We start from the raw sequence: 54,496 nt of genomic DNA, 5'->3' as shown, positions 1-54,496 counted from the left end.
ACCTCTTATTCTGATTTACTTATTAGGCAAGTCACTTTACTCCATGAAACCTATTTCACTGCATATGAAGTAGAAATAGTTATAATTTCCTCATAATGTTACTGTTAGCTGAAATGAAGTAAATGTGAAATCAGTTTCATAATGTGAACTGCAATAAAAAATGTAAGGGAAGTCGAGAAAATATTTTTAAAAGGATCTAGTGATTTATTTTTAAATATAGAGGCGCACATACACATGCATAAGCAATGTTAAAAGGAAAAAACTTCAGCTCAATTAAATTTAAAAGAGTTTAATTGAGCAATGAAGCGTTCCCAAATCGGGCAGCCTCCAGAGCCAGAGTAGACTCAGAGGCTCCAGTGCAGCCATGTGGTGGAAGAAGATTTATGGACAGAAAAAGGAAAACGTAGTAAAGAAAACGGAAGTGAGGTACAGAAAAAGCTGGATTGGTTACAGCTCGGAGTTTGCCTTATTTGGACACAATTCAAACAGTTGGCTACATTTGATTGGCCAAAGCACAGTGATTGGCACAAGTGTAGGCTAGGGTCTGTTTACCCCTCAACTTGTTATAGTTGATGTTATGTACAGAGAATCCTTTAGGCTAAACTTAAAATATGTAAGAAGGCAGTGTTAAGCTAAACTTGATTTATTAATAACAACAAACTTCTTTGGAAATTTGTATTTATGAACAAATTGTAGAAGGGCACCTACTTTGGGGAGCTAAGGATTTTATTACCAAATATTTTTGACGAAGAGTGCAGATTTTCAATGAAAGTAGTTCATATAATAGGTACATAACAAGAAATGAGAAGTAAGCCTGCAGTTAAGCAATTGTTATGTAAGCCTTGTTACTACAGAAAGAAAATATGACTGATAGGAGGAAGTCAAATGATTTTGTGGACTAAGCTGTAAAACAGATTGCACTCATTTAAGTTTTGACTCCTAGCATCCTATGTAGCTGCAGTCTAGCTCAGGGATGGATGACAAGCTTCTCTTTAAGTGCCATTGATGTGAAGGGTCTAGCTGCCTGCAGAGTGAGTTTTGAATGGTATGTCATTCCAAGTCTGGGACTAAGGGATAGTGTCACTTTAGATTGTGAGGAGGAAAAAATAGCATACATTTGACATACTTCAGCTTCTTCCCTGAGCTTATTCTTCTTCATCTGTCCCCTTAATCCCTTCATCTTTATAGCAAAACTCACAATATTGATCACAATGTGAACAAACATTTCAAAACAACAGAAAAAGTGAATAGCATAACATTCTCACTACACACTTTTGAAAAACTGGTATTAAGAATAGGAAATAATGATAAAGTGAATTTTAAAATCTGATTTGCTAAGAACAATATCCAGTTGAGAATCAGAGAGGGGCACTGTATGAATTGGTTTTTCTGGATGAGACTTTTTTCTTTCTAGGTTCTTGTTTATGTAATTCTGAAGAAATTGCAGGAACAGTCAAACGAGGAGCCCAGCCTTTCCTGGTAGAGCTGAGATCCCTGGGTACACAATAAGCTCTTTCTTTTCCTGAGGATATTGAACCCGCTCTCAGGATTTATCAACAGGAAACAGGCCATGAGCACTGTAACAGCAGGAAGTGTGAGAAGAGTAATGGGGAGCTTTTATTTTGAGGATGCAAACACATTATGAACAAGGTAGAAAAGTCTAGTAGGTTGTCTCCGGGCCAGCTTTAATATTTGGGAGTCAACTCCTCTGTAGAGAGATTCTTACAGTATTTGAAGATTACAAACAGCAGGATCCTCTGATTTAAAGTCTGCATGACATTTGTGCATGCTTCATTATATGAATAGATTTTTAGGCTCGAATAGTATCTACTGTTATTCTACCAATATTATTATTATTATTATGTATATATTTTTATACATTTAATGTACTTTAACCAAACATGTAACAAAAGCTCTTCACATTTGCAGGATAGTTTTATTTTTAGTTTTCATTTGTTTAAGACTAACTTAGAACTAAATGAAAGAGATCTAAGATGCCCAATTCATTGTTGGTGGGACTAGGATATAAGACTGGCATACTCAGTGTTGTATCTGAAAAGCCTTGGTATCCTGGACCAAAAGCAACCTGCAGAGAAGAATCACCCAACTATAGCATCTGTGTGGAAAGCAGCATTGTTGCTGAGGAGATTTGTAGGAGCTGAAGTCAGCTGCACTGTAGATAAATTCTAAATTTGAAAATACTGCATCATACACTACGGGATGACATCAGCTGAAGGATGTTTGCCTTTTGCTTTATTGTACTTTTTAAAGAATGATTATAAATGCTTTGTATCCTTTCTCTAAACATAGTTCCATGACAATACTTTGAAGAATCTTTAAGGCAAACAGTCTTTGCTAGTAAATTCCGCTATTGTTTCTCCTTTATTCCAGGTTATTACATTCAGCTGCCAGCTGTCAGCTGTAAAAATCAAACACAGGAGACAATATATGCTGTGTTTTCTCTGCTATTCTCCTTTTTCAGGTTCAGCAGAAAATTAGAGAAAAATCTCTTTTACTTAAACTCCCACATTTAAACTCTAGGTCAAGGGTAAATAAACAAAAACATACTCTTCTCATCCTTACACAACCTTACCCATTGTAAAAGGACATTTAGGTAAGAGGATATTTAGTTTCATTAAAATGATTTCCAGTGACTCAGAGAATTAGGTTTTATTTCTACTTTATATATTTAAGTGATGCCTTTATGCTTAGGAAGAAAAGATGATAATCTAATGAACCTCAGCTCCACCTTATGAGAAATGAAGAATTAAATAAAATTATATTGAATTAAGCAAATATTTATTGAGAACCTACTATGTGGTACGGCGTTCTTGTAGGGACATAAGTGGTAACAAGTAATATAATAATAATTAAAGGATCTGTTCTTTCTGTAAATCACAAGGTTCTTTGCTATTAATGGTCTCTAGGGAATAAGATAGTCTGTGCTTCAAGGAGCCTACAGACTTAGGGCAGAGAATGTCTATAGATTTATTTGAGGAGAATCCATTAACTTTAAAGCAGATATTCTCTCCAGAGAGTTGCTGACATTTTACACATTAACTTCTCAATATCCCTGCAACAGAAGCAAAAAAAGGGATCATTTTTGCCTGGGATGCACAAATAAAGGTTGATGTATAGAGATGATTGGTGATGTAGTCCAGAGAACAAACCAAGCACTGATAGAGTGTTCAATTCTGTGCAAGACTATTCTCAGCACTGACATATATTTACAGTCTACTCCTCATACAATATTCTGAAGTAAGTTCTGTTGTTATTTTACAATGAGGCAATTGAGGCACTGAAAGATGTAATCGAAAGTGCTGGCATGTTAACCCTGAGGGACCAGACCATGAGCCCTTTAGTTTGTGAATGCCAGGCATGGTCATTGAGAGGAAAGAGGGAATTCACAGAATTCTCTGGAGAACATTCTGATCCTGGCATCCTGACTATTCCTTCTGCTTATGTCAAATTCTAGTAGTTCATCTTTCTAGAAGAATTCAAATCTTAAAAAGTACATCCTCCCCCTCCCCCTCCTCTCTTCTTCGGTCTCCCTCTCCTTCTTTTTTCAGTCTCCCTCTGTTGCCGAAGCTGGACTGTACTGCCGTGATCTCGGCTCACTGCAGCCTCCCTGCCTCAGGCTCCTGTGACTCTCCTGCCTCGGCCTGCCGAGTGCCTGGGATTGCAGGCGCGCGCCGCCACGCCTGAATGGTTTTTGTATTTTTGGTGGAGACGGGGTTTTGCCGTGTTGACTGGGCTGGTCTCCAGCTCCTGGCCTGGAGTGATCTGCCTGCCTCGGCCTCCCAAGGTGCTGGGATTGCAGACGGAGTCTCGCTCACTCACTGCTCAATGGTGCTCAGGCTGGAGTGCAGTGGCATGATCTTGGCTGGCTACAACCTCCACCTACCAGCCTCCTGCCTTGGCCTCTTAAAGTGCTAAGATTACAGCCTCTGCCCCTCTGCCACCCCGTCTAGGAAGTGAGAAGCGTCTCTGCCTGGCCGCCCCATCTGGGAAGTGAGGAAGGTCTCTGCCCTGCGGCCCATCGTCTGGGATGTGAGGAGCGCCTCTGCCCGGCTGCCCCGTCTGGGAAGTGAGGAGTGCCTCTGCCCGGCGGCCCCGTCTGGGAGGTGAGGAGCGCCTCTGCCCGGCTGCCACCCCATCTGGGAGGAAGTGAGGAGCACCTTTGCCCTGCCGCCCTGTCTGGGAGATGAGGAGCACCTCTGTCCGGCTGCCCCGTCTGGGAGGTGAGGAGCGCCTCTGCCTGGCCGCCACCCCGTCTGGGAGGAAGTGAGGAGCGCGTCTGCCCGGCTGCCCCATCTGGGAAGTGAGGAGCATCTCTGCCCGGCCGCCACCCCGTCTGGGAAGTGAGGAGCACCTCTGCCCGGCCACCCCGTCTGGGAGGTGAGGAGCGCCTCTGCCCGGCCGCCACCCCATCTGGGAGGAAGTGAGGAGCGTCTCTGCCCGGCCACCCCCTCTGGGAAGTGAGGAGCGCCTCTGCCCGGCCGCCCCGTCTGGGAAGTGAGGAGGCCTCTGCCCGGCCGCCCCGTCTGGGAGGTGAGAACCGCCTCTGCCCGGCTGCCACCCCGTCTGGGAGGAAGTGAGGAGCGCCTCTGCCCGGCCGCCCTGTCTGGGAGGTGTACCCAACAGCTCCGAAGAGACAGCGACCATCGGGAGCGGGCCATGAGGATGATGGCGGTTTTGTTTAAAAGAAGGGGGGGAAGTGTGGGGAAATGAAGGAGAGATCAGATTGTTGCTGTGCCTGTGTAGAAAGAGGTGGGCATAGGAGACTCCATTTTGTTCTGACTAGGAGAAATTCTTCTGCCTTGGGATGCTGTTGATCTATGGCCTTTCCCCCAGCCCCGTGCTCTCTGAAACATGTGCTGTGTCAACTCAGGGTTAAATGGATTAAGGGCGGTGCAAGATGTGCTTTGTTAAACAGATGCTTGAAGGCAGCATGCTCTTTAAGAGTCATCACCACTCCCTAATCTCAAGTACCCAGGGGCGCAAACACTGCAGAAGGCCGCAGGGACCTCTGCCTAGGAAAACCAGAGACCTTTGTTCATGTGTTTATCTCCTGACCTTCTCTCCACTATTATCCTATGACCCTGCCACATCCCCCTCTCCGAGAAACACCCAAGAATGATCAATAAATATTTCATAAATAAAAAAATAAAAAAATATATATACAAAAATTAGCTGGGTATGGTGGCATGCACCTGTAACCACAGCTACTTGGGAGGCTGAGGCAGGAGAATCGCTTGAACCTGGGAGGCGGAGGTTGCAGTGAGCTCAGATGGCACCACTGCACTCCAGCCTGGGCAACAGAGCGAGACTGTGTCTCAAAAAAAAAAAAAAAAAAAAGGAAGAAAATCATAAGATAAACTCTATTTACAATTCATTAAAGAAGTGGATCATCAAAAAAAAAAAAAAGTGCATTGTCTTACAGGCTGCAGATAGAAGTCTGCCTTTCTTCCAATTTGGAAATTCGTATTTCTGTTCTTCTATCTTATCAGTCTGATAACATAATGCCTGAAAGCCTAGAAAATGCATAAAGATCTCACAGACAGTGAGTTTAAAAGGCCAAATTTATTTATTTATTTGAAAAATATTAGTCAGCTGTAACTGCATCACCTCCCCCAAAAACATAGATGCGTACCTTGTGTGAAATTTACAGTCATTCTGGGCTTTAAACAATAAAAATTATTTCCTTGTGTTTGTTCTTAACTCTTCAGGGTTTTGTCCTCTGTAGTTCTAAATAAGTTTTATTCTTGCAATGTGAACAATATCAAATGAAATCTGGATGGTGTGGAAGAATATTCCCTAGTGCACTATTGAGTCCCAGGTTGCTAATTTCATTGCTCACATTTTTGGTTTACTGTTCTGTTTTTTTGGGGGGGTGGGGGTGGGTTTTCCAATGGCATGTTCCAAATAACAGTGTAATAGAACACTTTGAACACAATTTCTTTCAGGCAGAGGATCTCAACGCATACTTCTCACAGATAAAATACTTCCAAGTGCTGCAGTTAGACGAAAGAAGGGAATTGTTTTTCATGTATCCACAGACTTGGTTAGTTGACTGGGATCTCTCTACTGGCAACCTGGAAAGGCAAGTCAACGTTTCTGAGGTTAGATTTGGGGGTTTCAGAAATGCTCCTGAGGGTAACTAATGAGAGGTGTGTAGCTGCTTGTTTTGTTTTGTATTAACACAGCAACTTCCTGTGGTGGTTTCGTCCTCCTTCTTCAGTAACTGCTTCTTTCTCTCAATAAAGAATGTTAATATAATTTGAACAAAAACAGCATGTAAAGAAAAAGAAAACATAGATACCCAAAGACAGTCCCTAAATTAGAATCTCTTTGCTGACTCTTAATTTTCAAAATACTAAGGCACCTGATTCTGCTTCTCCATCTGAAAAGCTTAATGTGGAAATGAATAGTTACTCTCTAAACATTAAGCGATACAAAAGAAACACACTTGATAATTATATTATTCATCAGACACTCAAATTGTGAGGTGAATTTTCTATAAGATAATAGAAGCAGGGCTGGGAAGGAGAGAGACTTAGAAGGCATGAAGCTACTCTTAATTTTGTTAGCTTTAATCCCAATTAGCCACCTGTAACATTATCATGCTGCTTGTCCCTTGGAGAAAATTCATGGTACAAGGTAAAATAAACTTTTGAATTCCCTCATGTTTCTAACTTTTCTTGTAGCATTTCACTCAGAGACTTACAGGCCAGGAGAAGGAGAGGAGCCATCTTGCCAAAGCCAGCGTCCGCTGTGTCCATCCTGAGACAACCCCACCCAGTAATCATAGCTTCCTTTTATCTTCCTCAAGCTGCCAGTGATAAAATCCTATAAGAGACAAGACCTGAACTGTGAAATGAGAAAAACAAACAAACAAAACTCTAGTGAAATATAAAGTGTGACATTTTGCCTAGCTAGAAATTAATGGGAACTTGAAATCTGGAAAAAGAGAGAAGGGAGTATTATAAAAAAGTGCAGATACATTTTTTAGACTATTTTCTATTGCTATATGATCCACGTGGTGTTAAAAACTATGAAAAAAATAGGCAACTGGGATTTTAGAAGTTTCAACATATTTAGAGGCTGGCAGGTAGTATACGTCAAAAAAAGAAAGTGTTATACTGAACCTTCATTATCAAAAATAAAAATATTCTTGACATCATAGACCACATAGATCAGTCTTTCTCAGTATACTTCGATGTGGAAAAATAGCTCATGAGATTCCAGGAGTAACTTAACTATGAGCACATTTGGTTAGAAGAAGCATTTCTAATTTGTGTCATCAAATTTGCACATAAAATAACTTTTTGAACATACAACTGTAATAATTTACTTCAAGTGTTCTTGGTTTACTGCATATCCTTAACAAATTATTTTCTCATGATTTTTGTTGAAATGAACTTCATCTAATTACTGAATATATAGCAGGTATACATTTTTTATAGGGCCAAAAATGTGCAATTTTGCATTCTATTTCATATATTTGTGGGTAGAATGAGTTCAAGGAAACATCTTATTGTTCACTTGTTTTATTTTATTATTATTATTTATTTTGAGATGGAGTTTTGCTTTTGTTGCCCAAGCTGGAGTGCGATGGCGCAATCTCGGTTCATTGCAAACCTCCGCCTCCTGAGTTCAAGCAATTCTCCTGCCTCAGCCTCCCACGTAGCTGGAATTACAGGCTCCCGCCACCATGCCCGCCTAATTTTTGTATTTTTAGTAGAGACAGGGTTTCACCATCTTGGCCAGGCTGGCCTTGAACTCAAGTGATCCACCCACCTTGGCCTCCCAAAATGCTGGGATTACAGGTGTGAGCCAACCTGCTCAGCCTATTCACTTGTTAAGACATTGGTAAACTAGATTTAAGGCTAATTAAACATTTCATTTAGCAGATACTTATTTTTCAAGACCTATTTATTTCATGGCATCACTTCAGTTTTTATACTTCTGTATTTTCTTGATAATTACAAGATTATTATAGGTTACTATATTTGCCTACAGCATTGAAAATAATACGTTTAAAACATATCTGCAGCTATAATGTATGTATATCTTGAAGTGGATTATCATGCTACGAAATAGTATTCTCCTTATTCTCTCCTCTTTTTAATTAACCAAGGACATAGAACAAACATATTCTTCTCGATTTCAGATAACCAACCTGTTTTTATGTTTTCCCATTAAAAAGAAAACAAAAAATACGGATTCCAACTTTGTTTCTTTTAAACCTTTATTTTTACAATTATACTGCTGTTATAGAATATTAAGGAATTTTATCTTATGAGAATGAGGGATTTCTTTTAATAAGTAAAATGATATTTTCAGAATAACATGAGACCGCAAAACAGTGTTTACCATTTCTTCTTTGCTCTCTATTTGTAGCAGCGTGGAACCTTCCTTTAAACAATTCTCTTGACTGGTGTGCCAAATGCTCCAAATTTCAGAGACATAATAACAACTTTCTCTGTTCTGAATCCAATTGTTTGGACAAGGACTGCTGTTATGGGCTTTGAATATAAACATTTTACTTTAGTATCTTATTGTAAAATATTAACAGCGTATATCCCCCCCAGAAAGCCCCTTGCCTCACCCTCAGTGAGGCTGAATCCCATAATGTAATGGTTCACATGATGTAGCACTTACCAATTTCAGCTTCTCTGAGGCTCAGTATAGTAAGATTCATCTAATAATTTCTATCTGCAATGGGCCTTTAACTTAAATATGAAATTAATTTTGGGATATATTTAACTAAATTTTTTCTCTTCTATAATAATTTATCTGATTATTCCGGTTTTATCAATCTTTCCTTTCTTTGAATTCACATCGTTTATTGTCTTCACTTGTTTGCTTATTGTTTCATGTCTGTTAGTCTTACTGCCCCAGTTTAGCCAGAAATGTACTGGACCACTGGATGGATTGAATAATAAGCCTTGAATTTATGTTTAAATTCTGAGAGCTAAACAAGGAAATATTTTATAGATAATGGAGAGAACAAGTAATCCACCTTAAGGAGTGATTTGAAAACATGCAGGTGAGGAAAATTGGAGAAGAACATAAATGAACAATATGCTTAGTTTAGGACTCTGAGACAACTAAGAAGTAAGCCTTAATATTTAATCAGTTTTATGGAACTTGTTTTAAGACGGAATATAGTCACAAAAGAAGGATGGTCAAATATGTAAAAGGGGAACCAAAGACCAAGAATTTGACCAAGTGTTTCTGGCACAGGTTTATAGAAGGAAAGACACTGAAACTTCCACAACTCTGGTTTCTAGACAGTCCCGGTATTTAGGCTAATAAATAATTCATCAGTAGCTTCCATGGGCCAGACGTTGAGTTGTTTAAAGCTCTTCAGTATCTTTTGTTTGGAATCCCTGCTAACCAATATCCTGAACATTGTTAGAGTTATAGTATAAATAGTGTAGACAATGGTATTTGTGGCGTTGAAGAACGTGTTGGTCTCCAAAATGGATATTGTTATTCTATTCAAGGTTGATGGCTCAGAGGTGGGCCTCACTCGAGTTTGCAATGGCCTGCTGCATAGAGAAACATTGCTGGGCACACAGTGATCCTTCAAACACTCAATTAAATTTGAATCAGAAGGAACTATGGTTGATGTTTGACTTCTCTCATTGGCAATTATGTAAATGGTATCCAGTCTAGGAAAGTTAATTCTCTAAACTATATGTACAAGCATTATGAAATGCCAATTAAGTAACCATAGAATACATGACAAACTATACGACAGGTAGAAATAGACTGTGCATTAGGTTTAAAATGCTTGTAAAGCATATAAGAGATTAAACTGGAGTAACTTCATAGAATTTTAAAAAAGAGCTAGGTCCTGCATTGTAAAAGAATTTTGTGGTAAATACTCTCATTTTCAAAATGCATTTTTTTGCTCAAAGCTATCTAAACTTGAATCGAAAACAATATCTAAACTAAATATATTGGGAAATTTGGAGCTAGAATTAAAACATCCTTACAAATTTGAATGGCTGGATAAAACGATTTTTTTTGTGCATGTATTTTTTTAATCTAACCTACTAATTGCACACACACTTCTTTGGCATTTGACCTTACATTTCCTTTGGTTGCACTCTTTTGGATCCCTAGTGTTTCCACGTAGTATTGGATGTGATAAATAAGATTGAACTGAAGAGTGAACAAAATTATGTCACTCTTATTATAAAATCCAACAGTTTTGCAGAGAACAAAATGTGTGTCACTGTTTCTTTTGAGTTATTGGTGTATATATTTAGATGTATACAGTGGAAACTGATTTTTATTCATTACCTGAACTTAAAGAGTTTTGCATGAAGGCTTGGCAATATTTCATCTGAAGGGCATGGCTTCTCTTCCATTCTGTAAAGTTTAGCAGTGCCCTTTCTTGTTGGATGAGTTTTTCTTGCTGCTGCATTGCAATGGTGGACACCTGCAACACTTCAAATGACAGCAATCATTCCTAATAAAATCCTGACATTTTATAGCAAAAGAATCCTTCAACACAGACTAAAGACAAGTACAAATTACCATTATTTTTGAGACTTGAATTTGTATTATTTTAGGTTTTTGCTTAAAATTTACATTGTACAAGAATCAAACACTACAAAGGATGTGGAACAAAACGTCTCTTTGCACCCATTTTTAATTCACTAGATTTTACTCCCCCCAAACAACCAGATTTACCAATTTATATTTTATTATTTGGGAGCTTTTGAATGTTACACGTAAGACAAAACAAAATGAAACTTTACAAATGAAAGCAAATGAATATAAAACTCGCTCTCTCCCCTTAACACAAATGGTAACAATATATTTACATGGTTTTGCACCTTTTGTTTTATCATTAACATGCATATTTTAACACAGTTCCATATCATTACATAGACATGCAAAATTTAGTTCAATAGCACAACCAGGATATTGACATTGATACAATCAAGATACTCGGCTCCTCCACTACCATCAGGATCTATACTTGCACTTTTATAAGTACATCCACTTCCCTCTTGCCTTCACCCCTTGTTTACTCCTGGCAATCACTAATTTGTGTTCCTTTTCTATTTTATCACATGAATGACATATAAATGGTATCTTACAGTATGTAACCTTTTGCTATTTACTTCGTTCACTCAGAATAATCCTCTGGAGACTCATGCAGATTGTTGCTTAAATAAATAGCTCACCTATTTTGTATTGTTGAATAGAATTCCATGATATGGATTACCACTACTAGCTTAACTGTTCACCCACTGAAGGACATCCAGGTAGTTTTCAGGTTTTAGTCATTGCAAATAGAGCTACTATAAGCACTCATGTACAGGTTTTTGTGTGAACATAAATTTTCATTTCTATGAGGTATACGCTCAAGAGTGCAATTGCTGTATTTTAAGGAAATGTGAAGTTTAGATTTTTAAGAAACTGCTACACTATTTTCCAGAGTGGCTACAGCATATGACATTTCCACCAAGAATGAGTGAGTGATCCGCTTTCTCTGTAGCTTGACAAGCATTTGATGTTGTCACTTATTGTTATTTTAGCCATTCTGATTATGTATGTAGTAATATCTCACTGTAGTTTTAATTTGCATTTCCTTAATGGCTAATGACATTGAATATCTTTTCTTGTGCTTATTTGACATCTGTATATTCTCTCTGGTGAAATGTCTCTTCATGTCTTTTTGCCATTTTCTCATTGGATGGTCTAGTTTTTTACTAACTGGAGAGTTCTTTGTACATTCTAGGTTCTAATCGTTTGTCAGATATTGATTTACAACTATTTATTCCCAGTCTGTAACCTGTCTTTTATTTACTTATTTATTTTTGTAGAGATGGGGTCTCACCTTCTTGCTCAGGATTGTCTTGAACTCCTGGGCTCAAGGAATCCCAAAGTGCTGGGATTATAGGCATGAGCCACCACACCTGGCCTGTAACATGTCTTTTTACCCTCTTCCTAGTGTCTTTTGCAGAGTATGTATGTTTTATTTTGATGAGGTCCATCCAGCTTACCAGTTTTTCCTTTCACTAATCATTTTTTAATGTAAGTCTAAGAATTATTTGCCTACCTTTAGATTCTGAAGATTTTGTCCTATGTTTTCTGAAAGTTTTACAGTTTTATGCTCTACATTTAAGACTGTGATCTATTTTGAGTTAAATTTTAATTTTTGTGTAAGGTTGAGACTTAGGCTTATTTTCTTTTTCTGTTTTTCGTTCCTATGGATGTTTAATTTCTCCAGCACCATTTGTTAAAAAGGCTATCCTCCTTCTTTCAATTGATTTGCACTGCTGACAAAATCATTTGGGTATATTTGTATGAGTCTATTTCTGGATTCTTTATTGTATTTTATATCTGTCTTTTTGTCCACTAATACACCTAGCTTTAATTCATACAGGTTTTGAAATCAGGTAAATTAATTCTACTCAGTTATATAATTGGTTTAAAATAAGTTTATGATACATTAATCATTATTAGATTGTGGCTATTGAATAGACTTATTGTATAGAGAGAATGGCATCAAGAAAAGTTAATTAGTGAATTAAAAAACAAATAAAAACACCTATGCATGTCAGCCAGACCTTTAGGATTAAAAATCCTCTTTTAGAGAGAAATAGAACAACAAAAGAGGAGAACAAATGGGCAAATCTGTAAAATTATTTTCATATTTTTAACCACAAAACGGAGGTAACCAAGATCACACACAAAAATCATCTGACCAAGACAGGCTGGGCGTGGTGGCTCTCGCCTGTACTCCCAGCATTTTGGGAGGCTGAGGGGGGTGGATCACTTGAGGTCAGGAGTTCGAGACCACCATGGCCAACATGGCGAAGCCTTGTCTCTACTAAGAATACAAAAATTAGCTGGGCGTGGTGGCGTGCGCATGTAATCCCAGCTACTTAGGAAGCTGAGACAGGAGAGGCACTTGAACCCAGAAAGCAGAGGTTGCAGTGAGGTGAGATCATACCCCTGCACTCTGCACTCTGGCCTGGGCAACAGAGCAAGAAAAGAAAAGAAAAAGAAAACGTTTACATATCTACATATTCTGATCTGTTTTACCTATCAACATTGCTGCTGAGAAGAAAATACCAGAGATCAAAAGCCATGGACTAGAGAAAGCAGATGTTTATGCCCTGTCCATCGGTGGATAGTTAAAAAAAACCCAGGCTGTCAGCTGCTTGGATCTTTTTCCCTCTTTTTAGCAAAATGATGGATCTAACCAGAGTTGAGTGTAGGACAGTGATGCTCTGATTTTATCCTATTAATAATCTGGCATATTTAGACATTGAAAAATAATAATTTTCCTCTTAGATTCAAGATATAATTCTAAAATTTTATATTTAGATACTTTTTAGATTAGCTATATTATAGAAGCTGTTGTTTATTACTGTCTGAACAGCTTATACTATATGAAACTGTAATAAAACTGGAGAAAGGGAAATGAGACTTCTCTTCAGAGTTTCACCCTAAATGGGAAGCAAAATATAGCACCTTTATTGGGGTTGAAGTTGTAATAAATTTGCAATGAGGAATAAAGACAAAACAATATAATTACCTGGGGAAAAATAACAAAATACTTTTAATGTCCTCCAAATAAAATTATTTGTTATATGATATTATACATTATACCTAATTGATGAATTAAGAAAATGAACAGTAAAAACAAATTAAAAAGCTGATTTCTTAGAAAATATTTTGAACTATAGAGTTTTTTTAATAAAAATATTAATGGCATAAATAATGTGGTAGAAAAATTAGAAAATGTGAAATAGTAGGAAGAAAACTAAAAACTAAGTCTACTTACTTTGAAACCTACCACTCAAATAATAGCCATTAGTATTTGGTTTATATCTACTGAAACTCTTCTCTATGTATGTATATAGAAAAGTATTTTATATACAACCTTTAGAAAACCATATTTTTATATAAATGTCTTTTTAGAAATCTGCTTCTTTTGTGAGAAAATATTGCATAACCATATTTCCAAAACAATAACAACGGTTCTAGAAGAATTCTTTAAATAATGGCATTGTGTTCTTTTATATAAATATGACATAATTAATTTTACCAGTCCTTCTATTGTCAGGTACTGGCCTTTAGTAATATATATGAGTGATTTGTAATTAGCACTTTCATTATGTTCATGTTATGATACTTTTAAATAAAAGGTTATAGTTTTCATTTACCACTTTTTGTCAGAAACATGGTCCTATTTAAAAAATATATATGTATATAATTTAAATATGTTTTCATATTTGTCTTACAATGCAAGTTTTCATAAAGAAAATTGGATGTAACATTTTAATTTAAAATGGAACATAATCAAAATGGAATATTTATTAAAAAATAAACATGACTTTTGTAACTCAAAGCCTACTGGCTATAACATAATCTATAACTAGCTGGGACAAGTAATTAGTTATTGAACAGAATGTTTCACATGAAGAAGCTGCTTATTGCTTAACACAACAGTTTTATTATGGTAACTGGTTTTATTTTTTTAAAGCCTTAAGTGTTAAAAATGTATAAGAAGACCTAGGCAAATTATAAATTTAAAAACAACAACAATAAAAATTAATAGTCACTGGAACAAAAGCTAAAGGAAAATATACTTTACACCTGTATAGTGATATTTAAGTTTTGTAAGTATATATTTTTAGCTAGTAAGACAAAATAAAAAAGGCAAAAACTTTTATTTGTAAGAATTTTCTAGAAATTACTGGAAGTCTTAAGCACATGGTTTTCTAGCTACGTTTCTTTTATCCTCATCAAAGTAACATTTTCTTCATACAATTTGTGTTTGGGGAGTTAACATTTTTTAAATATATACTACATTCATGGGATTAAAACATTTAAAAAAATCCAAAAAGTAAACATTGAAATATCTTTTTCTCCTCATCGTCACTATTTATCTCACTCCTCTTACCCTCACTTTTAGTATTTCTTATATAACCTTCCATTGTTTGTTTAAATTCAAGAAAATGTTCATTCTTAATCAAATTGTAACATAGCATATACATTTAAAAAATAATTTCAGCTTTTATTTAGATTCAGGGGGTACATGTGCAGGTTTGTTACTCAGGTACGTGATGCTGATGTTTGGGGTACAATTGATCTCATCAGCCAGGTTTTAAATGCTGCTTTTTTGCACTTTACAGGCAGAAGTGTTTCTTCTTTCTTTTGTTGTTCTTGCTTCAAGGTATTCTATTGTATAGATGATGTACCATTATTTATTAACATGGTCTCTTATCAATGTGGTGGGTATCTGAGGCTGCCCCCTATTGTTAAATTGCAGGTTTATCTATAGGAACAATTTCCAAAAGTGATACTGCTGGGTCACAATTAATTAATGCAGTTTAAAATAACTCACTGTCTTAGGAACATGATTTATAGGTTTCATATAAAGACATTTCATTTACTAGACGGAGAAGACACTTAGGTGTACACTGAACAGCAAATCTTTTGACAACATGGAAAATGTAGAGTATACTTTTTTTTTTTTTGAGACAGAGTCTCACTCTGTCACCCAAGCTGGAGTGCAGGTACAATCTTGGCTCACTGCAACCTCCACCCCCTTGGTTCAAGCAATTCCCCTTCCTCAGCCTCCAGAGTAGCTGGGATTACAGGCGCACACCACCACTCCTGGGTAATTTTTTTGTATTTTTAGTAGAGATGATGTTTCATCATGTTGGGCAGACTGGTCTTGAACTCCTGACTTCAGGCAATCCGCCCGCCTCGGCCTTCCAAAGTGCTGGGATTACAGGCATGAGCCACCACACCTGGTCTAAAGTGTACTTTTATAATCATCCTTATTATGTAGTATATGATTTTTGTCTATACAGTAGACAAAATATTTGGGAATTGGAGACTATAGAGTTATGTTTATATAAAAAACAAATTATATATCCCATTCCCTTGACAACAGTGCTTCAAGATGTTGCATCTTCAGTTAATTTTGTTTGTAATTGGAAATGATTTTATATGTTAAGTTTTAAAATCTTATTACCCCAAATCATTATCATTTGTAAAATAACATTGAAATTCATTATATAGAATTAACATTTAAAGAGTATTTTTTGATATTTGCAACGCAAGTTAAACATGGATTCTTATACTGTAGAGTCACAATGAAGTTTGGCAATGTGTCATTTAAAGTCCTCAATTTTTACAGAAGAAAGTGGATTATTAGATGTTAATTGACTTAACTGGTCTTTTAAATATAAATTGTTTCCACAGGTATTTAATATGTGTGCTTCTTAAAAAACGAACTCACATTTGCCTAAAATATGTATTCCCTAATAAGACCCAAAGAGAGTAGATAGAGAACAAGAAAGCTGTCTTGAAGTTCTAACATTTCTGTTAAGCTGTGAAACTTTACTTGAGGAGACAGACAAAGTAACAATTACTGATTAAGCTGTTGGCAATTCTTAAAACGTTCCTCTAAAAACCAGCAGAAAATGAAGCTCACGACATTACCTAAGCAAGATCAAACTTCCTATACTTTGTGAATGCGAATCTGAACCTTTCCCTTCCTTATTCTCAGAATTCATAATTCTTCCTCTCCAGCTGATGTCTTTTAGATAGAGATATGATTTGCAAAGGCATATAAGAAAGAAACATCTACATTTTTCTTAGTGCTAGCATGAGTGATGTTAGAGGTTCATAGTTCTTTTTCTGGAATCTGAAGCTCTGTAATTATTATATTTTATAAAAATTTCACTTGCCAAACATAAAAGTATGTCTTCTATTTGGACTAAAAAGCAATGTGGTTAAATGTGGTCGAACGAAGCTCTCGGGTTTGCATTAAACATTTTAAATTGAAACTTGCCTGATATAAATAATCTTTAAAAGTCAAATTTAATTTAAATGTATATTAGAAACAGAAAAGCAGAATGTGAAATCTTTCAAATTGCATGCTTTAGCACGTTAACATGACTCACAAATTGATTCAGAATGTTATTATTTTCATTGTTTCTCCCAGAGACCTATAGCACATGATTTGAGTTAAAAAACATGCAATAGATCATTGAAAGTTATCAGTGGCATCCAAGTGCTCAGAGAGTTCTATCAAATGATTGAAATTTGAGGCCACTATTTTATATCATTTATGTGCATTCACATATGAATTGATTTTCCATCCATTTATAAATTATGAAGTTTTATATATAATGATATACATATTTTGAAAATATCTTTTAGTACTTACACTTGACGCCCAAGAAAATGGATGCTGTTAATAATCCCATGCAGAAAATACATGAAATCACCATCACAAGACAGCATGCTCCTAACCATGGAATAGGAAAAATGATACCGAGTTAGAGAAAGTAGATAAAAAAGACGGAGCAAGGATAGATTGCGACTGAGTAAAAGAAGGAATTAACATTGGCATTTCTGCTGAGAGTTGTTGGGGACTGGAATGTGTAAAAGAAAAGGAAAAAGAGAACTTTTGCTCAAATGCACTGAAATACAACTCATAACTTGGAATATATGTGATATGGAAATTGCCAAATTAAGTGGATTTAATAGTAGACTTCTGTTATCCTTATCTTTGATGTCACACCTTACCAACTAATTATATGTATTCTTTTCCAACAGTCTTTTAGAGATTCCCCCAAGTCAAATGCTGGCTTTATGTTTTGAGATAAAAAATGCTGTCTCACATCTCCCCATCTCTTCAGTGTTACTTGAACATGATTAAATAAAAGAAAGATACACATTTTAAATATATACTTTTAAATATACATTTTTGGAAGATGAACAAGTTTTCCAAGGTAATTTTACAACCTTGCAGAGAGGAAAAAAAAAGGAATATGTGATTTTTTGTATTCAAAACACTAATCAGAGAAAAATAGTTAAAATTTATCTTTGAATATTGTGATAGGCAGAGAAATGCCCCTGCCTAACATGCCAGTGTCATAATTCCTGGAACTTGTGAGTTACCTTATGTGGAAAAGGGACTTTGAAGATGTCATTAAGTTAAGGATTTGGGATGGGAAGATTAGCCTGAATTATCTGGATCCTTTTTAAATGAGAGATAGGATATTGGAGGGACAGAGTATGGCATGATAATGGAGGCTGAGAAACATTTAAAGAGGTTATGTTGTTGGCTTTCAAGACAGAAGAAGGGTCCATGAGCCAAGAAAAGCAATAAATCCAGCTCTAGAAACCAGAAAAGACAAGGGATAGAGTCTTCCACTCGATCCCTGCCAACACCTTGGTTTCAGTCCATTGAAATCCATTTCAACTTGTGACATCTAGAGCCCTAAGATAATAAATTTACATTCTATTAATCCCCCAAGTCTGTGTGATTGGTTACACCAGCAGACAGGAACTAATATAGATATTAAATGATACAGACAGAACTAATCACTGTAGCCAACAACTCTAGGCCAATGAGATCTTGCCAGTTTTTCAACCTATGTTTTCTCTTTTTATTTCTTAGTATTTATCAGATAATTTGCAGAATGTTTTAATAGGAGTTCAATTAATTAAAGTTGTATTTTTTCACGTATTTCCCAAATCTAGGTATTCCTTTTCTTTTCTAGAGAGGCAGAGAAAAAAGTAGTTCTGCATATTTATCAAGTTCATTGCTCTTTTTATTTTTCACCTTTACTTACTCCTTCTCCACTTCTTTAGCATTTCACAGACATTACAGTACCCTTAAGTAGATTATCTCAGATTAGAATAAACATCTTGGCCTCATGATAGAGCAGAAAAAAAACAAAACCATGAACTCTAAAGTCTCACACAAAATAGTTAGAACTGGTTACCCGAACATTTGTTGGAAGACAGACATTTCTGGTAAGTGTCTGGTGCTGGGCTATCCCACTGAAGAGAGCTGTACATTTCTTCCTCATGCATGTCTGAGGTGCTTTGATAGGAAAGCAGTCCACACAGGAGGCTGGAACAAATAACTCCTCTTGTGGTTTGGAGCAGGTTGGTGTGAGAACTGAAATTGGTTACATTTTCACAGTAGTGGGAAAATATATTTGTGTTTAAGGAGTAGAATAGATGCACCTTCATTCAGAAAGTGGAAGTTTATGAAGTCTAAGCCAAAACACAACTTGGTGAAAAAGGAAATGAGAGAGAACTGAATTTAGAATGGCCAATGATAGAACATTTTTTATCTGGTTTCCAAAATGTAGCAGATGTTGAAGGTGATAGCAGTGAGTTCGGAAGAAAGAGATGTAAGTGCAAAGAACGCACTTGCATTTGGTATAGGAGATGAAGCATGGGGTGACGTAGATAGTGAAGATATAAAGATAACTCACATTGGGCAAACCACGGTGTAAAGGGTGGGAGATCACTGGGTAGCCTTAAACAACAAAGCTAGGAAGGGATTTCAACCTTAAAATAAATTTACACACTGTATATCTGTTAGTGTAATGCTACTTACTGTGATAAATAAACCTCAAAATATCAGTAACTTAACACAATAAAAGTTTGTGTCTTACGTAATGTTTTAGCTCCAGGAATCCTAGTTAGTGATAGCATTCCTCCAAATGAGACTTGGGATTCTTTCATCTTGTGACATTGGAGTCCTTGACTTCTATCCACTGGAAAAGAAAAGAGAAGGTGATGAATCCACATCTGCTCTTGAAAGCTATAACCTAGAATAGCATGTCTCACATTCACATCCACCAAAGGCATGCCCACTTTTAGACATAAGGTTTGAGCTTGAAAAATGTATTTTTTGCCTGGACAGCAAGCTCTTGATGACCACTTCACTCTAGAAGGAAAGCATGTATTTAGCGTTTCTGCCACATCTTGTGACTAGAGCATCAGAAATTTGAGACTTTAATCATCATTCATCATTTGACCACTTGTCTTTATGGCCAAAGGTTATGTCTAAGTAACATAGTCTATGAGTCCCAATAATATGCAAAATTACACTGTTTACTTTTGTTTCAGTGTCTCACTGGATTCATCAGTCTTCTCCCCAGCAATCAGGCCCCCAGAAGGAAACAAATGGCACACTCAAGGGGTAATCTAAGGGCATTTAATTAAAGGACTGTATATAAAGTTTCGGGAAGTGTTAAGGGAACCAAAAAGTGGTGTGACATATGCACTGGGAAGCTGTCAGGTAACCTGAAGAATTAAGTTGAAAATGTTTATTGGAACTGCATGACCTGCCTGACAAGGGCCCTGGACTAATAGAGAGAATGTGCATCCTTTGCCAAACCAACACATGGCAGGGAGGGAGCCAGTCGAATAAATACCCTACCTCTGATCACCAGTGCCTTCCATTGGCTGAATTAACTAGAAGCCAGGGGCCAAGTTTGTTTGCCCTGATAATGTGTTCATTTGAGCTCAGCCTCTCAAAGCACAGGTTGGAACTGAGAGAATCCCCAGGGGCAATTGAAGAGAATATCCAGCAAATTTTATTTATTTAATTTATTTATTCATATATATATATTTTTTAAGACAGTTTCACTCTTGTCGCCCAGGTTGGAATGCTGTGGCCCTATCTCGGCTCACTGCAACCTCTGCCTCCTGGGTTCGAGCAATTCTCCTGCCTCAGCTTCCCAAGTAGCTGGGATGACAGGCACCCACCACCACGCCTGGCTAATTTTTGTATTTTTAGTAGAGACAGGGTTTCACTATGTTGGCCAGGCTGGTCTCAAACTTCTGACCTCAGGTGATCTGCCTGCCTCGGCCTCCCAAAGTGCTGGGATTACAGGCGTGAGCCACTGTGCCTGGCCCCATTCTTCAATATTTTATATGATGCTCATGTGACCTGAGATTCAGATATGAAAATTAACGTAACTTAATCCCACATAGCCTTAAAGTAGGATCACTTCTATCTTGAGGAGAAACAGAGGAAGAAATCGTAAGCATACCAAATGTACATTGAGACTAATGTTAGGAACACAGTAACAGAAGCTTAAGTTGTCATTAATTTCCAATTGTTCTCAAATTTTATCAGCACTAAAAATCAGGCTCAGAAAGACTCCTTTTCCCCAAATATAGAACATTCCCTGATAAATTTCATTGTATGGAGCCATTGGCTTCTCCCAATGAAGGATTAATATGTTCCTTTTATTACTTTTGATGTTTTTAATCGTACCTTTATTTATTGTTAATTATATTCCGAGTACTATTTTCAAGAACTTATACATGAATTATTTTGATTATTACCAATAGCTCAATGAAATAGGCACTATCATTAGTATAGAGTACAGGCATATCTTGTTTTATTGAGCTTTGCATTATTGCGCTTTGCAGATATTGCATTTTTTAAAAAGTGAAGATTTGTGGCAACTCTGTGTCAAGCAATCCTATCAGTGCCATTTTTTCCGACAACATATGGTTACTTTATGCCTCTGTGTCACATATTGGTAATTCTCATAATATTTCAAAACTTTTCATTATTATTACCTGTTACGGTGATCTTTGATGTTACTGTTATAATTGTTTGGGGGACCCACCATGAACTATATACCCATACAAGATGGTTAACTTAATTGATAAATATCAATAAATACTGTGTATGTTCTGACTGTTCCACCAGCTGGCTGTTCCATCATCTCTGTAACTTTTCCTTGAGCCTCCTTATATTCCCTGAGACCTAACAATATTAAAAATAGGTCAATTAATAATGCTACAAAGGCCTGTAAGTGTTGAGGGAAAGAGTTGCATGTCTCTCACTTTAAATCAAAAGTTAAAAATGACTAAGTTTAGTGAGGAAGACATGTCAACAGCAAAGATAAATCAAAAGCTAGGCTTATTTCGTAAAACAGCTAGCCAAGTTGTGAATGTAAAGGAAACATTCGAGAAGGAAATTAAAAGTGCTGCTCCAGTGAACATACAAATAATAAGAAAGCAAGATAGCCTTATTGCTAATATGGAGAAAGTTTAGTGGTCTAGATAGAAGATCAAGCCAATTACAGCATTCTCTTAAGCCAAAGCCTAATTCGGAGCAAAGCCCTAACTCTTTTCAATTCTATGAGAGAGGTGAGGAAGTTGCAGAAGAAAAACTGGAAGCTAGCAGAGGTTGGTCCATGAGGTTTAAGGAAAGAACTCATCTCTAACAAAAAAACGAAAGATGAAGCAGCAAATATTGATTTAGAAACTGGAGAATGTTATCCAGAAGATAAAGCTAAGATAATTGAAGGTTGCTACATTAAACAACAGATTTTTAGTGTAGATGAAACAGCTTTATATTGGAAAGATGACATCTAGGACTTTTATAGCTAGAGAGGAAAAGTCAATGGCAGGCTTGAAAGCTTCAAAGGACAAGCCGACTCTATTGTTAGGGGCTAATGCAGCTGGTGACTTTAAGTTAAAGCCAATAGTCAATTATCATTTCAAAAGCCCTAGAGACCTTAAGAATTATCCTAAATATACCCTGCCTATTCTCTATAAATAAAACAACAAAGTCTGGATGACAGCATATTTGTTTATAGCATTGTTTACTGAGCATTTTAAGCTCACTGTTGAGAACTACTGCTCAGAAAAAAAGCTTTTTTTTTCTCAAAATATTACTGCTCATTGACAATGCCTCTGTTCACTCTAGAGCTCCGATGAAGATGTACCAGGATATTAATGTTTTCATTCCTGCTAACACAGCCTCCATTTCTGCAACCAATGGATCAAGGAAGAATTTTGACTTTCAAGTCTTATTCTTAAAGAAATAAATTTCATAAGGCTATCACTGCCATGGATAGTGATTCTTCTGATATATCAGAGCAAAGTTAAATTGAAAACCACCTGGAAAGCATTTACTATTCTAGATGTCATTGAGAAGATTTGTGACTCATGGAAGGAGTCAAAGTATCAACATTAACAGGCGCTTGGAAGAAGTTGACTCCAACCCTCATGGATAACTTTTTGGGGTTCAATACTTCAGTGGCAGAAGTAACGGCAGATGTGCTAGAAATAGCAAGAGAATTAGAACTGTAAGTGGAGCCTGAAGATGTGGCTGAATTGATGCAATCTCACGAGGAAACTTGAACAGATGAGGAGCTGCTTCTTATGGATGAGCAAATAAAATGGTTTCTTGAGACAAATATTACTCCTGCTGAACATGCTGTGAACATTGTTGAAATAATAACAAAGGATTTCAAATACTGCATAAACTTAGTTTTTAAAGCAGTAGCAGGATTTGAGAGGATTGACTCTAATTTTGAAAGAAGTTTACTATGGGTAAAATGCTATTTAACATGATTTCATGCTACAGATAAAAATTTCATAAAAGGAATAAAAGGAAGAGTAAATTGATGCCACAAACTTCACTGTTGTCTTTTTTTTTTTTTCCGGAATCTCACTCTGTCACCAGGCTGGAGTGTAGTGGTGCGATCTCGGCTCACTGCAACCTCCACCTCCCAAGTAGCTGGGACTACAGGCGTGCACCACCACGCTCAGCTAATTTTTGTATTTTTAGTAGAGACAGAATTTCACCATGTTGGCCAGGATGGTCTCCAACTCCTGACCTCGTGACCCACCCGCCTCAGCCTCCCAAAGTGCTGGGATTACAGGGTGTGAGCCACCGCACCCAGCCCGCTGTTGTCTTATTTTAAAAATAGCCGCATCTGCATCTACCCCATCCTTCAGCAACCACCACTCTGATCAGTCAGCATCCATCAATGTCAAGACACGACCCTCTACCAGCTAAAAGGTTTCCACTCACTAAAGACTCAGGTAATCATTAGCATTTTTAGCAATACAGTACTGTATTTTTAAATTAAAGTATGTACATTTGTAGACATAGCGCTATTGCATACTCAATAGGCGACAGTTTAGGGTGAATATAACTTGTATATGCCTTAGGAAACCAAATAATTAGTGTGACTTACTTTATTGCAATAATTGCTTTACTGTGGTGGTCTGGAACTGAGTCTACAATACTTCTGAGGTATGCTTGTAACTTAGTTGTAATTTGAAGCACAGAGGAGTCGAATTTTGCTAAGTTCACTTAGATAATACATAGATGATTTAGTATTTGGAATGAAATGTTCTGATTTGTGCTACTAACGTTTGTGTTATTTTTATTCCATGTGTAAGATGCTTTAGATATGAATATCAGGAACAAAATCTTTGTAGGCACAGTTTGATTGGCTTACATTTTTAAATTGTATTGTTGCCATGCACTAAAATACTATTCTTCTAAATTTATGTGTGCCATAGTGATGTATGAACATATGCTTTTCCATTTTGGGGAGACAAAACAAAAGCCAAAGATATGGCTAATTTTTGGATAGTGTTCTGAATTATTAGTTCCTATTTGGTTTCTCTAAATAAACAGTTAAAAATAAGAAAATAATAATACATTCACTTCAAATCCAAGATCTCTAGACATTTGAAGTAGCAAGTAAAATTTGAGGTGTTTCTGTTATTTTTCCTAAGCCCTCCAAATCTGCTTGTTTACTGATAGTCTAGAAAAAAGATAAAGATTCAAGTGTCTTTGAGTGTTAGTGCACAAAGCTTTAAGAGTAACACACACTTATTGAGTATGTATTACATGCTTGGTATTCTGATCAATACTTTATATAGTCATATTAAATGAGCTTTACAATTAATTACCTTATGAGCAAGGTCAAAATATTAAACCCATTTCATAGATGAGGAAATAGAGTTTTAAAGACACTAAATTACTTATCCAAAGCCATACAGAGAGTAAGTTCTGAAGTAGTGATATTTCTCTAACTGTATTAAAGACTACTTCTACAAGAATTGTCACAGTGCTTGTAAAAACCCACATCTCTGTGTGTCCCCAGCCTTCCCACTGAGTAACATCAGCATTTGTGTTTGAACATCTCCATGTTTTAACCAACATCTCATTTGAGATGTCTGAGAATCATGTTTATAAACTGTATTCACTAGTTAAAGAAGGGAAGCTGTGGGAAAGAAATGCAGTTTTTGCCTATTATCCTGTGAAAGGGTGCCTTTCCATGTATTCTTATAAATACTTGCTGAGTTATTCAGCAAGAAGCAAGCATAGAGCTGTTAGGAAAAGACCTAAATAAAGCATTTTAACTTGTCTTTCTGTGTAGTAGCCTCTGGGCCTTGTTGAGAGCATTTATTCATTTTACAAACCCCATGAGCTTTCTTACAAACTTTCTTTCCCTTCTTTTGCACAAAAAATTACTGCTGTTGAGTCTAACCAGAAATGAACTTGGAATAGTAATTGCATTTGTGTAATGTCTCTCTGTTTCCTGTAAGCCAGGATCTGGGGTTGGTGCTGGCAATACAATAGTAAATGGAGAAGTCACAGTGCCTGTTTTTGTAAAGTTTCTGGTATAGTTAACACTACAAAGTTTTATTTTAAGTTGTAGAACTGTGAGGTATAAATGGAGGATGTATTATTCCTATTTCAAGTATGAGAAAATAGAAGTTAAAAAATCTATGTGACTTGTTCATGACTGTATTTTAAGTGACATTATCTAAATTATTCTACCGATTCCAAGTTTAGTATTCTTTTTGTTACGTCACGCTATCTTTCAAACTGAGATATTCTGCACACATTTTAAGCTTCCATATTTTGCCCAACTTAATTAAGCACTAATCTATATTGTCCTGATTTTAATTTTATATGTGTATATATGAAGATGCAGTAAATCATATTATATTCAGGTAATTAGAAATTAGACAAGAGAAAGAAAATTAAGGGAAAGTAGAATAATTGAGAAGCAAGTGATCAATTTACATGTTGGGTTCTGGATAGTCAAAGAAGGGAGTAGGTAAGTGATTCTGGTAGTAAAGATAATACTAAAAATGACATCAAGGAGAAGAAAGGAAGAAATAACCAATTTATGGCTATTGATTTCTTCATTCAGAACTTTTATTGTGCAATAAAGCCCTTATCTGTGATATCCTGCCCCTTTCTTTGCATTGAGGTAGCTGGTCCACCTTGGCCATACCAGCCTTCCTCTCACACATTAAATAATGTCTGTTCTCACAGAAGGTAGGGTGCCTTTTCTGATTATGAAAATAGGCAGGCACAATTCATATTTCCTTTTCCATCTTCAGAAAGCTCAAACCTGTGAATGGGAAAGGTAGAATAAATTCCTTCAAAAACTAAGGGAAAAATCAACAATCAAACTCTGTGTATAGTATTTTGATGCACAAAATGGAGACTCTGGGGAAAACAGGAAAAAAAAAAGTTTCTCATTGTTGAGTAGCTCCCAACCTGCTTGGTAGTACAAGGTATGTATATCTGAAATGCTCAGTAGCAATTTCATGTAGCATAAGATTAAGGTGCAAGGGAACACTAGTACAATAGGAGCCCCAAAGAAGAGATTGAGATAGCTCTGAAATAATGGGAAAAGGCTTTATCTACAAAATCAGACTTTAGTTCGGTATTGATGGAAGGGCAGGATTTAGATGAACAGGACACGGAGCTGCAATGGATGGGACAGGAGACAGGAGATGGACAAAACAAGTAGCTGCAATGGATGGGAATAGGCTCATGGAAAAGTGAGTTGATTCAGTATTTTTGAACTGAGGATTTATGTTACAGGATAGATGATCTAAGACAGCATGCTGTATTGTAATGGCTGTTAACTTATCTTTGTTCTCTTCTAGACTGTTTATCATGAGAGGACAAGGAATATATATTTATTAGTTTATTTGGTATATATCTGCATAACTATGTGACAAAGTTGTTCTATGGGCTGAGGATAGACTGGTACAGAAAGGCAAGAAAGCCAAGGGCTTTCCTGTCGGGGAACTTCCATTTCAGTGGGGTGATGCCAGTAAGAAGCCCACAAATAGACAAGAAAATTTCCGACAGTGGTACAGTTACAAAGAAACAAAACAGTGGTAGACTGTGTGGATGTGGGCTGAAGGGAAGCTAATTTAGTTTGGGTAATTAGACTTAGCCTCATTGAAGAAGTGATGTTTAAATAGAGACTTGATTCACAAGAAGGAGACAGTCATGGAGTTGTGGAGGCAGAGCATTCTAGGAGAAGAAAATAGCAAATGCAAAAGCCTTGAGATAAACAAACGAGTTTGATTTGTTGGAAGAATAAAAAAAACCCACTAATTTGTCTGAAATATTGTGAATGATGCAGCAGGTAATAGGAGATAAAGCCCATGGTCTGTGAAGAGTTGTAGCTGTAGCATCCTGAGATCCTACCTATAGTAAATACTTACTAAATATTTATTAAATAAGTTAATTAATAGTGTAAGTAATGATCAGATTGTACAAGATTTGGTTATCAGTTTAAATTTTAATTGGAGAGAGATTGCAGTTTTGATATATAGGATGGACAAAAGATGTTGAGACTGGACATTGGAAAACCATATAGGAAGTGACTGAAGTTCACAACCCGGTGCTAGCAGCCCGTTTGCCTGTATCATGTGTAGAAGGACAGAGCTTCATTAATGGACATTGGAATTATCTTGTGAACCACAATGTATCCAATTCTTGGAGACTTGGAGGATAGAAGAGTAGGCAAAATGCCACCGAAAAGTCAAAAGACTCTCAAGTTTACAACTTTCAACTGTAAAATAATAAGGACGAAATTTTGTTTTAAAAATATGTGGAGAGGGTCAGGTGCGGTGGCTTATGCCTGTAATCCCAGCACTTTGGGAGGCTGAGGCAGGCGGATCATGAGGTCAGGAGATGGAGACCATTCTGGCCAAGATGCTGAAACCCCGTCTCTACTAAAAATACAAAAATTAGCTGGGTGTGGTGGCACGTGCCTGTAATCCCAGCTGCTCAGGAGGCTGAGGCATGAGAATCACTTGAACCCAGGTGGTGGAGGTTGCAGTGAGCCAAGATCGCACCACACTCCAGCCTGGTGACAGAGCGAGACTCCGTCTCTCTCTTTCTCTCTCTCATTTTATATATATGTGTGTATATATATATGTATATATATGTGTGTATATATGTATATATGTGTGTATATATGTATATATATGTGTGTATATATGTATATATGTGTGTATATATGTATATATATGTGTATATATGTATATATGTGTGTATATATGTATATGTATATATGTATATACATGTCTGTATATATGTGTATATATATGTATATATATGGAGAGAAACAGAGCAATCTAAACACGCACACACGCACACACACACACTGTTCCATGGTAAAGATGAATGTAGAAATGAATGGGAATAATATCAGGTATAAAAATGGGTTGTGGCTTAGATAAAGAGGTTAAGAATGGGAGAGGCGAAAGTAGAATTGTCTTATGACCAGTGCTCTCTTGTTTGAAGTAGGGGGTAAGTGACTCAGCTGCTGCTTATATAACCCATAGTAGGTTACAGAGACACATTTCAACTATTAAGTGACTTGGACTGAGAGGAAAGGGGATCTCAAGAATAAGAGTTTCTAGTATTACTTTCTATTTTGAGTGTCAGGGACTTACATATTTTTTTAGAGAACTGAGCCATCTCCCACTTACAGACCTCATTAGAGTTCTGGTGGGATAATCCGACCCAATGAATTAAACCAGTCCTGGCTTTGATGTATTCCTATTGTAAACATAAATAAACACAATGGTCAGAATCCCTCCGCAGCTGTTGATAATGACATAAAGACAAAGCTTTATGGTAAGACCTTGGACAAAAAAAAAAGTTGGATTACCTGTCTATACTAATGTATTTCATTTGATATTTGAATCTGTGCCAATTTCACTTGTCTTAGAACTTAAAAAAGCTTGTAGGATGCAGGTAAAATGGTACACAAAATAGCTGATATTCTAATCTTCCCATGTGTTTATAACATATAATTTATATCTTCAATCAATTGAGAATTATACTCTCAAATAGACTACCAAACATGATTCAAAGGAATAAATGTAAACGGAGAAAGAAAACACAAAGAAATACATTATTAGTGAGCTTTATATTCCTTAGATTTAAAACTCTACATGGTTTGGTTTTTATTGCTTAGCTTGCCTATAAAATCTTACCTACAGACGTATTAATTTGTTTTAGTTAGTTGAGTAAAGGAGTATATAATGTCTTTCTCAAAGGGATTTATTAATAACATACATCTACCTTTCCTGGTTTACTTTTCTCTAGTTAGCAATAATCACTACCTACTATACTGTATATTATGTAATTTGTTTTGTTTCTTGGCTGTTGCTTCAACTAAAATATATGCTCCTTGAGCTTAAGGATTATTGTTTCTGTTTTATTAACTGCATAGGTCCAAGTCCGGAATAGTTTCAGCACATATTTGTTGAATTAATGAAGGAATAGGTAAATCAATCAATATATGAGTAAGAAAATTAAATGGAAGACAAATGTTTATATACTCTCACACCTCCCAGAATAACAAGTGAGAATGCATTGTTGGCAAATAGGAAGTGACCTGAGGTTCTTGACAGATACGTAAGACTCAGAATGGCATTCCACAGGAGATATTGTGTGACAGTCACATTTGACTGCTTATTTCTAAAAGCTTAAGCCACTAGTAACCTTTCTCTGATTCCTAATCTTTTCTTTAGAATATATCAACATTATATACTTCCCTACAGAACCTGACAGATAAATTCTACTTGGAATTCAACTATACCTTTCTATTTTCTCAAAAAAACTGCATGACTACTTTTAGTTATAAATCTTTAAACAGACACCAGCCTAGAGTAATACAAATTCAGGATATACATATATGTCTTCAATTAATCTTTTTGTAATAGAGTTGAGATTTTAGGAAATTCTCTTATTTTGCTGGAGTAGAAAGAAAAGCTAATTAATTTAACTGGATATCTTCTGTATGAGTCTGAGCCCACAAAAGCAGTAAGTGGGCAGTGCAGCAAGTTAGAACAACACAGGACACAAATGATCAAGAACATCACTGGGCTGACTCTTCATGTGTGACCCACTATGCACCTGAGCTGTCAGGAAGGGACAAGTCAATTTGACTGATCAACTCTAGCAATGTTGTAGAATATTACAACTGGATTGAATATTTGGGTTCTGTAATTCTTACCAGGTTTCATAAGGTTCTTAGATTAGTACAAACTGAAAGATGTTAAGAAAAACGTAAAAAACAAAAAACGTCAAATGTTACATTTGAGACTTTTCTCCCTTGCCTCCAAAATATTTGACATAAGACTCTTCTTACCAGAATGTTCTGGTTGTCAATCTTCAGGAGAGTAGCATTCATGTCAGTGCAGTACTGCTCACTCTCTTTCCATGTCAAGTTGTGTTTGAAGAACCCATAGCAGCTATCTCCATAATATCTCCAGTTTGCATCACAGGGGCTGCGTTTATGGTCGTCTGGAGAAAACAAGCACAGGAATGTTGTTGTTGTTTTTAAATTGGAATTACATTTTCCCTACATTCTATGTTTTCTGCAGATCTCAAGACTCCCTTCAGTTACCATCAGAGAAATGCTCCAGGGGTTGGAGAAATGAAGAGGTTAATAAAACAATACTTACTAAAAGTGCCCTTCTGTTTTTTTTTGTTGTTGTTGTTGTTGTTTTTGACTGAGTCTCACTCTGTCGCTCTGGCTGGAGTGCAGTGGCACCATGTTGGCTCACTGCAACCTTCACCTCCCAGGTTTAAGTGATTCTCCTGCCTCAGCCTCCCGAGTAGCTGGGATTACAGGCACCCACCACCACGCCTGGCTAATTTGTTTTGTATTTTTAGTAGAGACAGGGTTTCACCATGTTGTCTTGGCTGGTCTCGAACTCCTGACCTCAGAGGATCCTCTCGTCCTGGCCTCCAAAAATGCTGGGATTACAGGCATGAGCCACCACACCCAGCTGCCCTTTTGTTCTGATTGTTTTATTACGTATTGGCAGAAATGCTTTGCTAATTGTCGCAGAGTTCCTGAGAGATTTTCATTCTCAACTTGTAGGTAGTTTTGCTGCATGACAGCTAGATGTAAAAAATAAATAATAACATTTTGTAATCAGAATTAAAGAAATGATGCAAAGATTTTTTGTTGAATTTTCATTTCATTAAAATTGCCAATAGGCCGGGCGTGGTGGCTCACACCTGTAATCCCAGCACTTTGGGAGGCTGAGGTGGGCAGATCACAAGGTCAGGAGATTGAGACCATCCTGGCTAACACGGTGAAACCCCATCTCTACCAAAAAGACAAAAAATTAGCCGGGCGTGGTGGGGGACACCTGTAGTCTCAGCTACTCGGGAGGCTGAGGCAGGAGAATGGAGTGAACCCGGGAGGTGGAGCTTACAGTGAGCCAAGATAGTGCCACAGCACTCCAGCCTGGGTGACAGAGCGAGATTCCGTCTCAAAAAAAAAAAAAAAAAAAAAAAAAAAATTGCCAATATATGAAGAGTTTACCAGATACACGTGATTAAATGAGTGTTGAAAAGAGTGAAGGGGCTACAAAGAACAAATTAAAAAATACACAAAACTGACACCTGAGGGTTAATAAGTGAACTGTTTGAAGGACACAATCACAAATAAAGATCCCTAGATCAATAACATGCCCAAAGTGGTTGTTTTGACATTTTCTTGAATACAGGATTCTCAGCTGAGTTCAGAGAGGTGAAGGAACTCATTTTCTGTTCCTTATGTGACGCCAAACTATTCATTTATTTTAAAATGCATACTGATTTCTTGTTATGGCTAAAGTACTTGTGACAAGATTGGGCACGGTTACTCATGCCTATAATCCCAGAACTTTGAGAGGTGGAGGCTGGCACATCACTTGAGGCCAGGAGTTCGAGACCAGCCTGGCCAACATGGTGAAACTCTGTCTCTACTAAAAATACAAAATTTAGCCAGGCATGGTGGTGCACACCTGTAATGCCAGCTACTCAGGAAGCTAAGGCACGAGAATCTCTCAGACCTGGGAGGTAGAGGTTGCAGTGAGCCAAAATAGCACCTCTGCACTCCAGCCTGGGTGAAAGAGCGGAACTTTGTTTCAAATAAATCAATAAATCAATAAAGTACTTGTGATAATTAGTTAAATAATGAAGAAATAAAAGATGATAAATGAAAGATTCTAAAATATCTTGTGAAAAATCAACAAATATACAAACAAGCAACAGCTATGCAGACTACAATGTGCCATTGGAGGACTGTGAGATTTACTGGAGGAAAAAAGCACAATATTTTAGTAAACAAAGTGGGATGAAGGAAATTTTAGGTAGAGAGAATAGAATGAGAAAGATTTCAGACAGGGGAACATAGGATTTACATATGAAATTGAAAAACTCCACTTTGGCTGATTCTTAGGATATGCAAGATAGGAAGAGGGACAAAATAGTTTTTAAAAATAGTTTGGATCCACACTGAGGAGTCCTTAGAAGCCAGTAGTAAATTCTTAAAAATACTTTTAATTAATAAAAAACTTAGAAAGCTATTTTGATCACAAGGAAAAGGTCAGTGTTCTCCTTTATTGAGAATATCTTGGCAGCTATGTATAGGACAATTGGAGTAGTGACAAATAGACAAATAGTGACCATTGAGAAGCTTAGTGGGATATGCCATGACCCTTCGGTATTGCCTTCCTCCAATCAAATATTTGGCAGAGAGTCAACACTTAAACCAAATCCCCAGAGCCACCAGCCCGACAACCATCCCCACGCACAGGATCAGCAGAATCAAAGCCATCACACACCACCAGGAGGAGGAAGCAGGGCCAATTGTAGGCATATAATAAAGACATCAAGGAGCAGGCAGTATTGGTTAGCTATGAGGAAGTCTTACTCCTGCCCCTGCCCCTGCCTTCTCAGGGTCCTCCAAGTAATTGAAAGAGCTTTGCTGGCAGATCTCACCTGTGTTCTCTTGATGATCATCAACAATAGGCATGGCCCACCCCAATACCACACATCCATCCTCATCCCCAATGGACTTTACCTCTCTAAGCTAAAATATTACTCTCTGTTAAGGCCTGATGTGTTTGTCTTTTTTGTTTTGTTTTGTTTTATGCCCACCCATCCCATAACTACTTTAATAAACAGCAACTGGAGAATCACACACACATTTAACTTTATGAAATGAGCTTTTAAGTTATTTTAGCTTGCATTGAAAGTAGTTATAAGAACAGCCATACAAAGCTAGCTGATGGGTTTATTGTAGGAATATTGGGGAGGATGTTGTCTATTTTGCCATTAGAGTAGCTCTTATATAGCTTTATGAAGTTTTTTTTGTTGTTAAACCCCCACGAGCAGTAAAGCTTCCCTTTTTTCCAATTAAGTAGTAGTCTTTTACTTTATAAATGATCTGATTTCTTTTTTTTCTCTAATTAGCAGAATGTTAGACTTCTCAATATAGTAACTATGTGGGTTGTAGTGGCAGATATTTTGTTTACTAACATGCCCTTTGGCATAGCTTGTACATTTTTTTTTTCTCTCTGCTATCTCCTTCACTCTGAATTCTTTGTCAATTCACTTAAAATGATCTTCCGTTCTAAAATTTCTTTCTCTACACTCTTCAAATTATTTTGAGAATGAGGTGAAGAATAAACAAATAAAAAAATAAGACAGTACCTGATTTTGGAAACAAAAACTTAGTATGATTCAAATATTTTTACCAAAAACCAATTCTTAATAATAAAAAAACTCACTTCCAAGAAATGCTGAATTATTTAAAAGTACTAAAAATTAAAAAAAAATTAAAATCCCAAATCCATTTTTGTCACTGAGTTTTTTATCTCAGTTAAAATATTCAGTAGTTCCCAGTAGTAAGCTGGGTAAATCCAGTCACTTACCATTCACCTACCACAGCTTCTGTTCTTCTAACTTCTGTTTTAGCCAAAAGGGACTCTTAATTCTTCCTTCACTAATTCTTAGGCTATGTGAACTTTCTTTTTTTAACATTTAGAACATCTTCCCCACTCTACTACACACCAGCCCACGTTCTTGTCCCTCTTCCTTGCTTCACTCTTTTCCATAACGCTGATCACTATCCAACACAGAGTTATATTTGATAATAAAATTTTTGTCCTTTAACCCCAGAAGAAAATGTCCCATGGCTCTAAAATAGTGACTGACATGCAGTTAAAGCAGGTTCTTGAGTAACATCCTTTTGTCTAAGGTTGTTTTGTTATAACGATGTTGAGGAAAAAAATTGCTTCCCCGCTGGGCCACTGTGTGGAGTTTGCATGGTCTCCCCGTGTCTGAATGGGTTTTTCCTGGGTCCTCCAGTTTCCTCCCACGTCCCAAAATGTGAACGTTAGGTGAACTGGCGTGTCTACATGGTCCCAGTGTGAGTGAGTGCGGGTGTGTGTGAGTGTGCCCTGCGATGGGATGGTGGTCTCTTCAGTCAGTGGCCTCTTCATAGTCAGTGCCCTCCTTGGCCCTGAGCTTCCTGGATGATCTCTGGTCATCTGAGACACAGAGCTGAAATAAGTATGTGGGAAAATGAATGAATGAATAAATACAAATTATTGTAAAATAAGAATTTGTAAAATAGACAATAATTATACAAATGCAGGTAAATAAGCAATGCGGTTCGAAAGTGCTTAGTGAGCCCGCCCTATTCCTGATTGTGCATTGTTGAACTGCATGGTTTAGAAGGTGCTTCTGTCAATTTTTACTTTGCAAACATCTATTCCTTGATTTCACCTACTACTATGACCACCAACACCCACTGATTTACTAAAAATTGGATATATAATTATCTTGTTTTCATTCATCTTTTCTGAACGTACATATTATGTATAGTTCACATTTGTTTTAATGTTTACTCTTAGAAGTGTTTTGAGTGTTTATTTACAAGATAGGTGATGTTTTTGTGACCAGAAATATGCTGGTTGGTTTGGTTCTACCTTGTTTCTATGCAGCTTCCAAGAATCTATTGATGATGTTAAGTGAGGATTTCCTGTGTTACCCAATACATATTTGTTGAATGAATGAATGCATATATGTATGATGGGCATTATCATCCTGATTTTGATCATGGGAAGAGAAGTTTAAGAAATTTGGGGGACTTTTTAAATCATGGTATTTCTTGTAAAAAGTAGTACCTAGTAGCATCTACCCAGTTTGTAAATTCTTTCTACTACATTTTGATGTCTTTCATAGACTCTATTATCTATGTGTATAGCTGAAGAATGAGTAAAAGACACTAAGATAACAATGACAAGGAGTACATGCAGTAAGAATTGAAATTAGTGGAATGTATAACAACATTGTAGATAAGAGTGATTAATATACAGGGATGGCCTGTGGATGTGTAAAAGAGAAGGACAATAAGATGTTGACTACTGTGGGTGTTATGACTGCAGACAGAAAAAAAAGAAGTATTTTGCAATTGGTGATAGCTTTTCACAGACTTCTTACCACTTTTAAGCTAAAGTCTTAGGTGCTTCTATTAGTGATATTCGGTCCTCTCTCTCAGCCCTCTTCATTACAATAGTTGGTTCGCCTTTGACTTACCAGGCTTTCACACAAATACTAAATGCTATTTAATTTGTAAAGGGGTAAGATTTCCTGTCATAGAAAAGTATAGTTAATATTTTCTCCTTCATTTACAGAAAGCTTAAACATGTGGATTTCAAAGTGGAATGAGCTTTATTAAAAGTTAATATACCAAACAACTAATAACAATCAGACCAAAATTATGGCAGAACACTTGTGACAAACAGTAGTGAAAATGAAGGGAAAAATGTGTCAGACTGCAGTCCTATCACAAAGTTTATCAGGCATTTGCATACCAAACATGTAAGTAAAAAGTTAACTAGGAATGAATGATAATCAATTGGATTAATTAAGATTTGCATTGATATTTGAAGGAAAGGTAAATATTGCCTAAGAAGAAAAAGAAGAAGGCAATGTTTATCAGGCAGGGCAAACATCTTAATAAAATCTGCATGTTTGAATAAGTATACTTCTTGTAAAAAGCAGTACCAGGCACCGAGCATGGTGGCTAACTCCTGTAATCCCAATACTTTTGGAGGCTAAGGTGGGAGTATTGCTTGAGCCCAGGAGTTTGAGATCATCTTGTGAAACCCATGGTTTAAAAAATTAGCTGGGTGTGGTGGCGCATGCCTGTAGTTCCACTGCGTGGGAGGCTGAGGTGGGAGGATCACCTGAGCCCAAGAGGCAGAGGTTGCAATGAGCTGAGATTGTGGATCTTGCCACTGCAGTCCAGCCTGGGTGACAGAGCTAGACCCTGTCTCAAAAACAAAACAATAACAACAACAAAAATGTACTATCATCTAATCTACTCAATGTGATTATGGGAAATAGTGCGATTGAGGGAAAGTGAATTGATCAAGTATATTTGAATCGAGGATTTGTAGTATGTTAAGTATATTTGCCATTGCACTTTCCTTTAAAATTACTACAAAATTTCATGGCAAGGGCAATTAATTAATCATTTATTTGAAACTATGTGATACAGAAGTGGGGCAGGGAAGTGCTGGATAGAGAAAGGCGGATCCCTGGCGAGGGCTCCACCCCTGGGCCTTTGCCCACCAACCTAGATGAGGACAGGCACTCCTGCCTTCATGCCCAAATATTGCATTTCCCAAGACCATCCTGGCCCACATGTCCCCATCCTGTGCCTATAAAACCCCCAAGACCCTAGCAGGCAGACACACAAGTGGCTGGACATTGAGAGTAGTCATCAATGGAACAAGACACAAGTGGCTGGACGTCAAGAGCACGTCGGCAGGCCACCAACTGGTGAAACAAGGCAGAGTTTGGCCAGGACAATCAGAGGAGAGCCTGGGCCACTGACTGGCCAGACTCCAGGGGAAAACCATCTCCCTTTTGGCTCCACCATCCGCTGAGAGCTACTTCCTTTCACTAAAACCTTGCACTTATTCTCCAAGCCCACATGTGATCTGATTCTTCTGGTACACCAAGGCAAGAACCCTGGGATGCAGAAAGCCTCTGTCCTTGCTATAAGGTAGGGGTCTAATTGAGCTGACTAACACAAGCCACCTATGGACGGCTAAACTAAAAGAGCACCCTGTAACACACACCCACTGGGGCTTCAGATGCAAACATTCACTCCTAGACACTGCTGTGGGGCCGTAGCCCCAAGCCTGCCCCTCCCCTAGAGGTTTGAGTAGCGGGGCACTGAAGAAGTGAGCCATACCTCCATTGCACAGTCTGCTAGGGGGACAAGGGAACTTTTCCCATTTCATATGTTTATTGATCACTGTGGAAGTCCCAGGCATGTTTCTATTTTCTGGGGACTAATCGTTAATGAATCAATGGTATGGAAATATAATTTTGGACATTATCAATGTATGGCTGTTAAGTCATGAGGTTACAAGAGATTAATTCCCATTCTGGCCATTCTATGGGTACTATCCAATTTAGTTCATCCCAAGATGAATTAAAAAAAACCAAGAGGACCAAGAACTGAAATCTGGGACACAACAACATTTTAAATTAATTTAAGGAGGAATCCAAATCTGAGGGAGGATTGGGTTGTGAATGAAGCAAAAGGAAATTGAAGAGAAAAGTGTCCTAGGGAACAATGTATTTTAGAGAAGAATGTATGTTATGAAAAGGGAATAATAATACAAGCAATGAGCTTGTATTATAATAAAGCGTGGGGAGCACAGATAGTAAAGAAACATAGAAAGCAAAGATCAACATAATTTTACATCATGAAAAGTGCTACAAATGAAGAAAAGTGATATAATCGAGTTCTTCTGGACAGGCTCGAGGCAGACCCTGGTTGTGCTCATGAGAATTGGTTTGTTTAAGCTTCACTGTCAGTGCTTGGGCAATGTCCCAGCTTTCTTCCTTTTTTTAAGATAATCCAGAATAATCCAAACTTACTTCCACTATGACAGCTGCCATTTGTTGCTCTTTCTATATGCTTTTATCAGTTACATTTGTGGTAGGCATTAAACTTATGACAAATTTACTGTTAAGAAAAATAAAGCACAGAGGCTCAGTAACTTGCCAAAAGCCACAGGGCATGTAAGTGTTGATCCAGGATTTGAATCAATCAGCCTGTCTTCATAGCGCTTCATTTTAATTTGGACATTTTATTATCCTGGTCAGGTATACTCACCTAATTGGGTGACTATATTAATACATTTCAAAATAAATTCCATCCTATATCCATCCTCTGTCTCCTCCTTGTGGCCATTTATTTTTCTTCTGCTTTTAGTTTATTTTTGTTTCCCTTATGTCTTTGATAACTCTGACTTTCATCTTCATTTTTCCCTATTTCTTTTTTTGTAAATAATTCTGAATTAATTGTCATTGTGGCCATTCTCTGGGTACTATCCAATTTAGGCCCTACTTTAAAAGTGTCCTCTGAAATAGGCATGAGATGTGAGAATGGAAAGACTGTTAACAGAGTGAGACTGAATCCTCCTATCATGTTAACTCAGTATTTCTTTTAAGGTATTCTCAATCAACAATACTTCCATAATTAATAACTGTGTTTCCATATTTTCCAAGGTGAACAGTATTTTCTGACAGGTTTAATTCATGTGAGAACAGCAGGAAAAGTCAAAGGTGATTCCAAGTTTTTGGCAGAGGAACTGTAGCTATGGAATATTCATTTATCGAGATGGAGAAACTCATTGGGAAGGGTTACTCATTTTTTGATGTGTTAGGTTAAAAAATCCTATAATATATCAAAGTCAATATGCCAAGAATCCAGTCAGATATGTGGTTCTGGAGATCAAGCAATGGTATGGAAATATAATTTTGGACATTATCAATGTATGGCTGTTAAGTCATGAGGTTACAAGAGATTAATCCCCATTCTGGCCATTCTATGGGTACTATTCAATTTAGTTCATCCCAGGATGAATTAAAAAAAACCAAGAGGACCAAGAACTGAATTCTGGGACACAACAACATTTTAAATTAATTTAAGGAGGAATCCAAATCTGAGGGAGGACTGGGTTGTGAACGAAGCAAAAGGAAATTGAAGAGAACGGCGTCCTGGGGAACAATGTATTTTAGAGAAGAATGTATGTTATGAAAAGGGAATAATCATTTTTTTTTAATGCTTATGTGGTGCGTGAGATGAATTCTGAGAACTAGCCATTAAATGTGTTCATATGGAAGTTAATGGTGACTTTGACTGGAGTGTTTTCATAGAAATAGTGAAGGAAAAAGCCTAATTAACATACGATCAGGAAAAGTAGGATGAAACAGTAAGCACAGAGAGATTTTTAAACTTTTTTGTTGTTAAGAAAATTAGAGAAATGTTAAGAAGAGATATAAGAAAATTAGAATTGTGTGTATGGGGGCATGGTAAACAAAAGATGGCTTTTGCTTGTTTTTAACATAGGAGATATTATACCATATTGGGAGATGAAGGTGAGTGAACAAGTGGAGATGAAAAGAAATTGATAGTGCCAGAGCGAACAAAAAGAAAATTACAAGCTCGAAATCCCTAAGGAGGTAGGTGGATGGATTTTAATATACAGATGGAGATTGATCATAGATAATGTTACGGGATCTTTGGGATGTCGATTTTCTGTTCAGCAACCTTTGTGGCTGTGGCGTCTTTGCCCGAGTTCTTGTCCTGCGTCTATGGTTGCTAGATTGTATGTTAATATTATACTTAGCTCTATAAGAAACTGCCACACTGCCTTCCAAAGTGGCTATGCCTTTTTAACTCTCACCAGCGGTGAATGAATGCTCCTGTTGCTCCACATCCTTGCCAGCATTGGATGTTGTGAGTATTTTGGATTTTAGTCATTCAAATAGTATACAGTGGTTTCTCACTGTTTTAATTTGCAATTCCCTCCTAAGGTATGACATTGAGCATCTGCAACACTGAACTTCTTAGCTCTCCAAACGAGGCTCAGCCTTGTCTGCATTCCTTTCCCTACCCTCACTTCCCCTTCTACTTGGAATGTTATTTGTAGCATTTGTTTGTCCCCTGTAACCCTGCCAATCCTTCCCAGCCCTCAGAGCCTTCACTGACAGCATCGGGCAGCTCACTTGTTCCTGCTGCCATAGTAATTTGTGCATCTTGTATATGCTGTTTCTTCTACTGACATTGGTTGCTACTCCCATTTCTCAACCTCCTGGCTTCAAGCAATCCTGCCACCTTGGCCTTCCAAAGTGCTGGGATTACAGGTGTAACTAACTGCACCTGGCCTTGCTACTCCCGTTTCTAAATAAAATTTCAATCTGAGTAAAAACTAAAGCCAATTCCTTCCCAACATGGTGGGGGGCACTGGACACAAGATCGAAGACCATTAGCACAATCAGTAGCACCAGACAATCAGTCAGCAGAGTCAGTAAAGCCTCAGGCCACAAGTTAGAAGACACTTCACAGATTAAAGGAAATCAACAGAGGAGTAAGAAATAACCAGGGAGGGCCTCCTGGAGATTTCATGTTTGACTCCCTTTCCCTCTCTATCTCTAAAGAGAAAGTGCAGAGGGCATTTTAGACTGAGGGATCAGTAGGAGCAAGAGTAAGGAAGCTACCTGATTTACAGAGGCTGTCTACTGCCTGCAGCATCAGGCCTTTGAAATACACTTAGGTCTTTCCACCAGCAGCTCCAGCCTTCACCTCCACTTGGATCTTCCCTCATTCATCTCTGCAGATGATACATACTCCCACATATCATTATTTCTTAAATATATCAGCTCACACCTTCATATTATTTTACATTTGTTCAGAATCTTTCCTAACTTGGAATACCCTTTCCCCTTTCTCCTTTAATCATGCCTTTCTTTTAAAGTAGGTTCAGATGACCTTCTCTGTCAGCATCATCTGTAATGACATACCTTCCACCCTACTGTGTCCGGAATTGGTGGGTTCTTGGTATCACTGACTTCAAGAATGAAGCCGCGGATCCTCGCGGTGAGTGTTACAGCTCTTAAGGTGGTGCGTCTGGAGGTTGTTCCTTCTGATGTTCGGATGTGTTCGGAGTTTCTTCCTTCTGGTGGGTTCGTGGTCTCCCTGGCTCAGAAGTGAAGCTGCAGACTTTCGCCGTGAGTGTTACTGCTCTTAAGGCAGCACGTCTGGAGTTGTTCCTTTCTCCTGGTGGGCTCATGGTCTCGCTGGCTTCAGGAGTGAAGCTGCAGATCTTCGCGGTGAGTGTTACAGCTCATAAAAGCAGCGGGGACCCGAAGAGTGAGCAGTAACAAGATTTATCACGAAGAGCGAAAGAACAAAGCCCGCACAGTGTGGAAAACGACCCGAGCGGGTTGCCACTGCTGGCTAGGGCAGCCTGCTTTTATTCTCTTATCTAGCCCCACCCACATCCTGCTGATTGGTAGAACCGAGTGGCCTGTTTTGACAGGGCGCTGATTGGTGCCTTTACAATCCCTGAGCTAGATACAAAGGTTCTCCATGTCCCCATCAGATTAGTTAGATACAGAGTTTCGACACACAGGTTCTCCAAGGCCCCACCAGAGCAGCCAGATACAGAGTGTCGATTGGTGCATTCACAAACCCTGAGCTAGACACAGGGTGCTGATTGGTGTGTTTACAAACCTAGAGCTAGATACAGAGTGCCGATTGGTGTGTTTACAATCCCTGAGCTAGACATAAAGGTTCTCCAAGGCCCCACCCGAGCAGCTAGATACAGTGTCGATTGGTGCACTCACAAATCTTGAGCTAAACACAGGGTGCTGATTGGTGTGTTTACAAACCTTGAGCTAGATACAGAGTGTCGGTTGGTGTATTTACAATCCCTGAGCTAGACATAAAGGTTCTCCAAGGCCCCACCAGAGCAGCTAGATACAGAGTATCGATTGGTGCACTCACAAACCTTGAGCTAAATACAGAGTGCCGATTGGTGTGTTTACAATCCCTGAGCTAGATATAAAGACTCTCCACGTCCTCACCAGACTCAGGAGCCCAGCTGGCTTCACCCAGTGGATCCCGCACTGGGGCTGCAGGTGGAGCTGCCTGCCAGTCCCGTGCCCTGCGCTCGCACTCCTCAGCCCTTGGGTGGTCGATGGGACTGGGCGCCGTGGAGCAGGAGTCGGCGCTCCTCCGGGAGGCTCGGGCTGCACAGGAACCCACGGAGGTGGGGGAAGGCTCAGGCATGGCGGGCTGCAGTCCGAGGCCTGCCCCGCGGGAAGGCAGCTAAGGCCCGGTGAGAAATCGAGCGCAGCGCCGGTGGGCTGGCACTGCTGGGGGACCCAGTACACCCTCTGCAGCTGCTGGCCCGGGTGTTAAGTCCCTCATTGCCCGGGGCCGGCAGGGCCGGCTGGCTGCTCCGAGTGCGGGCCCACCAAGCTCACACCCACCCGGAACTCCAGCTGGCCCGCAAGCACCGCATGCAACCCCGGTTCCCGCTCGCGCCTCTCTCTCCACACCTCCCTGCAAGCTGAGGGAGTGGGCTCCGGCCTTGGCCAGCCCAGAAAGGGGCTCCCACAGTGCAGCGGTGGGCTGAAGGGCTCCTCAAGTGCCACCAAAGTGGTGGCCCAGGCAGAGGAGGCGCCAAGAGCGAGCGAGGGCTGTGAGGACTGCCAGCACGCTGTCGCCTCTCACTACTGCCAGTGGTTCTTACCTCTTCTGCAGAGTATCATCAATTTGAATAATTTAGATCTTGGCTAACTTGGGAATCTTTACCATTGTGTGGATCAAATACTCACATCTTGATAAGAAAAATAAAAATGCTATTGTCACATACATTGCTGGGTTTAATCATCTGTGGGCCTTAGAGTATGTTTTCTTCAAGACAAGGTAGGCCGTTGTGCTTCACAAGAGCTTGTAAGTTATTTGAGAAGAATCAAAACGTGTTGCCAGTCTAGCAGAAAAGCATTTCAACTTCACCACAGATTGCCACAGCCTGGTACAAGCGGGAGCCTCACCCCTTCCAGGTTGTGGGGGTGGGAGCTGCCGGATGAGCTGCTGCTGCCCTCTGGGGTGCTGGACCACACCATCTCTGCAGCTTGCACCCTCGGGGGCCCGGGAAACTTGACAGTTTCTTATAGAGCTAAGTATAGTATTAACATACAATCTAGGAACCATAGAAAGTGGAAAACCTGTACACACTGCCGAGACCAGCTTGGTAGGGGAGACCCTAACCTAGAGGCGCCAGAGGAATTAAAAACACACACAGAAATACAGAGATGTGAAGTGGGAAATCAGGGCTCTCAGAGCTGAGAGCCCCGAACAGACGAACAGACGTTTACCCACGTGTTTATTAACAGCAAGCCATTCATTAGCATTGTTTCTATAGGTATTAGATTAACTAAAAGTATCCCTTATGGGAAACAAAGGATGGGTGGAATTAAAGAAATAGGTTGGGCTAGTTAACTGCAGTGGGATCATGCCCTTAAGGCGTACATTGCTCATGGTATTGTTTGTGGCTTAAGAATGCCTTTAAGCGGTTTTCCACCCTGGGCGGGCCAGGTGCTCCTTGCCCTCATTCCCATAAACCCATAACCTTCCAGCATGGGTGTTATGCCCATCATGAACATGTTACCGTGCTGCAGAGATTTTGTTTATGGCCAGTTTTGGGGCCAGTTTATGGCTGGATTTTGGGGGGCTTGCTCCCAACACACACAAAAACTGGCACACAGATTTTCACAGGAGCTTTATTCATAATTGCCAAACATTAGAAGTAATTATGATGTCTTTCAAAAGATGAGTGGTTAAACAAACTGTGGTACATTCATACAATGGAGTATCATTTGACAATAAAATGAAATGTTGTCAAGCTATGAAAAGCATGGAGAAATCTTAAATGCATATTGCTACGTGAAAGAAGCCAGTATGAAAAGCTGTCATATTATCCTAGCTATATGACATTTGAGAAAAGCCAAGACAAAGAAAACAAAGAGATCAGTTGTGACCAATGATTCAGGGGAAGAGGAAGATTGATAGGATGGGGGAAGATTGATGAGTAGGTAGGGCACAGGGGATTTTTGTCTGCAAAAAATGTACACCCATGTACATAAGCAGGGCTCTGAATTTTTTAAACTTTTCAAATTTTGAGGCAGGGCCTATTGAATGGGTTGGGGGAGACCTTCCTGATTGATACCTACTAATGTATATGCAAATTTGAGACAGATATTTTGAGGGAGAGTGGAATTCAGGTACAACATACCTATTACCCCAGAAAGGTGTCAAGTGGAAGTAAAAAAAAAAAAAAAAAAAGAGCTGTGTGAGGTAAAAAATTAAATTCTAAATGAGGACATGGAGGTTCTTGTGGAAAGTTTTTTCTTGTATGTGTATATATATACATATATACACATACACACATACACACACACACTATGTTTTCTTTATCCACTTGTTCATCAATGAAATGAACGTTTAGGTTGTTTTCATATTTTGGCTATTGTGAACATGGGAGGAAATGAGATATTTGCAAGACTGACTCAAACATTGCATTAAATGGTCCATATTTAATATAAAGAAATCAAGATAATTAATATATACCTCTGGCTTTTCAGATAATGGATGTGAGCCCTGTCCTGAAAGGTGGCAATGGAGCAAAAGACCAGTAATATAAAATAATTCAGGAACCCATAACATGGCAAGACAGCAAGGATAAAAATTTTTAGAGGATCTCTAAAATTTCTACCTTACTCAATATAGAGAATAAGGAACTGGTAAGTATGCAGGTCTCTTGTCTTTTGTTAAAATTTACAGAGGTGAGGTGAGAAGGTAAGGATAAGTTAAAAAAATTATTGAGTACCTAATAATAAAATAATATGCTCTCAGGCGAGTCTGTAAATGATCACATTTAATTCTTCCTTTGTGTGCAAACAATAGCCCTACAAGTCTGGTAATATCATTCCTAATTTTTAGATATGAAACCTAGGCTTTAGAGAATAAGAAACTTGACTTAGATCACACAGCCTGGTTTTGTATATTGAATAGGATAACAAAAAGAGACAGAGGAAATATATACTTCCTCATTTAAATACTTATTTTTGTCTTTCATTATTGAATTCCAAATCTAACACATCATTCTGGAAAAGAGAATCTAGGGAAATAATAGTGTACAAGAAGAAGAAAATAAAATATAAACCAAAAAAGAGAATAATTTTAAAAATACATTGTGTCTTGAATTTATAATTGTTCTAAGGTGGATACATTGTTATTGTATAAAGTTAAGGTTTACACAACAACTCACCTGCCTTCTGACAATTCTGACAATCAAATGCAATACTTTGGAAAGTTTTAGGAGAGCACGTTTCATGAGGGAATCAAATTTTCAGTCTAGGTAAATGAAAAGTATGCTGAAAGAAGAGAATGTACGACTGATTTTGGGAAGAAGCTTTAAAAAGTAAACACTTAATGAGATTTTTATTTATATTGGATTTAATAGAGTTTGGAGGCAGAGGAAAAGGCAGGATAAGAAAACAACTTTCTAACTTGTGCATTTTTTTTCCAATGTCCATCCACAGCACAGAAGCCATGGTGGTGTCATGGAATATTGTCAATTTCGGGTACATTTCATCATGGTCAAGTCAACTCCAGGAGGCAGCATCATGGACGATTTGGCTTATGTTTTGCTTTTGTCTTCTACAGAACTTTGTCTCACTGTTGTCTCCTTCCTGGATGGGGTTATCACATGGCACATCCAACTATGAGTGTGAGAAGATGGCATAATCCTCTGACTGTGTCAGATTCTTAGGAAATTGTGACTCTTATAAAATGGCAGAATCTCTTCCCTGATGTGTGTCAAGTTCTTAGAAAATTGTGGTAAGCTATTCCTTTTTCTTTTGGCAGGTTTTTGTCTTGGTGTTTACCAAGTGATCCGAGATAGAGAGGGAGAGAGGGAGAGAGGGAAAGAGGAGAGAGAGAGAGGGAGAGAAGGAAAGAGAGGGGGAGAGAGAGAGAGAAAGAGAGACAGAGAGAGACAGCGAGATGGGGAAAAAGAGCAAGGGAGAGAGAGGAGACAGGGAGAGAGGGACAGAAAGAAATGGAAGGAAAGAAGGAAGGAAGGAGGAAGGGAGGGAGGGAAGGCAGGCAGGCAGTTTTATTGCATGGTCTGTGCCCTTAACCACAATGATTTGCTTCCATGGAATGAATTTCCTATTTAGCCCTCTGATTACATAGAGGTTACCTCATACAGATGATCTATAATGAAAGTTATTGGAATACAGTAAGCTTATTTTTTTGCCAGGATTATAATACCTGGTATGATACTAGTTTACATCTCTTACAAACTACCTAAGACTAAATTTATAAGTTCCGGTCTATTATTAAGTAAGGTCTATGCAATTTCAAATACTGGGAAAATGCATGTACTGAAATATGCATTACTAGAAAATTAAAAATTACTCATTTTAAAAAATGAGTTGGAATTCCTGTTAGAATTCTTATAACCAGGATGCCCTTACATCCCTTAGGAGACATTTTTTGGTAATTTCCATTCCTTTTATGATTAAAAATGTAGTTTGTTTTTTTTTTTTGATCTACTGTATTAGTCTATTCTCATGCTGCTAAGAAAGACATACCCGAGACTGCGTAATTTATAAAGGAAAGAGGTTTAATTGACTCACAGTTCCACATGGCTGGAGAGGCCTCACAATCATGGTGGAAGGCAAAGGAGAAGCAAAGTCATGTCTTGCATGGTGGCAGGGGAACTCCCCTTTATAAAACCATCAGATCTCATGAGACTTATTCACTATCATGAGAACAGCAGAGAAAAAACTTGCCCCCATTATTCAATTACCTCTCACCAGGTCCCTCCCATGACACGTGGAGATTATGGGAGCTATAATTCAAGATGAGATTTGGGTGGGGACACAGCCAAACCATATCAGCTATGCTAATCTATAATTTTCTCTTTTTAAATTTTTTATTTACTTTAAGTCTTGGGATACATGTGCAGAACCTGCAGGTTTGTTACATAGGTATACATGTGCCATGGTGGTTTGCCGCACCTATCAACCTGCCATCTAGGTTTTAAGCCCTGCATGCATTAGGTATTTGTCCTAATGCTCTCCCTCCCCTTGCCCCTCATCCCCTCCACAGGCACCAGTGTGTGATGTTCCCCGCTCTGTGTCCATGTATTCTCATTGTTCAACTCCCACTTATGAGTGAGAATATGCAGTGTTTGGTTTTCAGTTCCTATGTTAGTTTGCTGAGAATGATAGTTTCCAGCTTCATCCATGTCCCTGCAAAGGACATGAACTTATTCTTTTTTATGGCTGCATAGTATTCCATGGTGTATATGTGCCACATTTTCTTTATCCAGTCTACCATTGATGGACATTTGGGTTGGTTCCAAAGATTTGCTATTGTAAATAGTGCTGCAATAATTTTCTCTTAAAGTCTGCTTTGTCTTCTAGCAAAAGAGCCAGAGGAAAAGCTATACTTATACTTCACCAGCCTCCAAAATTCCCAAAGTTAAGACACAGACTTAAGGACTGCCATAAGCTATATTTCTGTCAACTGAATTATAATCCTATTGTCTTCTAACAGGAATGTAGGAAATAAATAAAGATAAGTATTAATTCTGTAACATAGTCATGTAAACATAGCCTGACAAAATATACAACTTTCTTTTGCTCCTATGATAAATTCAAATTTGCAATATACCACAAATGGGGGCCTAGATCTGAGGAATCAAGCTTTCATAGAGCATTAAAAGCATTTATTTTGTTCATTTCTAAGTAACAACCTAAAATATAAAGTTCTTAGAAACAAATAATTTAAATTAATAAAATGAATATGCCACATTTTATTTTTATTCTATTCACATGTCAATGGACATTGAGGTTGCTTTCGTGTGTTGGCTCTTGTGTACAGTGCTGCAATAAACATAGGAGTTCAGGCATCTCTTTGAAATTGCAATTTCAATTTCTTTGGCTATATACCCAGTCATGGGATTGCTAGGTCATATGGTACATGCCATGGAATATTATTTAGCCTTAAAAAAGAAAGAAGTCCTGCCATTGCAGCAACATGAATAAATACGGAGGATGTTATGCTAAGTGAAACAAGCCAGATACAGAAGGACAGACACTACATGATACCATTTATATGAGGAACTTCAAATAACCAAACTCATAGAAGCAGATAGTAGAATGGTGGTTGCCAGGGGTTACAGGAGAGGGAAATGAGAAGGTATTAGCCAAAGGGTAGAAAGTTCAGTTACACAAGATGAATAAGTCCTAGAGATCTGCTGTACAGCACAGTGCCTATAGACAACAATACTATATTGTATATTTAGAATTTTCTAAGAGGGTAAATCTTACGTTGTGTTTTTATCACACAAAAATAATAACAATAAATAAAGAGGGTGGGAGGACTTTTCAAGATAATGCCTATGTTTATGGTATACATTGTGGTGATGGTTTATTCACGTGTGTATACTTATCTACAAATATTAAGTTGCATATATTACATATGTACAGCTTTTAAATGTCAATTATACCCAATAAAGTGGTTTTTTAAGAAGAAATGTTTATGAGTGAGGCAAGCAAGTACGGATGGCATGCCTAGAGGCTTCAAATCAGCCAACATCAGACCAACAACGGCCTATGGAGGGAGATAGCAATACATAAGGCAAGAAAAGTGCTGAGGACAGATTAATTAGGAAAAGTAATAAAATGTATACTTAAAACAAGATGATACCTGGGGTGGGGTCACCATTTATGGGAAGTGTCATTGCATACCATCTTCTGTATTCTGATAGCATGCTGAAATCTATTATTTATTATATATAATAAGTCTATATTCTGTTGCATTGCATTGTCTCACAGCTATGATTCTGTGAAAAGATAATAGGGCTCTGGCATGTATTGGACCTGGTTCAAAACCTAACTTCACCCTTTCCGGCTGTAAAACCTTAGCCAAGCTTTGTTCTAAATCAAGCTTTAGTTTCCACATGTATGGAATGATCTCAAATGAGATCACATATTGAATTAGTCAAGTTCCTGCCATGTTAGGGCCATCTTAAAAATTGTAGGCCCCTTTGCCCCCAGGTTTGAGCTTATTGTGGTTAAGGGTCCTGTCATGCTGATCTTCATATCTATCCCAAGGGTTTGCATATTGACTAGCACTTGGTTGACACACAAAAAAAATCTATTGTTAAATAAGTGAATAATTTGCAGCTGCCACTCGCACCTGTCAAAATATCAGTTGTGCATTTGGTAGACCCAAATAAAGAGAGACCAGAAATCTGGTTTTCAGTCCAATTCACCTTCCTGGGACTCATTTCCCATCCTTCTTGATGCATTTTTTGGCTCTGTAAGTTTTGAGAGGTATTCCTTCCCAACTTGTCCTATTTAGACACAAAAGAGCTTCAAAATAAAGACAGAAACAATCAAATATCGTCTTCTTGCACTGGAAATTGAAGGTCAGTACTTGAAGAACAAGAGAGAATGCAGCCCCCTAGAAATTACTCTACTCAAAATACAACTCACAGATCATATGGGCTGGACAAGATTGGTGAAGCCAACATCAATTCCCCCATAGAGAGTAATTTTTCTCAGAAACAAATTCTGTCTAGAAACAAAGAAAGCTGGAGAACTGAAAATAATGGCCTTGGTAACTATAACAGTAAAAATTATTGTTTCCCTACAATTTCCAGTGCTATGCTAAGGAATCAAAAAGATGAAAGGATCTGGACCCTATCCTTGTCCACCTCGTTTCTGGCCTCCATATCACAAAGGCACAGAAGATAAAAAAATAATCCATGGGCAATATAGTGCCTGTCTCACATAATTACCTAGGGCTACCTGCCATCTACTCTTCACCGTGTTGCTCCCCTCCATGATTTCTCTTCCCTGATGAGCTGATGCTCAGCCACCTGAACCAACTTTCATTATTGTATTTGTATTTAAAAACTGTTGCCTTTCAGTTACGCTGAGATAATTTTCCCAAGGGAAATATCATTGGTGGTGAAAACCAAGCTAAGCACCCAATGCAGGAATGTTCTTGGGACTAGAAGGATCACACAAATCTGCTCTCTAAGGGGAAGCAGAGGATGGTAAATGTAAGAACAGCTAAACTTAATTGGGTGTTCACTGTACCATGTGTGTTATCTCTCTTTTTGTTTTCTTCACAAAAATCTCGGAGGATGGGCACGAGTTTTGTCACCCTATTATGAAAAGGGTTTACATAATTTAAGAGCCCTGTCTGCTATGGTGTGAATGCTTGTACCCTCCAAAATTCATGTTGTAATTTAATTACCATTATAATAGTATTAAAATGTGAAACTTTAAAGAAGTGATTGGCTGGGTGAGGTGGCTCACACCTGTAATCTCAACACTTTGGAAGGCCAAGTCAGGAGGATCGCTTGAAGCCAGGAGTTCAAGAGCAGCCTGGTCAACATAGCAAGATCCCATTTCTACAAAAAATTTATTTTTGAAAAATGGTTGAACATGGTGGTGCCCACCTGTGGTACCTACCAGTTCCTCAAAAGACTGAGGCAGGAGGATTGCTTGAGCCCAGGAGTTCAAGGCTGCAGTGAACCATGATTGCACCACTACAGTCCAGCCTGGTGACAGAGCAAGACTCTGTCTCTAAATATAAAAACAAAGAGATTATTAAGGGGCACAGCCCTCATGGGTGGAATTAATGCTGTTATAAAAGGATGAGTTCCATCCCCTTTTGCCTCTTGGCCATTCTGCCCTCTGCCACATGAGGATCCCGCCTTCCTCCGTTCCCAAGGTTACAGTTGCCTTCTTAAAGAACAGAATGGCCTCATCAAACACCAAACCTGCTGGTGCCTTGAACTTACGCTTCCCAACTTCTAGACCTGTGAGCCAAGAAATAGATAGAATACTCAGTCTAAGGCATTCTGTTATAGCAGCACAAAACAGACTGAGACATTGTCTAAAATATACAGCACTTACATTGAGAATAAAAACATAACCCATGGCTGTCTGATTTAAAAAAATTTATTGTCTTAAGCACCAAGCTGTACTGCTTCCTAATAAGAGGTTGGTATACTTCTGCATGCTTGAAAGCTGTGACATATTTTGAAAGAACTGAGAGGAGATGTGTTTTATTATATTTATATTATTATATACCCTCAAAAAGAGAGAGAGAGAAAGGAAAGAATGAAGAAAGGAGGAAAGGAGGGACAGAGGGAGGCAGGGAAAGAAAGGAAGGAAGGAAGGAAGTTAGGAAGTCAGACAGATAGGTGTATTACTTGTAGTTACTTGTTCAGTAAAACTAATATACCTGTGGAATAAAAAATTACGTTTGCTTGAGGACCACATTGTTAATTTTGGCTACCTGTTTATAATCTGACTCTTGATTTCAGTCCTCAGCTTCACAGTGGATTCTCATTCCAAAAGTGTATCATTTCCCCTTCTTGCCCAATTTGACTCCATCATACCTACCCTGAGGAAAACAATGTTACTAATGTGTCTAAATCCTTCTCCATGGGCATACAAATATATACAAGTATGATTATATATGCTTATATGCAGCCTCGAATATACCATCAACCCTAGTTTCAGGTAATCATCATTATTATCCCTGTCTCAACCATGTGTAATCATCACCAATGGAGCTAGTTCACCTGTTTTCTTAATATATAAGGGAGGGTTGGCTATTTTACTGAAATAAGGGCCATGGGCCAACCTCAGTACATGGATTTTCAACCTTAGCTTCATATTGGAGTCATATAGGAAACTTTAAATTTTTTTAATAGCCCAGCTACACTTCTCATCAATGAAATCAGCATCTTAAGAGGTGGGACAATCTTAAGCATCAGTATTTCCTCAAAGCTCCCCAGTATAATTTCAGTGTGCAGCAAAATTGAAAACTATTTTCAGAGAGCTAGATAGATCAAACTTCATATCACTTGTACATCCCAACCATGCCAGTTAATACCCTCAGTAAGGGCTTGTTGGCTAAGATTACAACAGTGAAATAGCTGAGAATTGTCACTACATCTGTCCCAATTCTGATCTGTCCTGACCTAACGTGGTCTGCACAAACCAAACTAATTTTGCTAACATTGCAGAAAGAGCCATCCAATCTGAAGATGGTTCCAGCACCTTTGCTTCTGGGCCTATTTGCTCAGGGAGTTAGTATTGAGGTTATTTATCCAAACATTGCCACTCAGGCTGTTAATAAAAATCACCTGGTAGTTTGAGAAACTTACAGATTTTCCATTTCTGTCTTCCAATCATTCTGATTTTATAGATTCTCCATTTCTGTCTTCCAATCATTCTGATTTTATAGATCTGACGCGTGGCCCAAATATCTGTGCCTTCAAGGGACTATCCGTGTAAATCTGATGTGAAGCCAGGTTTGGAACCCACGTTAAATTCTCACATTGCTATAAAGAAATACTCAAGACTGGGTAATTTATAAAGAAACAAGTTTAATTGGCTCACAGTTCTTCAGGCGGTACAGGAAGCATGATGCTGGAAACTGCTGGGCTCCTGAGGAGGCCTCAGGAAACTTACAGTCATGGTGGAAGATGAAGGAGGAGTGGGTACTTCACACGGCTGGAGCAGGAGCAGGAGACAGGGTGTGGGGTGGGGTTGGGGGGGATGCTACACACTTTTAAACAACCAGATCTTGCGAGTACTCACTATCATGAGAACAGCACCAAGAAGATGGTGCTAAGTCATTCATGAGAAATCTGCCCCCCTGACAAAATCACCTCCCACCAGGCCCCACAACCAACATTGGGGATTACATCTTGACATGAGATTTGGTAAGGACACAGATCCAAACCATATCAATGGTCTTTCCCCTAAAAATATACCATCTGAATATACCTGTATATATAAATAAAATATCTCAGGGATTTTGACTGGAGAGGGTGTTGGAGCAGTAGGAGAGGAAGAGAGAAAGAAAAAGAAAGAGACGAAAATTTCCGGAAACAAGCCCTGCCTCATAAGCTAAGTTATCAGAATGAAAGGATGAAGTATTCTGACACAAAGGGCTAGTGAATCTTGAGAACTCTGGATTTATGCATCTACTGTAGAGGTCGTCAGGGATAATATGATGATAGCAGGGCAGCAGGGAGGGAGCTCTTAGTAATAAGAGCTGATAGAGATCCAGACCACTGTAAGGTCAGAAACAGAAATTTTCTTTTAATAAGTATAAAAGAGTTTACATGAAATAAGAATTAAAATATACAAGATATACAAGATACCAGAAAAAAAACCCTGTAACTTCTTAATGGGAACAAAATAACCAATTAAGGTATTTTAATTATTAAAAGTAGATTTTTTTAATTAGAAATAGAGGAATGAAAGAACTTATTTTTCTCATGGGAATAAAACGAAACCCAAATGTGTGAGAGTCAGAGGCACAGATTTTGACCTTTAAGAAATAATTTTATCAACATACTAGAATCTCTGGAACACATTCAAAGCAGTGTGTAGAGGGAAATTTATAGCACTAAATGCCCACAAGAGAAAGCAGGAAAGATCTAAAATTGACACCTTAACATCACAATGAAAAGAACTAGAGAAGCAAGAGCAAACACATTCAAAAGCTAGCGGAAGGCAAGAAATAACCAAGATCAGAGCAGAACTGAAGGAGATAGAGACACAAAAAACCCTTCAAAAAATGAATGAATCTAGGAGCTGGTTTTTCGAAAAGATCAACAAAATTGATAGACCGCTAGCAAGACTAATAAAGAAGAAAAGAGAGAAGAGTCAAATAGATGCAATAAAAAATGATAAAGGGGATATCACCACCGATCCCACAGCAATACAAACTACCATCAGAGAATACTATAAACACCTCTACGCAAATAAACTAGAAAATCTAGAAGAAATAGATAAATTCCTCGACACATACATCCTCCCAAGACTAAACCAGGAAGAAGTTGAATCTCTGAATAGACCAATAACAGGCTCTGAAATTGAGGCAATAATCAATAGCTTACCAGCCAAAAAAAGTCCAGGACCAGATGGATTCACAGCCGAATTCTACCAGAGGTACAAAGAGGAGCTGGTACCAATCCTTCTGAAACTATTCCAATCAATAGAAAAAGAGGGAATCCTCCCTAACTCATTTTATGAGGCCAGCATCATCCTGATACCAAAGCCTGGCAGAGACACAGCAAAAAAAGAGAATTTTAGACCAATATCCTTGATGAACATTGATGCAAAAATCCTCAGTAAAATACTGGCAAACTGAATCCAGTAGCACATCAAAAAGCTTATCCACCATAACCAAGTGGGCTTCATCCCTGGGACGCAAGGCTGGTTCAACATATCCAAATCAATAAATGTAATCCAGCATATAAACAGAACCAAAGACAAAAACCACATGATTATCTCAATAGCTGCAGAAAAGGCCTTTGACAAAATTCAACAACCCTTCATGCTAAAAACTCTCAAGAAATTAGGTATTGATGGGACTTATCTCAAAATAATAAGAGCTGTGTATGACAAACCCACAGCCAATATCATACTGAATGGGCAAAAACTGGAAGCATTCCCTTTGAAAATGGGCAGAAGACAGGGATGCCCTCTCTCAACACTCCTATTCAACATAGTGTTGGAAGTTCTGGCCAGGGCAATCAGGCAAGAGAAGGAAATCAAAGGTATTCAATTAGGAAAAGAGGAAGTCACATTGTCCCTGTTTGCAGATGACATGATTGTATATCTAGAAAACCCCATCATCTCAGCCCAAAATCTCCTCAAGCTGATAAGCAATTTCAGCAAAGTCTCAGAATACAAAATCAATGTACAAAAATCACAAGCATTCTTATACACCAATAACAGACAAACAGAGAGCCAAATCATGAGTGAACTCCCATTCACAATTGCTTCAAAGAGAATAAA

The 54,496-nt window shown here is 38.1% G+C and overlaps 1 protein-coding gene and 1 pseudogene across 1 annotated transcript; both read right to left on the bottom strand.

Annotated features, from left to right (window-relative positions):
• Nucleotides 1–5,614: 5,614 nt before the first annotated feature.
• CLEC9A (C-type lectin domain containing 9A) lies at nt 5,615–30,214 on the bottom strand. Its single transcript, XM_002822898.5, has 7 exons — nt 30,060–30,214; nt 19,476–19,577; nt 17,225–17,305; nt 10,318–10,464; nt 8,377–8,528; nt 6,728–6,849; nt 5,615–6,095 (listed from the first exon to the last, which is right to left on the bottom strand). The coding sequence occupies exons 2-7, from the start codon at nt 19,543–19,545 to the stop codon at nt 5,963–5,965; spliced, it is 705 nt and encodes a 234-aa protein (XP_002822944.3). The 5' UTR covers nt 19,546–19,577; nt 30,060–30,214; the 3' UTR covers nt 5,615–5,962.
• Nucleotides 25,789–32,723, bottom strand: LOC100434574 (C-type lectin domain family 1 member B-like; annotated as a pseudogene).
• Nucleotides 32,724–54,496: the final 21,773 nt, after the last annotated feature.

This window comes from Pongo abelii, chromosome 10, assembly GCF_028885655.2.
Source record: "Pongo abelii isolate AG06213 chromosome 10, NHGRI_mPonAbe1-v2.0_pri, whole genome shotgun sequence".
NCBI classification, from domain to species: Eukaryota; Metazoa; Chordata; class Mammalia; order Primates; family Hominidae; genus Pongo; species Pongo abelii.
This window is presented reverse-complemented; position numbering and strand designations above follow the sequence as displayed.

Coding starts and splice junctions, on each gene's coding strand:
- CLEC9A (XM_002822898.5), bottom strand. CDS start 19,545: ATGAAAGAATCCCAAGTCTCATTTGGAGGAATGCTATCACTAACTAGG. Junction 17,306..19,475: donor TCCTGGAGCTAAAACATTAC/GTAAGACACAAA, acceptor TTCCATGGTTAG/GAGCATGCTGTCTTGTGATG. Junction 6,850..8,376: donor TAGAGAGCAAAGAAGAAATG/GTAAACACTGTT, acceptor TGTCTCTTATAG/GATTTTATCACTGGCAGCTT.